Source organism: Uloborus diversus, chromosome 6 (assembly GCF_026930045.1).
Source record: "Uloborus diversus isolate 005 chromosome 6, Udiv.v.3.1, whole genome shotgun sequence".
NCBI classification, from domain to species: Eukaryota; Metazoa; Arthropoda; class Arachnida; order Araneae; family Uloboridae; genus Uloborus; species Uloborus diversus.
In genome coordinates this window covers 29,757,782-29,819,315 of record NC_072736.1, presented here as the reverse complement: position 1 = coordinate 29,819,315, position 61,534 = coordinate 29,757,782, and the positions used below count along the sequence as shown (strand labels likewise).

The window sequence follows — 61,534 nt, the reverse complement described above, 5'->3', positions numbered from 1 at the left end:
TTTTTATCAAACTTTTAATGTTGTTAAATTTGCTAGAAATGTATGTTTCCTTTAATGTTTTTTGGGAAATCAAACATAAAAAGTGTAACGTCATTTATGTCACGAACCATTTCGTTTTATGCACTTTATATTTCCACACAGATTATGGTAACATCTTGAAAAATGTTACCTCGCACTTGTCTTTTCTGCAAACTTAATTTTAAAATGAGAAAAACAATAAAATTCTATAAAAAATTCGCAACTCTAGAGCTCGAATATGCTACCTTGCGGTGATGAACAATACTAAAAAAAAAAAGGTAAAACATTACATTCCACGTGTTTTCTTTGGGATAAATTACAGGCTTTAGACAGTTTGCGATGTAATGTAATTTCAGAAGAATAGAAAAAACAGCTTCCCACAAACACGATGAAAAATTACTGTCATTCACTAAGCGTCAAAGCAAGTTATAAGTTACGGCATTTGTTTGTTTTGCCTTTTTCATCCGCCATTAGACAGTAGCTGAAGCGCCCCCTATAGTTTATTGGAGTTGCGAATTGGATGATTTCCTTTGTTTACAATGCACTACTTTGTTTACATCGAGTCTTAGGTGCCAAATTTGGCTGTTTTCGAAAAAATACGCCAACGCGACACGGTTACCGTAATTCTACCAGATTAGGGTTACCAGCGAGGAATTCCGGTTTTCGCCAACAGCGTCGGTTTTGGCGACTTTATCACTTGCGCTATACTCGATTGCAAGCTTTCTTGGCTATGGAGAAATGAGCTGCGGCCAAGTGAAGGAAATAGTTCCTTGCGCTTTGCCAGATAATCGGGGGGAAATTACGCACTTTGCTTTAGAAATCGGATTAGTTAGTTAAACCGACGCAAAAGGGACATTTTTTTGTCATAATTTCTGTGAATCGTTAAATATTTTCAATTTTAAGAGCGGTGCAGCGCGGATCCATACATTCATTTGCAACTGAACGAACCAGCCAATCAGAGCTCACAAACAGTTGGCGATCTCCGGATATTCTGCGTTTGGCGCGATTTTGCTCAAGTGCTCCACTCTCGTTGAAGTATGCCAAAGCGGATTAATTCGCCAAGCAGGCAACTACGAGTGCGGTGTCTTATCGGAGATCCTCCTTACAAACCTACAGGCGGTCTTTTCACTCAGTGTTTTTCCTCCGCGCTTAATGACGTCACTGACAAGTTAACTTGCAAGCTAGTATAGCAAAATGTTTTTTTTTTTTCGGATTCTACGAAACCATAACAAAATTTTATTATTTAAAGACCAACATATAAAGTCATTCATGTACTTCATAAATCCTCTATTTTTCATTGCAGAATTTAAAAATAGATAAAATTTTCCTTGGAAAAGTTCAAAAACTGTGAATTTTTCATTATGATGTCCAAAATCTGTTACCTACTGGACAACTGTATGTCCAAAATCTGTTACCAACTGACCGATCATTGAATTTGCTATTTATAAATTTTTAAAAATACCTGCTGTCTTTTTATGTTTGTATATGGGTGTTTGTATATGGTTCTAGGTGTACATACTATGCAACAAAAGTAAAATTGATGTCAAATTTCAAAATTTTAGAAATGGCTCAGAAGTAAGGTTTTTGTTCTCACTTTTTGAGAACACCCAGATACATCTTTAACATCAGGCTTTTTGGAAAAAAGTTGCATTCTCAGATTCAGCACTATGTGGGGATATTTAGTTTTTGTTGACAGATAATTTGAAAACATAAATTTAGTTGCAAGTAGAAAAAATGCGAACAAGAAATTTCGTGACAATCGAGCACATTCATCTTTAAAATTGCACTAGAATTTCACTAGACGGTATTGTTTTAAATGGACAACAACAGCATTTTTTGTTTTTTATTTTAATACACTCAGAATGACTTAAAAACGTCAGAGAACATTTTTTGTCTCATCTCAATATTTTAAAAGTATTTACAACTAAAATTTGATTAGTTTCGTTTTCCGCTGAAACGGGGAGTCACTTGACTATTCGAGAAGTGACGTGCGATGTGCCTCGCTTCGCAGTTTCTTAACGTCTTTCTTCGATGTCCGTGTGCTCTATGTATGGTGCTTTAGGCGTTTCTGTGTTTAGTTTGGGTATTTATTTAGGTATTTTTAGTATTTATTTAACTGTTTCAACTGGACTGTGCTCCCAAGAGTTTCAAGACAGCCAACCAGGGGTTATTACGTTGTCTAGATGGCTCACAGCTGCCTACCGAACTCTTTGCTTGCGCTTGAGTACCTCGAAACCCAAAGATGCCTTGCGATGTTTCGCTCTGTTCGCAATAGGAATTGATTTGTCCGCATGATTCGCCTAAAGAAATGACCAGGTACGCAAAAGGGATTTAAAAAAGTAAATAACATGGTCATCCTAAGAATTGAATACAATGATACCACAGCAATGGAAACTGACGAAAACTAAGGTATCAAAACATTGTGATGAATATTAATTGAATATAAATAGATAGCAATTACATAAAAGAAGAAACAAATATCAAGAAATTCGAGTGTTTAAAGTTTAAAGTTCCCAAATCAAAATTCAGGTTAACGGAATACGACATTATGCTCAGTTTGGTTCTCAACCAATATCAGCTAATCTCGAATCACAAAATGTCTTTCATCACAAGAAACTGAACTAAACATAGTGTCCGAAACAATTTTAGAATCTGAAGTTCATGTCAGCTGAATGTAGTGAATAGAAATATTATTAAAATAGCACGGAATTTGCAGATGGCCACAAATGAAAAGTTGCTTTTATTGTAGCAAACTGTAAAAGAAGTAAAAGTGCTAAAATGCAGAAATTCAACTCGAATAAAGCTTTTATTACGTAAAACAGTGTAGATAAAAATTCTCTGTTGAAAGTACGAGCAGAAATTTTCTGTACATCCACACCATCTTTAGTTCTTTGCTGAGTTGTGCCTTGTGCTCTGTTTAACCTTAATTTTGAACGCAGCTGCACTAAGTTTTCGAATAGCATATTTCAAATTAAAGAAATTATACGCAATAAGTAGTTAATTTATGACACACCACACATCTAAAAATGCATCACATGTGATAAACCGTATAATTACTTAAGATAAATTGGGGGAAAACAAATTTTTTATTATTTGACAGAATTTATTGAAAATGTTAAAAAAAACAGAAACTTGCCAAAACTTCTACGCATTTGTGGCAAAGAAAAGAACTGTACCACCCACCTCATTTTTTTATGGGAGTTTAGTTCTACCAATCGCACCTTTTCCGCGCAACTCATCATCGAAAATAGAAACATACTATTTTTACTAATGTTGTTTAAAAATATTAAAAAACAGCATTTGATCAAAATTTCAACCCTATTGTTTTGCGGCAGATCAAGAAATTGGGCAAAAGTTTTTTTTATGTGTACTTTGCTCCACCAATGATACTTTTTCCGCACTACCCATCATCGAAATAAAAAGAAAAGTTGTTTTTCGACCCACCCTAATATACAGTGGCTCCCAAAAATGTTCGAACACGTTTAAGTTCTTCGGTAAAACCAAAATAACGCGGAACTGAATTCGAGTATGAAGTCTAATATTTTTTCCACACAACCCTGGTTTAATTTGTTTTTCTTTTCTCTATGCTCGTAATTATTTTACTTCAGCTTGCACCTAAGCATTTTCTTTTTCTAACAGTTTAGTGACAGTTTGTTCCAAATTTGATTGTTTAACTTCATCCTGAGTCAAAATGGTAATTTTCTTGCTCCAGCCTGCGCCAAAAGGACAATTTTCCTGCTCCAAAATGGTGATTTCCTTGCTCCAAATAGCCCCATAGATTTTATGCTCCAAACCAGCATTTTAGTTGTTCCGGAAGGCTATCCATCGTGGCCCCACCCCTGCTATTGTGTTGAAAGTTGATTTTTTTCTTTATCAGGAAAACGCTTCAGCACATTATAAATGAAAAGTTTATTTTCTTCACGATAACAATTTTAGTTCCTCGTAGTGATAGTTAACGATTGCACTCGAATCCCCCCCCCCTTTTCTTCATATTTTTCAATATCTGATGAAAATGTTTCGCTGAAACGAGCGCTAACTCGCTTGGGGGCTATTATCTACACTTTGGATTCCAATCTATAACAGTGAAATGATTAGATTAAGATGTTATCCTAGAGCAGTCCATCTTTTTTTTTTTTTAATCTTTTAAATCTTGAGTCCCGCACTTCATATTAAGATGAATCTCGGGCCTGAACACTTAAAATATTCATACACAATTTTTTCTTAACTAGATGGCTCCGCCCCCTGCTCGTTGACTCTCACCAATCCCCTAAGATTGCCTCGTAAGATTTAAATTTGATGGAAATATTTCATTAAGCATATGCGAACATCTGAAACATTCATAATTAATTTTCAATACCTGGTTTCTTCACCATTTGAGTATGACGAAGAGCTATCGCCCTTCTCTTGCGGCGTATTGAAAATGATAGACAGGGGTGCCCACCCTCTAAAGAGCAAGGCCGCAACACCCCCCCCCCCCACACTTTAAAAAGGACCCCCCGGAAAGCAAAGGCCCCCAAATGAGAAAAATACTCCTCAAAACCCCTCCCCTAAAATTTTTAATGGCGCAGTCTGCGCCATGACCCCCTCCCCCCCGGGTGGGCAACCCTGTGATAGAAGTGCGATTTCGCTACTGGTTGTTGCTGAAATTTTCACATAACCTAAATTACAATGTACTTCGAACTTTATTGATGAGAAACATAATTAATAGTTCGTAACCCCACAAATACCTTAGAAAGTGTGGGGGGGAAAAAATCTTAGGTGAAAACTAAAAGAGTGTGAGGTACGCAGTGAAAAACCAATGAAAATAGACCATGCAACTTCTCTGCATGTAAAAAAGGAATTCACGAAATTTGTGCAGAAAAATTCTCTATTGTTATAAGTAAACTAAAGATTTTTTTTTTTAAGTTAAAATTTCCTTTTATGCAATCTTTAAACGTTTCTAGAATCTGTAGGCGTTTTTATTGTTTTTCAAAATGAAAATAAGATACATAAGAATAAATTTGCACTTTATTCCGCAAGAAGAAATGTTTTTACATTTTTGCAAAGAAAAAAGTACTAAAAGCTAGAAAGTTCTAAATTCCAAGGGGAGGGGGCCCCCTCCATATGGGCGTCCTTGCAATGAATGTACTGTTGCGTCAGAAAAAGACATTTTGAATTTTATTAACTTTTTAAACAACGTTTCTACCTGAAAAAGGATTTCCCAGCATTCAATATTTTTATCCCCTAAAATTACTTCGTTTCCTCTCTCTCCACTCCCCAATTCTTACCTGAACTATTGTATAGAAACACCTTGAATGTCATGATTTGTCTCCATGTCAGGTCATTTGGGGAAAATATTCATCTTAAATTAAATGAAAATTAGGTCATTACAAAACAAAAATGGGTTGAACAGGCATTTAATTTCAAACAAGAGAAACTTGTTATTCAATTTTACGAAGTTGTTTGAAATTCCCATTGTATTCAGCCCTGGTGCTATAAGTATCAGAAAAAGTACTACTGGATTAGTAATCTAATTATTTAAGATAATGATTCCAGACATGATATGCAGTCTTGAACAAAGGTGAGTCAGACTAGACATGATACAGCTATTTAAACTAAATAGCAGATGTTGATGGGTAAATTTTTGCGAATGCAGAATTAGATTCATTATTTTAAGCTTTTCACATACTAATCTGTAAATTCATAGCCAATTTTAATAAGCTTAAAATTGAATTTCATGCAGATCATTTTATTAAGAAAACCAAAGATGAAGTACAGTGAAACCTGTGTATAACGATAACCTGTCTATAACAATATTTTTTTTTTTTTTTTTTGCCCCCAGCAAAATGTCAGCATGAATAATCAAACCGTCTATAACGATAACCTGTCTTACGATATTTTTTTTAGGTCCCAACAATATCATTGTAGACAGGTTTTACTGTGGCGTAATGTAATATGCAATATCTTAGATTTGAACAATCTAAGTTTGGCATGGGTCATAAATTGACGTTAATCAGGCCCTAAACGCCGCAGAAAAAGTCCCCCCCCCCCCCCCATAGGCCTCGCGGAACCCATAGGACTCATGGGCCATAGAGGTTGTACAAGAGTGATAGGAATTGACGCAGCGGAAAAATTTCAGGTGAAATACTTTAGGAACAACTTTTAAACCATCATTCAGCGGTTCCCAGGATTTTGTTCTGGGGGGCGGCTGAGGTCGTTTAAAATTCTATGTCTCCTTGAAATCACCGAAGTTCATTCAAGCAGGGGTGCCCATCCCCCACCCCCAAGCTCAATGGACAATGGCACAAATCCTCCCCCCCAGAGGCGTAACTTGGCCATGTAAAGTAGGGGGGCAAATTTTTTTTCAAGGGAAATTTATTAGATTTATATTTTGCCATCCAACTAAAATTCTAAAAAAAATTTACTTTTCAAAAAACAAATGAATTTAAGAAATTATAATAACTTTTAACGCAATGTACGTTATTTAGTTTAAACAGAATAGAGCTACAGAGAGTAATGCGCACATACATCCGGAGAAGTATCACTCTTTCCCAAAATATGCTGATACACTTTTGTTGTTGTATTTATAGTTTACATGATCACTGGCGCCAAACAGTTTTGCTTACGTTTTGTAATCCTAAAGTACGGATATCGTTTTCTAAGTTGCGTTGGTTTTAATTCTCGAATAATTCCATGGACTAATTAGAAAGTGCAAGGAATTCTGTACTTTGGAAATGATTTTTCTTTCTTTCTTAAGTTGTTTTCCAGGATCCCAGGTATGAAGAATCTTGCTATTAGTGACCTATGCCCTGAACCAAAGTAATATTCTACGTCAGTGACGCAACCAGAAAAAAAAAAAATAGGGGGGAGGAGGAGGCACATCGAAAAAGAAAAGAAAAATTTAGAACTATTAGGAAAGGGGGGTCCGGGGGTTCTCCCCCGGAAAATTTTTGAAACTTTTGGCTTCAAAAACGCAATTTTAGACTTTCTTCGTTGATGTTAGGGTGACAAAAGGTACAGGGGTCTCAGCGGAATTTCTCGAACTTGAAGCTTTAAAAACGCGATTATAGGCCATATTTTATCGACGTTAGGGTAACGAATGGAGCTCCAAGGACTGTCCCCGATCGATTTTTTTTTAATAGGTTGAAAACAATTCCTCCTCCCCCTGCTTTCCACATTGAAGTTTAAAAACGCAATTTTAGACAAACGTTGAAGATTTTACGGGAAGGAGGTTCTGAAGCTCTTCCTGGTACAATTTTTAAAATTATAGTGTTAAAAACTAAAGCAATGTTTTTTAATCAGGGGCTACTCCACTTAAAATTTTTTTTAAGTATAGTTTAAAAAACCAAACTGCTTATGGTATTGGAGGATGGCGGCATAGGGACCTTTGCCCGAATATTTTCTGAAATTCAAGTCTTAAAACGCGGTTGTAAGCCCATATTTTGTAATATTAGGGCCAGTAATTTTTCGAAATTAAAACTCCAAAAACGTAATTTTAAGCGATTTTCGATGTTGTTCGGTAATTGGAGGCTTTCCCCTGGAAAATTCGCGAAATTGAAACCTGAAAATGAAATGTCAAATGCTCCATAATGCTTCCGGTGTGTGTGTGTGGAGGGGGGGGGGGGGGGCTCTTCGGAAGGGAGCAGCATTTTGATAACTTTCTTATTTTTAGGCGAACTAGGTAAAAAAAAGAGGAAAAAATAGGACGGAGTGGTGGGGGCGGGGTTGATTGCTGATCAATAAGCTGTTACTTTTGAATATTTTTTATTCAAAGATTTATTTTTAAAAGAAATTAAGATTTTCCCGTAACATTACTATTAATTTCTAAAAATTACTTTGTTTTCGAAAGACGTCTTCTCATCAATAATAAAGAATAGTTTTAAAAAACATTCAAATCAAACATTCTATGGGGCTCGGGCTTTAAGCTTCCTTTCTGGTTGTACCACTGTTTTATTTTGACCCGTCCATTATATGGTTGGTTGTTCATTCATGTGAGCTCCAATTAAAGGATTAAAAGAAAATTTCGCTTTAAGAAAAACTTTGCAGCAACATTTCCGCTCTTTCCCGAAAACACTCATTTTTCTGGTCATGTAATCAATGCTACATATCATATATGCTGCATCAATGCCTATATGTATTGTGAGGGGGGGGGGGGGAGATGTTCATCATCACTTCGGGATTAGGCGATCAGGTACACTGGCCTCTTCTGGGCTTCAGTTGCGCCGCCTTGATGCAGTTTAAAAACAGATTAATTATTGATTGAAATTACTAATGGGTGGTTGAAGACAAGGATACATCTTTTGCATATAATTCATGACAATTGCATTGATAATATGCGAATTACATTTTATTATCATTTGAAAATAATATATAGATCATTTGACAAACAATTTAAAAAAATCCTTTGCTTAAGAACTAGGGGGGCAAAATAATACTTTGCCCATAGCTCAAAAAAAAGTAGGGGGGCACTTGCCCCCCTATGCCCCCCCCTAGTTTACGCCAATGCTCCCCCCCCCCAAAAAAAAAAGTTCTCGCTTTCGATCGTTGGATTGTTTCGCCTCGTCTTCCCAAAATTTACAACGTGGGCCTTGAATAAACAAGTTGTGGCGACCCCTGAGTTGTGCTACATCTTATTTATTTATTTTTTTTTCTAACGCATGAATAATTACAGTGAGAGTAGATTCAACTTTCTGGTTTGGGATGAAGTCACTACAAAATGTTTACAATATGATCCTTGAAACGGAAATACAGTGGCTCCCAAAAGTGTTCGTACACCTACGACTTTCAATGAAATAGGGCCCTATCTATTGGTTAGAATTAATATTTCGGAATAGGTATTTAATTATAAGATCTATGATCAATTTTCAATAAAACTACATGACATTTTTTTAAAAAATATTAAAACTTAATTTTTTAAAAATCAAAAACCAAAAAGTGCCGGAAATTTTATCTCACAAAAGTCTTCGTACACTTTACTCAATGTCTATTATATTATTGAATAATATAGCATTTTATTAAGTTATTATTTAGTAGAATATCATGCAGTATCAACAACACCTTTTAAACGTCTGAGAATAGATTTCATTCTTTTTTCCTTCTTTTTTTGCGCAATTTCTGAGTAAGTGTTCAATCACACTTCGAATCTTATTGTTACTAGCTCTATTTTCGTTTCAAAGCCGTATTTTCGCAATCTAGCCTCCAGATATCTCTAAATATCAAATCTGGAGATTGAAGGGGTATTTTCTAAACTTTAGGACCATTTTTGAGGCACTAGACGCAAACGTTGAAAAACATGTGCTTCTTATCGTTGTCTTGATAAAACACAAAGTTGCTTCCGATAACCAAATTTTTGGCTAATAGTTTAAAATTGGTTTTTAAAATATTTAAATGAACAGCATGATTAATTATTTCATCAAAAAATTCCAAACTACCAAGTCCTGATGCTGATATGCACCTTTACACAAGAACGCCTTCACCGTCCTGATTAACTGGTTCAACTAAGTTCTTAAGATTAAGTTCCTAATTTTTTCTTCTATTTACAATTGTACAAAATTTAACCAAAAATGTTGAGTTTATTTTTATCTGTAAGTAAGACGTAATTTCAAAACGTTTTGGGCTTACTTATCATTGATTTTGCGACGAAAAGCGTAAGCTTTCTGTGTTTCGCACGGCTAAGAAAATTTCAGCGGTAAGAGGTCCCCTTTAATCCAGCTAATCGGAGAACTTGACGAACAATTTTAGGTTAAAATTAAATGTAAAAATTTTCATTTAACTCTGCAGAAACTTTTACAGCACTCAAATGTGTCTTTTTCATAATTTTTTTAACTGTAAATCTCCGATCACGCTTTGTCAACTTTGCCGGTTGACCTTTTCTTACCTTGTTTTCTGTCCGATTCTTTTCTTCACAGCATTTTATCAAGCATTTTAATGTAGAATGGAATAAATTAACTAATTTAGAGACATTTCAAACCAATTTACCGCAAACTGTATAATTTCACTTTTTATTCAGAATGGGATAGGATTGGTGTGAAAAAAAAATGGATTTCATATTCGAATTCAGTTTTGCGTTATTTTGGTTTTACTACAAAATTTCAAGGTGTACGAACACTTTTGGGAGGCACTGTATAATAGCCACTTAGCTCAGTGTCGGATCCAGAGCATCCTGTTGGGAGGGGGGATTGAGTAATAAATTATAGGGGTGGGAGGGGTGACTAATAAAAACAAATTTTTTTTTTTTTAAAGTAAGAATTAAAGCATGTTTTTTTTTCGAATAATGTGTATTGTTCAAAGAGTTTGTATGAAAGTTACAAGTTACAAGTACAAAGAATAAAAACTTATTACAATTAACGTGTTTAGGATATTAATATTGAAAAACTCTCAAGGAAGAGCTCCTGACTTCTCCCCCTCCCTTCTTCAAGTATTATCAACGGTGATCTTAAATTGCATTTTAAGGACTTCAGTTTGGAAAACTACCCCAGGAAAAGTCGATGAACCCTATCTTTTCACCCGGCATGGTCTGCAGTTCCGTTTTTAAGATTTTGAATTTTGGGAAATGTCCAGAGGCAGGCCGTTGAAACTTTCCTTCTCCTAAAATAACAAAAGAAAATCTATAATGGGGTCGTTTCCAAAATTTTAAAAGTATTTTTTTCTGAAAGAGCATGCTTAAAAACATGGGATCTGACCAGTTTTTAAATAATTTATTTAAGTTACGTATTTTTAAAAAAATTCTTAAATCGGTGCGCTTTCATTGTTTACACTTCTTTCGTGTGACATCACAAATGATGAAATGCCATTCAATGTTGCCATTCATCGAACAAAATATTAAATTCGCATCTTTACTCAAGTGTATTGCCAACGATATGGTTGATAGCAAGCGTAGAGCGCGATTTTAATTCGCTGCTTGATTATCATAACGTGGAAGCGTAGTAGAAAGATGCGCCAAATTGCATCATTTGTGACGTCATAAAGACCACGCCTTGTTTGAAAAATGGACATTTAAAAAAATTAATTAAAAAAAAAACTGTTGGGGAAATCAAAGTATTTTCTGGGTCTATGTAATTTTTTTTTTTTTTGCTCATTCTATCCATTTAAATGACTAAAAGTAGTACTTTTGACTAAAGGAATTTACCCCATTGTGTGTTTAGAACTTAAATTTCGAATGAATCTCTGAGAGAGAGAGAGAGAGAGAGAGCCGAAACCCCTTTTTTTTCTCCTAACATTATCAAAGATCCTCCTATTGTCTTTTTTTGGACTTGGACTTAGATTCCGAAACATTTCGTGGGAAAGCCACAACACCCTTCACTTTCACGTAAGATCATCGACGATCGTTTAAAATTGCGTTTCTTCAGCTTCAATAATATCAAAAAATAGTTGTGAAGAGTTCCTTAGGGGAGAGACGATCGCCTCCATCCTTAGGGGAGAGAGGTTGCCCCTCCCTTGCATCCATTCTTGAATTTTATCCCTCTGTTTCGTTGTTTAATTTTCCGAAGCTTTTTATATGAAGACAAGAAGTTCTGTCTAGAACTAAACGAGCCTACTTTCCCATATACCCATACTACTTTCTAGTACCTGAACAATATTCTCAAAACCAGCTAAAATCGCAAATTGTTTCAAAAATATTTTTTAAATATTTTAAACTGATTTCTAGGAATAAAATATTCCTCACTTATCTTTAAAAAAAACAGCACCTTTTAAACAAAGCAGCTAATACACTTTTTTCCATTAAAAAAATTCTTTAACAGCTTTCGAAACGAAAAAATAATAATTAAAATTAATAAGCTTAATAAAATAAATACATCATATTAAAAAAAAATCGTTTCTTTTTTCCCCTGTTGCCAAAAATAATTTTTAAATGAATTAGTGCAATCACCAATATAAAAAAAAACAATAAAATGTCAACTTAAAAAAATAATTTTCATTGTCAAAAAAAAAAAAAAAAAAAAATCGTCTGCTCATATCTTTATGTAGAAGCATAAATGATTTCGAGTTTATCCGCCGAAAACTGAATACCTAAATTAAAACTTTAGCGTGAAAATAAAAACAAGTCATATCAACAATAATTATTTCACAGTCAAAACCATAGCTGCGGAGTCGGAGTCGGAGTCAATCTCATTTTGGGGTAAAGGAGTCGGAGTCGAATATCTAAGAATCGGAGTCAGTCATTTGTCCTCCGAGTATAAATTTTTGCCAAAGCTACGAAGTCAGAGTCGAAGTCCGGGAGTCGGAGTCCGATTAATTATCGGGCACAGGAGTCGAGTCGGAGTCAGGTGCCCCTAAATTGTCGGAGTCTGGAGTTTGTTGTCAAGAGATGTTTCCAACAAAATTTGTTTGAAGTAAATCCGCCTTCAAGTACGGAATCTACATTGACTTTCAGCTTCCCCGTAGGCGCTAATGTTAAGGGATTTGAACTGTTCAAAATTGAACGGAAAATTGTTCAAATCAAAACGATATTTTGTATATACAAGTTTTTCATCAAAAGTTTTTTCCTACAAAGTTTGCTTGAAGCAAATTCGCCTCACAGTTCGGAATTGCCTTGAATTTCCCCGTAGGCGCTAATGTTAAGTCTTTTTGAATTGTTCAAAATTGAACAAAAAATAGTTCAAATCAAAAAGTGAAATATGGGAATGAGGTGTACTCGCCGAGATCTTTCGAACAAAAAAAAGATTGTTCAAATCGGACTATTCATTCAAAAGTTATTAGGGGGGGACAGACAGACAGACAGACAGACAGACAGACAGACCGACAGACAGACAGACAGACAGACCGACAGACATTTTTCCCCATCTCAATACCCTACTTTCCAATTTTTAATTTTTCAATCTTTATTTAATTATTATACTTATTTTTGATTTTTTTTTGTTTTTCGCGATATTTTTCAGATGCATTAACCCTTCTTTCATGCTTTTTTCTTCTTTTTCTGACTTTTACTGGGAAAGTAGGCTAATAACAGTACACTAGTAGGTTGAACACGCATCGACAAAACTAACAATACACTCGTAAAAAATTTAGAGAATGTAAATAAATTTTTTTGACAAGGATTTTGTTTTGACAACTATTTGGTCTTGACGGGTGCAGATGAGTGAAGTCACTGCATGTAGGTAGATAGTTACACACATGTCATTAGAAGATCCAAGAGGTTAACCAAAATTAATTAATCTTTATTTATATTAATAATAAAGCTGAAAGTCTGTCTGTATCTGGCTCTGTCAGGATCTCTCTGACGCACATAGCGCCTAGATCGTTCGTCCGATTTTCATGATATTTGGCACAGAATTAGATTTAGCATAGGGGTGTGCACCTCGAAGCGATTTTTCAAAAATTTGATTTTGTTCTTTTTCTATTCCCATTTTAAGAACTTTTCGCCGAGCAAATAATCACAACGTGGGCGAGTAAATTACCAAATTATCATAACGTGGAACTGTAACATGGGCAAGCATAGCAAATTGGCTAGAAATTCATCATCCATTATTTGTAAATACACAGGCGAACCAAATGACCTTTTAATTTTCTACTACGGGCAAAGCCGTGCGGGTATCACTAGTAGAGAATATAGTTGGTTCAACTAAAAGAAATGTAATTGAAACTGGAGTCATTGGCTTACAGATAGCACCTCAATGGTCATGAGATTTAATCATGTAAGAAGGAGTTACTATAATTAATTAATGCGCAGACGATAATATAATAAAGTAAATAATTATTTCAACTTAACCACAATATTATTGCCGTCAAAGGTACGTTGTTCTCAATCGCTTTTCCAAAGATATTGCATTTTATCTTAAAAGTTCTCTTTAAATGGTTAACTCAAGATTTCGAGCTTCCATTTGCGGAATTTCGATGATTAGAAAAAAATATTTTATTAAGACGCATTTTCATTACAGAATTCAGAGCACACGGAAAACAAAAGGAAATACAATAGATTTCCGTCGAAGCACATTGTTCGGAACTATTGTTTTCAAAAACGTAAAAAACAGCGATAAAAATCCAGACCTCCCCGGGCCTCTTTCATATCTTAACAGCGCGGCACATTGCAAAAGTTAGGAAACAAATTATACGTATCGGCTATAGATTAGGCGGTTCATTGTCTGGTGATAATTGCTTGCATTCTTTTACACGCGTACAGGTAAGAGCTTTTTTGTATCATTTAAAACATTGATGTCGTATGGAAAGATAGCATGTGCGTGGTAGAAGGAACAGTGAATACTTCTTTTTAAAGGATTTTTCTCCAGGAAAATATAATTTAATCGGGATAAACAACAAAGGAATTTTGTTCTAGTGTTTGATTTTTCAAGCAACTGTCTTTTTTTTTAACGTGATATTTTTGTTTAAAAGAAATAAGAACTTTGAGGTACAATGCCTCTATCTAAATTATTTAGTAAAAGAGGTAGCAAAGATAAGAATAGTCATCCCAATGAAAATGTTGCAACAGTTACCAAAGTCGAGCCAAGTATACTGCCATCTCAGATTGAAGACGTAATTGCTGATGGCTTACAGAAAAATACCGCAGTCGTTCAAGATGGATCAGTTTCGCAAAAGAATCTTAGAGTAGAAAATCTTGACAGTAGCATTAAAAAGGAAGAGTTATTGGACGTGGAGAAAACTTCCCCGAGTTCTAAAATGGAAAAAGAATCTTATGTTCCATGTGCTGATAGTAAAGAGTTAGAAGTAGTTCAAAAGGACACAATCGACGAAAATAAATGTTTCATCAGGGATCAATGTTCCTCTAATGATGACGGAACTGAAGATAACAGAAATAGTAAAATTTATATGAGGTCCAGTTCTCAGAACGATGTTCCAGAGGGGCCAGCGCAAGCCAGGAGGAAAAAGTGTCAAAGTGAAAGTGGGCTGCCAGTAGATTTGGTCAACCAGGAGAAATCTTTGTTGGAGGGAATAATCCGTGAAAGAGGTAAAAGCCTAGACGATGCTATAAGTCGATATGTCGATAAAATGATTCGAAATTCAATCGTGGAAGCCATTAAAAATGTTAATGTCGAAAGTTTGTATGAAGAAATAATAAAGGATTTTAGCGATCACAAATCGTTCTCAGGTTCAGATGAAATGCTTGTAGATTCCAAAGATATTATGTCTTCTGAAGATTGGAAAACTAGAGATAATTTATCGACAGGAAACAGAGAATGTAATGACTACAGCTCTGATGATGAATTCAGTGAAGATGTTTCTCATGACGGAAATGCGAAGGATATTTTAATAAAAGAACATAAACGTGAAAACTCAGGTGAAATAAAGGAGGATTCTGAGACGAAAGAAGGTAGTAATTTCCCTAATGATTGCCAAGTTCGTTGCGAAGTGACAGCAAACGAGGAATATTTACCCGATCTAAAAGAATCTGTACTTGATGGCTACCAAGCAGATTGTGATGAATGTGATAGCATAAATTCAATTCTTTCTATTTCGAGTGATGGCAAACTTGATGAAAGGATTAATGAACTAATAATACCTAACGCGAACATAGACAATGAAATGGAAACTGATAGTGATACAGGAAAGGACAACGAAACACAGATTTTGGGAAATTTGAAAACTGAAGATTCAGTTAACACCGAAGTAAATGATACTTCTTCAGAAAATACCGGAAAAGGACGACTGTCGAGGAATGGTAAGGAAGAACCGAAAGATCTTATTACTATGTCTCCTGGAAGTGATGATGCATCATTGAAACCATTCGATTTTCCCCATCCTGACGATCAGGGAAAGAATGTTCCATCAGCAAAACAAGTTCAAGAAGAAGAAAAGAAAATGAATTGGAAAGTTGGCTATTTACATGTAAAGTCACCTCATAAATCCAGAGGAAAAACCCACTTAAAGGTAACGAATTTTTATACTGTTTAAATTTTTACTGTTAAGATATATATTTTTTTCATTGAATCTTGGCATTGCTTAAAAGAAAATATATATGAATATATTGATAATATTTTAATGTTAGGGGAGGTCGCTAACAGTCACATGAGGTACATTAAACTAGATACTTACCCTCCCTTTCAGTAATATGTCTAAATTGTGGAGTTGTAGGAGCATTGGTGTTTCCATCTATCTGGGAACGCTGTAGTCGATTTGTCTAAATAGACTGCTTACGAAGGGTGGCTAAATTGTCTGAGTACGAAGTGTTGCTACACAGGCTGAGTTCGGAATGTGGCTAAATAGACTGAGTACGAAGTTTGGCTCAATAAGCTGAGTACGAAGTTTGACTCAATAGGCTGAGTATGATGTGTATTAAAAGATCGCTGTGGTGCTTGAAGCTGAAACTCGATTCGAAACTGAACATGATCAGAAAAAGTACTAGATCAATCAATAACATCGGTGTCCCGGCTGAGATTCAGACCCGGGCAGGGGCGGATTCAGACAACCATTTTAGGGAGGTGGGAGGTCACTGAAGATTCCGCGGTTTTGATTGCAAAAATTTCTGAACTTTCTTTAGGGTCAATAAAAAGCATCAAATTGGAAAGCAATAAGGCACTTAGTAGGGTTTAAACGTTATTTCGTATCTTCATGAACAATGAGAGGAAGTAGTACTTGAAATATTTACTTCAAAAAATATAGCTAATAAATTGTAAGTTTTACTGCAAGCGCTTACATTTTACTTATGAAGTATTTGAACACAATGTGAGTGGATACTATTGTCGCCCGTTTAGAAGGGGGGGGGGGGTGTCATGACCCCATGACCCTACCCTTGTAACCACCCTTGGACCCAGGACCATGGAGCGGGAACTTTTTCACTCTACTACTTCTGCCATTAGGTGGCGATAATTATTGGTTAGCAAGCACTACAGTGAAACCTCCGAATAGCGGACAGTCAAGGGACTAGAAGTTTTGTCCGTTATTGGAAGGTGTCCGCTATTAGGAGGAACTACTTAATTTACCTTTTTCAAAATGGACTGTTGTTCCTTCTGTAGAACACAATCGAAACAATTGCGAAAGGTTTACTACATTTTACGTCAAGTGTAATTAATCTGTTTTTTCTTAATAAAGGTATACTGACAGCACACACTTGTCTTAAAAAGCATTTAATCAATTAAAGTAATCAGTTAAAACAGTTTGACATCTCCTTTTTTGCATTACAAGCCTGTTTCTCAATATAAATATTTAAATCATTTACCTTAGCAAGTCCTTCAGTGTCCCCTTTGCTCAGGAAAAAGTTTTTCAATTCTTTACTGTATTTCAGTGCTTCCGAAAATTCTCTACTTTTTATGGTTAATTTATTTATTTTATTTCGAATATCACTATTGCATGATTGACAGATGGCAATATGACCTTGAATATGGGCAAATCTTTTTCATATCTAAAAATTAAACAACCCAACGAAACCACGGCGCCTTACAGCCGACTACTACCGGCGCCGGTACGCTCAATTGCATCTCCCGACAGCCCCAGTTAGAAAAAGCACCCAGTTTCCTCTTTTTTATCTTAACTTTTGAATAGTTATTGTGTACAAAATTCATTGAAATCTTAAGAAAAACGTACGTTTATTGTTAGACTGACATCAATTTTCACTTATCTGCTTTATTACTCTCAAAACTAGCCGTAACAAAATGACTTTTTTTTTCTTTTCCATTTTTTGCTGCTCGCAAAAAGTATCATGTCTTTTAGTTCTTTTTTTTTTTTTTCTGCCCCCAACTTTTAAGCCCCAATCGCTGCCTCTGCCCATTACCACCCTTTTAATTCCAAGAAACAGTGATAAGGAAATGACGGGGGGGGGGGGATATCAGTTGTGGATGATGAAAAGCTTTGTAAGGAAAGCAGTTACTAAGATATTCTGTGAAAAGAAAAAAATAACGGAAGTTCTACGATCGCAAGGGAAATTTTTTGCGAAATAACTGTCCGTTATTCGGAGTGTCCGTTATTCAGAGTGAATAACATGGAATGACCTATATTGAGGGACTGGGACTTGCAAATATGTCCGTTAATTAGAGGTGTCCGTTATTCGGGAGTGTCCGTTAAGGGAGGTTTCACTGTACATGAAACCAACTGACTCAGTGGTAGCGCTACACTGTTAAAATTACAGGATGCATTCGGCACCTTTCAGGGGACAAACGCTTGTTCATCAGCGGTACCCAATACGACGCCGAAATCGCACCTCTAAATGGGTGAAAAACAGGTACCTTTAAAAAAATAGACAGCCAGAGTGAAAAAAAGGAACCTCCGGAGAGAGAAATGGCACGCTTACTATAGCTCCTCCTCATCCACCCTCCCCCGTATTGTGTGCGTTTTTGAATACAGTTGTGTATTTTTTTTCTTTTTTTAAGTTTTGTTTTGATTTATGATATTCTACGTTTTGGACACTTTTCACATTGAACTCGGTACTGGAAATGATTAAAACATGTAATTACAGCATTTGATCGTATTTCAGAGTTTTCAACATAGTTAGGAAGTGCTCATTGCTCTAACTCAGTGTTTTCTCAACCTCTTTTGACCCACGGGCGCGGTAAAAGCAAATGAAAAACTTTGCGGACCAGTGAAATCTTTATCGTTTTCAGAAATTCATAAAATAAATAATATTAATAATAACTCTGGGGTCGTTAAAAACATGTGAAAAATTCAGAGTTCTGATGAGTTTTTTTTTTATTTTTACAAAAAGTAATGTTAAGAATTAATAAAACAATAAATATCCACCCCTTTACTTGGTATCAAAGATCTGTCACAAATCGTTATAATTTAAAGACGAGTAATTATTTAAATAATGTGAGAAATTATACATTTACTAATAAATGAAGCATAGCTGTACTTATGGATTATTTACATGAAGAGCCAAAAATATTCAGGGATATTACAGTTACGGAAAAACAAAATCGTTTCATAAACGTTAATCAAGAGTAACAAAATAAAATGCACAGAAGTTTTTCGACAGTTAAAAAACCAAAAGAAATTTCTAACGCTTCGAGTCATTCACCGCTAACAGGAAATGATTCTTAACACTTGAATGAAAAAGCAGAAAAAGAAAAAAGAGCTAGACTGAGAGATTTTTTTTTCGCTAGCTTTTTGTTATAATCTACGAATCAGAAGAACCATTTTTATTAAGATTCTCACTTGTTGATTATTGATAATCTTATAGCAGGTGTTTTTTTTTTTTTTTTTGGTGATTAATAAAAGCTGCTTATCGAGTACTCAAGAAAATAATGAGAAATATTTTTAGTAGCGTTTTGAATGATGAAAATTTCACGATAGTAACGGTAAACTGAAACTGAAACACAGTAACAGTAACTGAAAAGCAATAAATGCACTTTTAAACACTTAACTAATGTTTGAAAGCCCTAAAAACTACAAAGTGATCAAAAGCTGTACTTACTTGTAATTTCGAATAATTAATCCTAGATAAATTGTGTCTTAATACAATAGTGTACTTCATTCAATGTGAAAGACACACAAACGCAATCATCATTTGTCCGCCATATTGAGGTGGTTGAATGTATGTCTAAGGCAAAAGCGCATGTGCAGTGAGTCTTTTTGCGATTGCATGCTGTTTCGGCTCCTCTGCTCTATTTTCTGGCCTGCATTGCACCTTCAGGCACTATGCTTTCACCCTAGAGGGAATATTTTCACTCGTCTGGAACCCCTGGTTATAACAGTGTACGCGCTCCCGCGCAGCAGGCCCGGGTTTTATCTCCGGGTTTAGGCACAGTCGATTCAGTCGTTCCTTCCTTCAATGGGTCGATAAAATAAGTACCAAGCATGCTTGGGAACTACACACTGGGGGTTCCGGGTTCTGCTGACCACCTAACAAGAACATATGCTTTGCACCCCACAGCTCTTGATCAGGAAGACTAAGATGGGCACAATAGGTCTTGGCCCCCATGGGCTGTCATGCCACTGGGTTTGGTTTTTAAGCAACTACATACAACTTGTAAGGAACAAAATGCCTTCGACTCCTCGTCTAAATTTTACTTAGCATTGCTTAGCAACATAACACCAACGTATGTAACACATTTTTCTGTTTTCGCTTTGGCAGAAAGCAAACAAGTCAACAAGCGTCGGTGTAGGCTCAGGTGGAGTAAATGAAAACATAATTTGAATGCTTAAAATTTAGACCCTTCCCTTACTTTTGCATGAATAGAGAGGTAAAATTTTGTGCATAGTGTCCAAGGCTACACTTTATGAGAGTAACTGAGGGAAAATTTGACTTTATCACTCTGTATAGCGAATGAAATCGTGTTTACATTTGCTCCAACGAGTTTCTATTTTTTCCCTAGTAAATGAAAACAGTGATTTCTTTCCACATGTGGTTGATGAAGGTATATAATCACAATGTGCGCGATCTATTTAAAAGTTTAGTAATTTCTACACCAACACTCAGCTTGCGGAACGTAGATCATAAGTGACCCACTAAATTCTTCAAATACAATCTAGAACTATTTTAAAAGAAAAATCAAACAAAAAATTTAAATTATACTCTAAACTTATATAAAATGCACACTAAAGTGTAATTTAATCTTCAAGAAAAGAAGAAGAGAGAGAATGACAAGCTTAGTTGCTTCTATTTACCCCAAAGTACTGCATGTATGTTGCAAATGGAATCTCTTGAATTGCACATCAAAAATAAGTTGGGCAAGTGAAATTTAATAAATAATTGTTTTTAGTAGCTTTCCACAGGGCAAATAAAAGTAGTAGTTGAAATCAACTACTTCACATTGGTAGATCTGTTGGAGAGAAAAATATAAGATCAATGAACTTTAAAAAACGCCTCTTTCAAGGTCATCTTCAAACAATGGTGACGCTTCGCTTACACAATTAATTCTTTGGAAACAAGCGGAACTCTCAGAATCTCTTCCTTATGTTTCCCAGTTGTCACACACGAACAGTTTAGTTTTAAAAATCACCACAAGCTTACTGAGTTCGTTTCCATGTACCCCATGTTTCCGTTTACCCCAGTCAACCCTACCCCATTCTACGCTTTTACCCTGTCGTGAATAGTTTTATGCACAATTTCTGACTAATAGGGTTGGTTCCGAAATTTTAAAAGTATTTTTTTCTGAAAGAGCATGCTTAAAAACATAAGATTTGACGAGTTTTTTAAATAATCTGACAGAATGTAATATTTTTTAACAGTTACTTTAATCGGCGCAGATTCAATGTAATTTTTTACGCTTCTGCGCATGACATCACAAGTGATGAAGTACCATTCACTGATTCCATTAGCGCAGAGCGCAATATTTAATTCGCTTCTTTACTGAAATGTAGTGGCAACGATATGGTTGACAGCAAGCGCAGAGCGCAATATTTAATTCGCTTCTTAATTATCACAATCTGGAAACGCCGTAGACAGTAAGCGTACGCATTCAGCGCGTCAGTGGAGTACGCGCCAAAGTTCATCACTGGTAACTTCATAAAGATCACGCCTTGTTTGAAAAATCGGACATTTTAAAAATTAAAAGTTTTGAAAATAAAAGTTTTTTTTCGCTCCTTGTTATTTATTTTATTTATTTATTTAATTTTTGCTCATTTCATCAATTTCAGTGACTAAAAATAGTACTTTTGACTCATGGAAACAACCCCATTATGATTCTTAAACATAAAAATAACGCACAAAGTGGATATTCAGCAATAAAATTGCTGACACGTATTTCGGGCTTGCAAGGACCCTCTTTTCCCAGGGCTATGGAGTCGGAGAAAAAATCCCCAACTCCGGCTCCGATGCCAGAAATTTTAGAGCCTTCGAATCCTACTATGACTCTTTTACCCCAAAAACTGTTTGACTCCACAAGAACTGGCAGAGTTATGGACTTTGATGGGAAATAATTAACTTCGACTCTTGGAATTTCAAACCTTCGATTTCCGACTACGATTCCTATACCCCAAAATCAGCCCAACTCTGACTCTCCGACTCCGACTCCGCAGCTCTGCTTTTTTAAAGCAAAACATGAACTTAGTTGAAAAAGGCTTCCGTCAAAAGCCAAAAAAATACGCTGTCTTAATGTTTGAAACTTTTCGCACCAAAGTAAAGTAAACATTTCAACTGTAAATTGATGTTTGTTATAAAACGCGTTTTTTTTTTGTTGTTGCAGCGTTTGTTTGTCCCATTTAAGTGAAACTCTTTACAAGTCTTTGTACAATCGATTTATCTGATAAGTTCACAGAGATACGACTATCGCTCTTACAGTGTATTTTCATTTTACTGCTCTATCTGAATAAACTTTAATCTCTTCCTTATCAGAAAAATAAAATGACTTTTGAAATAAAAGACTTCTGTTGCTTTTACTATTGTAGGAGTCTAAAAAATTTATGATGACATAAATGTCACTAATGTGTAGTATTACGCGTGGTTCCCTTCCAGAATTTTTTTTACAGATCCATTAAAGGGTTTAATTTTCGTATAGTTTTTGCTAGAGTTGCTCATGTATTACGTTCTTTTGAGAACCCACAAAAATCTCCTGCATTCAAACAGACATTTCCCAAAAATGGTTTTCCCACGTGTTGTAGGAAAAAGGGAGATGAATGTGAACATTGTTTTTCAATTCTTTATTTTTTTAAAAATATTATCGATTAGAGCAAAAGTGTCCCTATGATTGAATAGTCTTTTCTTTGTGTCATATGAATTATAATTTAAGTGCAAATATTTCCTTCTTTATTTGTCCTTAAGCCATCAGTTAAGATAAAACACCAGTAGAGGTTCGTCAGTAGTGGTCAATTCAAGATTTAAAACGCACTAGCAGTGGTCACAGTGCAGTATATTTTTAAACCGTAGGTCTGCAATTTTAATTGCCCCTCTTGAAACTCAATGAGCGTTTTATAGCCCAACGCTTTCTAAATCTTCCCATTTTCTAAAAATACCAAAATTTCAATTTGTTCAATTTTTGTCAATTTTTCCTCGAACCTCGAATTTGATCCAGTACTGTCCACTACAAAATCTGAAAATTTCAGAAGTGACTAGCTGACATTCTCCCATCCGAAGAATTTACATTACCTACTTACTTTAAATACAAGTAACTGATGAATAAAATTGATTCAATATGATAGTTACGTTAAGTACCATTTAAAAATCATATTATTATCGTTCATTCCTTTCTTCAAAGTACAAAAAAGTAAACTTGAAGTGTCCACTACTGAAGCACTGGCCACTACTGGTGTTTTACCTTATGTGTTAAAAGGTGCAGAAATAAACGTGTTTGAGGAGAGAAATACCTATCGACTGCGATTCCTGTGCCACACGGTGAAGAGAGGCAGAAAAGAAAGTTTAAAAGAATTTGCTAATTAAAATCGCGTTAATTTTTTTCTAATGGGATATTATCTTAAAAAATGCTTTTCAACTAAACTAAACTACTAACTTTTAAACTAAAATAACTAATTACTTTAATAATTAGTAAATTACTCAGCTACTACTAGAAACTAGAACATCGCCCGTCAAGGTATGACGGGTGAATATTGCTACTGCATTCAAACGAAGCCATTGCCTGTTTGATGATACTTTGATAGTTGAAATTTTAACCCTAACTCCAGTGGATTAACCCTAAACTCCAGTAGAAAGCATTCATTGTTGACCATTTTTTCGTTTCTTCTTTCCCCTGAAATGACACAGTTTTACTAGTAAAACAGTTAAGTTACCGGATCCAGTTCAGCCTTGTCCTTGTCACAATAAAACATTTCCCTGCATTTCAAAAACATTACCAAAAAATATTATCAAATTATCATGCTGTGGCGCAAGTTCCGTCGTTGATGATGTCAGGAGCGTTACTCGATCACTGAATTTGCTATTAATGTATGAGGATTATCATGCTATGGCGCGAGTTTTATTGTTGATGACGTCAGGAGCGTTGCTCCATCAGTGAATTCCCTATTATATATATATGAGAAGGATTTCATAGCTAATCACGTGGAATTTTACACCATGAGGGCAAAAAATTCGTCTAGAAGCCTATATGGGCAATTCCACAAAAACGTAGCCATTTTTTACCGCACGTGACGATTACTACAACAAGAATTAATAATTTTAAAAGGTAATGAGCGAAATCTTTTGCTTAAAAAATCACACATGCGTCGTGATTTCTAATTTTTGTTATTTTTAATGAAACATATTAGCTGTTACGTACGGGACACACGATCCGTTTTTCCGTGGAACGGTCCTCACACATACCTTTTTTACACGCATATACAGAGCCTGAGTAATTAAAAGTGAGGCCCTAGGCCCAGAATAATTTGGTGGCCCCCTGAAGACTCTTTAGCGGAATTCAGTGGTTGATTTATAGGCTTGGAGCCCGTCTGATTATATTTTTCGGGGCTTCTTTGTCTGTCACTGAACTCTATAAATCATTTATCATGCGCATGCATTTATTATTTACTTGTGGTACCCGCACGGCTTTGCCCGTAGTAGAAAACTAAAAGGTCGTTTGTTTCGCCTGTATATTTACAAATAACGGATGATGAATTTCTCGCCAATTTGCTATATTCATTTGATTGCTCATGTTACAGTTCCACGTTATAATAATTCGTAATTTACTCGCCCACGTTGTGATAATGCGCTCGGCGAAAAGTTCTTAAAATTGGAACAGAAAGAGAACAAAATCCAATTTTCAAAAAATCGCTTCGAGGTGCACATCCCCATGCTACGGTCTATGCGCGTCACAGAGATCCTGAGAGAGAGAGAGAAATCCAGACAGACTTTCAGCTTTATTATTAGTAAAGATGAATTCCCTTTGGGTCCCCTTATAGTTGTGACACAGTAAATTCGGTACTGGCAGAATGAATAAAAATGTTCCTTTAAGGAATTATTTTTCGCAATTTTTAAGTCATTATTTTTTAAATACAGGTATTTTTCATATTGGTGTTATGCTATGCTGATTTTTTTTAGTAACTTGGGACCCCTTGGGAAGACGGGACCCCAGTCGAAGCGATTTTTCGACCTCAAAGCGATTTTTCGAAAATTCGATGTAACTCTTTCTTTATTCCAATTTTACGAACAAAATTACCATAAGATGGACGAGTAAATTACGAAATTATCATAACGTGTAACCGTAACATGGGCACAAGCCAATTCACGAGATACGAAATTATCATAACGTGGAATCATAACATGGGTACAAGCAAATTGGCGAGAAAATTCACCATACATTTTTTAAATATACAGGCGAACCAAAAGACCTTTCAATTCTTCTATTACGGGCAAAGCCTTGCGGGTACCTTAGTATGTTTATAAAGTATATTCATCATTTACATATCAAATTAAAGCTATTTTTTTTCTGGACGTGATAAACTAGGGTTCCCTATGTAAAAGTGGCCGCAAATAGAGGTTACCAGCTGTTAAAGATTGCTTAGAATGAAAAAGTTAGCTCTTTGCAATATTTGTTCGACGCGGATGGCAATAGCCATCTGTACTCACGAACGTATCCAGATGGGGATAAAGGGGGCAGCTGCCCCCCTTCCAAAAAAAAAAATTAGAATTAAAAAAATAATAACAATAATAATAATAAAAACTTTAAATTGACGGATGTTTCAATTTCTAAATTAATCAATGAGTTCAGCTGTAGTAACTTTGTCACTGGGTTTGAAAGTGTATATTGTCCGTTTTCACGAGAAGGCACTTCGCCACGCCTCCTCGAATGCAGAGTTCCATTTTACGCGGGGGTGATTGGTAAACATATCCACGCGCTTCTAAATGAGACAACCAGACAAGTTTATCTTGGGCATGCAGTTTAATGCGCAAAAATGTCTTAGTGTCGTTAACATCACTTGTCTGTTGGCATTTTAGTTGTTCTTGCATTTTTTTCAACAAAATGCTATGATCCGAATATACCTTCTGTCAAAAACAGCGAAATAGAATCATCGGATATCACATGACGAAGCATCAGTCAAGTGCCTTCTTGTGAAAAACGGACAATATATCTTCTTTGGGAGCTCATTGAAAGGGAAAGCTTTTGGTACTTAGTTGGGTTAATACCCCAATCATTTTAGAATTACTTTGCTTCTAAAATCTTGGAGGAAGAAGGGTTGGGGCAAAAGACCAGTCACCTAACTGCCCAAATGATGGGCCTGCCGAGATGCGCCCCGTCACGTAAAAGAAATCATTGAGAAGAAAGATTTACTGCTATTTTTTTTCTTGAGTGTGAACAAATAAAATTCTTGCTTTTGCTTTGAGGGTTTCCTGTAATCAGGAGATTTAATTATTTCCCTCTTTTGGTTACTTTTCCGTGATTCATTAATTTTTTTGCACTGAAGCAGAAGGTAATCAAAGATTTCAGTAGTATTAAAAGCAGAGACTTATACTATTCACTTTAATCTAATCGGTAGTTTTAGATTTGCCGTTAACGTTGCTTTAGAATTATTGATGCTGATATGAATCTTGAGGAACTGACGTCGTTATTCTGATGGAGACTTTTTGAGAACTTATTCAAAGGGGAAATTTTTTGCAGCTATTTTTCCAATTCTGATGGTGATTAAAAGAAAGAATAAACTTTTAAAATTTCCCCTCATTCTGAAAGGGGTTTTTCAAACTATAATACCTATCCAAATAGTGGCATAACTTTTATTTTCGAGGTAGATCGTGCAATGCCAGGCAACGCAGCTAGTAGCACTATAAAAATATTAGTGGGCAGTGAAAAATAGATATGGATAAAAGTAACTCTGAATTACGTTATATGAAAACTGTTACCCTTATTTTAACAGGCATTTTTAGAAAGAGATGCCCTTGTGGTAAAAGGGAATTTTAAGGAATGTTTTTCTCTTTCTAATGGAGAGTTTTGGAGGAGTAATGGGAATTTTTAGATGTTGTTGTCCTTACTCAGACAGAAATCTTTAGGGCGCATTGTCCTTAGTCAGTAACGGGTTTTTAGGGACAAATGTCGAGTTTGTGCTGGGGATTTTTGGGAACTGTTGTCCAGTTTCTACTGAGGATTCAAAGGGACTGTTGATGCTATTGTGATGGGACTGTTGCCTTTATTTTAATGATCCTTTTATCTATATTCCTCCTTATTTATTCGTCCATCCTAATTTTTAGGGGGGTGTAAACTTTATTTACATAGTTTTTCTCATTTCAAATGGGAATTTTTAGCGACTAAAATTCAAACTTCAACTTTTTTTTTTTGAGCAATCACGATTGCTTATTGCTTTCATTTGAACGTCCTTGATGTCTGGTTCCTTTTTCAACTCCACCGCCCTCTGCAGGCGCGACTCCTCCCGGTAGCCGCTGCTCCTGGTCGGTGGCGTTCATGTCCTACACACATGCACGCTCATACAAACTCACACATCCACACCTGCGCCTTTACACACATGCCAACGTGCATACACACAGGTCTATGTACACACCCAAGCCTACACATACACAACTATGCACACTTAACCGCCTAAGAGGAGGGACAGGAACCGTTTCGAGAGAGAAGCGAGTGGGGTAGTACCCAATGAGTAGGGTCCTGCCGCAACTCGTGATTGCGAGAAATATAATTTGAATTCAAAATTTCAGAATTCAAATTAATTTTGAAAATTCGAAAGATTTTTTTATTTTATTTTATTTTATTTTTTTTTTTTTTGGAACTGTTGCTATTGTTCCGACTTATAGCAACTTTCCATTATTTATTCTCTTTTATTTAACACAGTTGAACATTTGTCGTTAGGTATAACTTTTATTTTCGAGGTAGACCGTGAAACCCCAGGTAACGCAGCTAGTAACACTATAAAAATATTTGAGGCTACTGAAAAATAGATATGGATAAAAGTAACTCTGAAGGACTAGAGTTCTTTGACTTACGAACCAGTTGCATTTTCTTTACTTTTTTGAGCCTCAAGAGAGCGAAGCCACATGCTGTAGCCTTGACTCCGCCTTCTTCACGTGATATTCGATGATTCTATGTTGCTGTTTTCGGCAAAATGTATATTTGGATCATAGCATTTTGCTGTTAAAGTAGCAGTTTTAAAATGTGAGAATAACTAAAATGGCAACAGATAAGTGGAGCAAGTGATGTAAAGGACACTAAGACTTTTTTGGACATTAAAATGCACGCCCAAGTTAAGGCTGTCTGGTTGTCTCATTTAGAAGCGCGTGGATATGTTTACCAATCACCCTCGCGTAAAATGAAACACTGCGTTCGAGAAAGCGAGGTGAAGTGCCTTCTCGTGAAAAACGTACAATACATGAAATACAGAATATTGGTATAGATTGAAAAGGGATAGCTCTGTGCAAGGTAAATTGGATAAAACTGAAACAACATTTAAAAGCACAGAAAGAATAAAAAGTTTATAAAAGCGCAGACATGTTTCGGAGGCAATAGCCTCCTTCCTCAGTGCGAAATGTACAAATGGATGAATCAAGGTCAAACGAAAGTTTAAATTGCGTAACCGGAAAAACATTGACCAATCAGCTATCAGCGAGTGCTGAGGCAAAATATGACGTATTCTAACATGTAAGATTGAATAAGATTGGAGAAAAATGCGGAACAGCAAAAGACTCATTGCAAAGATTATTTAAGTTTTTTATGAATGTAAAAGGATTCCAGAAAATCTAATTCACCTACTGTTGTAGGTCTGCAAATGATCTTGGCTACCGAAAAGAGAAAATTGTGCCCTGTGTTCCAACAATGTTTAGCAATTGAAGATTTGTTCAGTTCCTGTTTTTTAACGTGGTTTTCATGTTCTTTCAAATGAAATTTAAGTGAACGCCTTGTCTTTCCCACGTAACCGATATTACATTGACAAGGAATGTGATATATGCCCCACTGATCAAGTGGTTGGATTGGGTCCTTCAGTTTGGAAAAAGAAAGTTTATTCATGGTTCTGTAAATTACGCCAAAGTCAAATTTACTGAGAATTCTAGAAATACGAAAAGAAATATGTGAATAAAACGGTAAAACCACAAAATTTGTAGAAGAAAAACTACGTATGTTGGAGGTTTTATTCCGGGTTGAAAATTTGCAAAAAGCCCTGTCGATGACCTGAAGAGGATAACCCATGTCCAGAGTCACGGCTTTCAAAAAATCTTCAGGTCATCGACAGTGCTTTTTGCAAACTTTCAACCCGGAATAAAACCTCCAACATACGTAGTTCTTCTTCTACAAATTTTGTGGTTTTACCGTTTTATCCACATATTTCTTTTCGTATTTCTAGAATTCTCAGTAAATTTGACTTTGGCGTAATTTACAGAACCATAAATAAACTTTCTTTTTCCAAACTGAAGGACCCAATCAAACCACTTGATCAGTGGGGCGTATATCACATTCCTTGTCAATGTAATATCGGTTACGTGGGACAGACAAGGCGTTCACTTAAATTTCGTTTGAAAGAACATGAAAACCACGTTAAAAAACAGGAACTGAACAAATCTTCAATTGCTAAACATTGTTGGAACACAGGGCACAATTTTCTCTTTTCGGTAGCCAAGATCATTTGCAGACCTACTACAGTAGGTGAATTAGATTTTCTGGAATCCTTTTACATTCATAAAAAACTTAAATAATCTTTGCAATGAGTCTTTTGCTGTTCCGCATTTTTCTCCAATCTTATTCAATCTTACATGTTAGAATACGTCATATTTTGCCTCAGCACTCGCTGATAGCTGATTGGTCAATGTTTTTCCGGTTACGCAATTTAAACTTTCCCTTGACCTTGATTCATCCATTTGTACATTTCGCACTGAGGAAGGAGGCTATTGCCTCCGAAACATGTCTGCGTTTTTATAAACTTTTTATCCTTTCTGTGCTTTTAAACGTTGTTTCATTTTTATCCAATATTGGTATAGAGAAGTTTTACAACAAATGTGAGCTGGTGCTGGCTTATGGAAGTTTCTATTATCCTGATGCTTTTACTGTTTCACTTTTCATGAATCGGTTCGTCTTGAATTCAATAAAAGAAAAAGAAAAAGAAAGTTTCTAATCATCCACAGATTATTCTTCAAAAAGGTTTAGGGTAATAGAGATGTGAGCTTGCTGGCGCTAGCGTGTAGAGGTTTTATTATCATAATACTTTTACTTGTAATGATACAGTTCGTCCTGAATTCGAAAAAAAAGAAAAAAAAAAAGAATGTTTATAATCGTCCACATATTAATTCTAAAACTTCAAAGTGTAACCATAATGAAAAAAAAAAAAGGCCTATTACATGAAGAAATAACATTTCCGGGCTTATTGACCGTGTTCTAAAGGAAAAAGGAAATCCAGACGTTTCGTCAAGCTCTGCGGCTGACATCATCAGTGGATGAGTTCGGTGTGACTTCAGTCACATCGAACGATTCAGTCACTCATCCACTGATGATGTCAGCCGCAGAGCTTGATGAAACATCTGGATTTTCTTTTTCCTTTAGACCATTGCTAATAAGCCCGAAAATATTATTTTTTCATATTGACGCCGACCCTGAAAGCCTTAAGCAGTTTTTAAAGCCTATTGTATAGTACGACAAACATTTTTGCAACAGGTGTGGAAGAAACGTTGCGTCTCCATCCAGCCAGACGAGTTTGTAAATGATCCAAAGAATCCTTGTCTGATGATCAGCGTGTACAATGCGGAAAGCGGGACGTCGAGGAAGCACAACGCTGTCTTCTGGAAAACGGTGTCCTGCCAGAAAGCTGTGGTGTACCGAAGCAGCTCTCGGAGTCACAAATACGCCTTCACCATATCCGACGACAACAAGGCCGTCATCCACCTGGCAGCGGACAGCGAGACTCTGAGCCAAGAATGGATGGCAGCTATCAGAGCGATCCTGTGGCCTCCTAGTCCCGTGATACAGCTGGAGAAAAGTAAATTCTGTCAGAATTATTGTAAGGAGAGTCAGGGGTGCCCACAGGAGGAAGGGGGGGGGGGATTATGGCGCGAGTTGCGCCATCAAGATTTTTCGAGGGAATTGTTTTATTTATTTATTTATTTAAATTTATTTCCTGATTTATTTTTAATTTAAATTGTTTCTTTCATTTCATTTTACTCTACATATTTATGTTTTATTTCATTTATTTATTTAGTTTGTGTGTGTGTGTGTTTATGTCATTGGCATAGCAGAGAATTTTTCTAATAAAATAATAATAATAGTAATGATTAAAAATAAATAAATAAATAAATAAAAATATTAAGAAATACATAAATAAAATAAAAAAGGGGCGCTGAGGGAAAAAAATAAAAAAAAGGAAAAGAGGTTTGAGAAACATTTTGTTGAGGAATTTGCGTTATTGAACTTGGGGAGGGGGGGGGGCAACTCTGAAGGGAGTTGTTGTTATATGCTACTAGGTTAGGTTCAAATCCAAAGCGTTTTGACGAAGCGCGTAGGGATTAAGGCAGAGAGGCAGAGGCAGTGGCGTAGCAGACAGGTGGAGTGGTTTAGGTAGTGGGTAGAGGGAACTGCTCTTGAGAAAGTGAGGAGAGGGTAGTTATAAAAGGGTAGGAGATTGTCCTACCCTTTTAGGGTAGAGGACCGCCCTTGGTCTCCTATCCTTATAAAAGTAGGAGTCTGCCATTGGTCTCACCCAATAGATGACATCACCATCTCTCTCTACTTCTAGAGAATTTTGCCATGGCTCTGAAGGGAAGGGAATGTTTCCATGAACCCCCTTCCATGAAACCTCCATGAAACATTCCATGACCCTGAATCCAGGGTCTTATCAAGCCGAAGTGATGCCCTGGTCTTGGTAGTAAAAGCTGGTGCCTCTCTCTCACAAGAAAATCCATGTAGGGTAGAGCGACCAGTGACTGAACACTACCAAGTGAATGAACAAACTCGTAATATTTTTGAAAATTAAGCTTCCAAAAGATTTTTTCTTAATATATTGACTACAATAGCTTTATTCATTGATATTCTAAGCTATCTGACACCTGATTGGTTACTTTGGTCGCGTATTTTTTTCCTGGAAAATCTATAGAATATTTACGATTGTGCATGTGTGTGTGTGCATCACTCTTTTTCTCTGCCAAAATTATAAGGCTGGTTTCGTGCATGCAACTATTTTGATAAAAATTAATTTTGAAATTTTATCTTTTAACTCTGCGAAAGATAAACTATGTACTCATGTTTAAACTATGGATTTAAGTCGTTTCAGTTAATGCAGAATGCGTAGTTTTTCAGGTAGTGGGGTGTTCAGTCATTGGGTACGAAAAATTACGAAAAACCAGTGAATGAACATTGACAAAATTTCGTTTGATTTAAAACGAGATTTTAAGATTCTTTGAGATATACTTATTTACAAACACACACACACACAATACACTTTTTAGCATATTAATGCTTTTTTTCGTTTTCTTTAATTATTTTATACCATATTATATTGAATTACATACATATTTATTTGTATATCTATCTATCTCTATCTCTAGCACTCTATCTGTATATCTATCTAGCTACTTATCTATTTCTGCCTATCTATTTCTATCTATCTACCTACCTATTCATACATCTCTATCTCTCTATCTATCTACCTGCAAGTCTATCTACATATGCCTGCATATCTATCTACCTACCTACCTGCCTATTTATCAATCTATCTATTAATCTATCTATCTACCCCTGTCTATCAACATATATACCTGTATATCTATCTACCTACCTAGTTGCTTATTTATCAATCTAACTATCTATTAACCTATCTATCTATCCCTATCTATCTATCTACTTACCTATTTCCATCTTTCTGCCTACCTATTTAGATATGTCTCTCTCTGTGTCTACCTAAACATCTATCTATCTACATATCTATCTATTGATCTATCTCCATCTCTATCTCTCCAGTTAACTATCTATCTACCTGTAAATATATCTACATATCTACCTGTATATCGATCTATATATCTACCTACCTATCAACCTATACATCAATCTAACTATATCTACCTATCTATCTATCTATCCTACGTATCTATCTACCTATCCACTTGCACTTCCATCTATCTATCTGTTTCTCTAACTACCTTTTTATCTGCTTATTCTACCTACCCACCTACCTGTCTATTTATACATATCACTCTATTTATATATCTATCTACCTCCTTATCTATTTAGAGAGATAGAAGTATAGGTAGATAAATAAATAGGTAGATATATTTGTATATATTTATACATATATATAGAAAGATAGATAGATAGATAGGTATATAGACTGATAGGGAGTTATATAGGTAGATAGATATGTAGATAGACAGACAGTAATATAGATATATAAATAAATGTACAGACAGCTAGATAGATAAATAGATTAGTAGATGCTTAGGTTTGATGTATAGAAAAATAGATGAGTACATAGACAGATAGGGAAGTAGATAAACAGATAGACAGATAGATTTGTTGCTAGACAAATTGGTAGATATACAGATATACTATTAAATATATAGCTATATAAATAAACCGATAGATATGTAGATAGATAGGTAGAGATATAGATAGATCGACAGGTAAATAGATAAATAGATAGGCATGTAGATGTGTAGATTTATAGATAGATAGATATGGGAAGGTAGGTACGGTAGATAAATAGATAGATAGGTAGATAGGCATATAGACATGTAGATAGATAGAGAGATAGATAGGTAAACAGATTGATAGATAGATATTAGAAAGTTGATAATAGATATAGATAGATAGCTCGGAACATAAATAGATAGAGCGGTAGAAAGAAGGATATATAGATACATATAGGTAGGTAGGTAGACAGGTAGATAAATAGATAAGTAGATAGACAGGTAGATAAGCATATAAATATATAGAGAGATAGATATGTAGACATATAGACAAGTATATAGATAGATAGATTGATAGATGTAGGAAAGTTGATAAATAGATAAATAGATATAGATAAATAGATAGAAACATAAATATAGACCGGTAGAAAGAAGGATATATAGATACATATAGGTAGGTAGAAAGATAAATTGACGTATAGATAGATTGATTGATAGATAGCTAAGGAGATAGACAGGTTGAGATATAGAGCTAAAATAGATATGTAGATAGATAGATAGATTAGTAAATAGATAGATAGATAGGTAGATGTATCTAAAAATAGATAAGTATACGGAGATATATGTAAGTAGATAAAAAGATAAGAAGATAGATGCGTAGATAGACAAATATGAAGATATATACATAGACCAATAGATATATAGCTGTATAGATAGACCAATAGATATATAGCTATATAGATAGGGATAAAGATAGATACTATATAGATAGATAGATGGAGACATAGATATAGATGGGTAGAGAGATAAATAGATCAATTTCAAAGAAACTAATTTTCTTTTCAAATCAAAATTTATCATGTTTATTCACTGGAATAATTTGTGTTCATTTACTGGTTCGAGGTATAAATTCACTGGGTCTTTGTGCCATTTTTTCTTTAAACACCTAAAAAAGTTGGAAGCGGTATTACTTAAGGTCCCGCAATTTTTACTTCCTTTTACAAAAAAGGAAGTACTGTATGCGCGAAAAATTTTTCACTCATAAATCGACCTTAATTTCCATTTTACTCACCCCCGAATGAATATTGAGTTTTTTTCTCGACTCGACCACTCATGGATAAGTGCCAAAGAACGTATAGACACGCGAAATATCCATAATGACGATTCCCGAGTTAATCACAATGAATTTTCTCGTGACGTCTGTATGTACGTACGTATGTATGTGTGTATATGCGGATGTGCGTATATATGTCGCATAACTCAAGAACGGTAAGTCCTAGAAAATTGAAATTTGGTACGTAGACTCCTAGTGGGATCTAGTTGTGCACCTCCCCTTTTGGTTGCATTCGGGTGTCTCTAAGAGGGTCTTTTACCCCTTTTTGGGGGGAAATCATTGTTACTTTCGATGTAAACTCAAATGGTGTTATATTTTGGCGGACACTTGACGATATATCGCCAGTCTTTTGGTCGCCAACTTGGCGACAAATTTGGTGTTCTTTTTTTTTTTTTAAATCTGTTTTAATTTGGCCACTGTTGGTGGTATTTAGAAAGTAAACTGTTGAATCACATTAAAATTGCCAGTAATGGGGAAATGACATTAAATTGGAGTAAAAGGAAGTCATGTGATGCTCACATCAGCTCGTTTTTGGATATTTACATAGATCAATGAAACTGTTTTAACTATCACGATCTGGATAGTATCTGCCATCGGATGCTATGGACGTCCAGGTAAGACGGGTCTATCTGAATGAGAGGGAAAAGTAAAAATTTAATTAGGATGTTTCGCTCATTTCAATGCGACTCCACTTAATTTAGAGGCTAACACACACCTGCAAAACTGGCATCCCTGAAAAACTACGACATGTGTTTACTTCCGCCGTAAACCAGATGCTCACACTTTTCCATCTCATCTCGGTGATTATACGACCCAAAAAAAAACACCGGATTTTGGTTCTAAAGTATTTATATATTAGTTTATTCACAAATTTTCTTTAGTCTCCTTTAAAGTGTTCACCCTTAGATGCAATACACTTGTTAATTCTTTTTTTCCACTGTTAGAAGTTCCCCTGGAACTCTTTAACTTTGACCATGTCCTGTGCCAGTTGCGAAGCAGTTTTTACAGCCTCTACATCATTAAAACGCTTCACTTTCAGAATTTTTTTCATCTTTGAGAACAGAAAAAGATCACAGGGGGCGAGGTCTGGTGAATATGGGGGGGGGGGGAGTCGAGGAACGACTAGCCACCCCTGAGAGACCAAATAGCGGTTAATAGCGAAGGCTGAGTGTGCGGGAGCGTTATCATGGTGAAGGAACTATTCTTCTGATCTCCCGTGCGAGCTCCAACTCACTCTTGTTTCTTCTAAAGTTTTGTCAATCGTAAAACGACGACTCTCGTTGATTTTTTGTCGGATTTTTTCAACGTTTTCATCATTTCGAGACGTTGAAGGGCGCTTAGAACGAACATGATCTTTAACACTCATACTACCACGTTTAAAGCGCCCGAACCACTCGAAACCTTATGCACGGCTCATAGGATCGTTCTTGAAAGCTTATTGAAGCATTTGGTAAGCAATTTCGTTGCAGACTTTTCAAGCAGGAAGCAAAATTTCAAGCTTACAGTTTGTTTTTTTAAATCTGCGATAATGAGTTCGCAGGAGTAAAGCAACAACACTTGAGAAAACCAACACTACGATCAGACATTATCAACTACACTGACACCACTTGCACAGCTGGTTTGTAAAGGTCTCTACTTGAGCCATCTAGCTGCAGAACACTCAACTACATTTAGGATTGGCATCGCACCATTAGTCCGGTTTCTTTTGGGTCCCCGTCGTATACTGTACCAATATATTGCGCACTAATCCTACTAAAATGTACGCTTAAATTGTTGCAACTTTAAATATGCTTAAAGAAAAAAATGGGGATAAAAGAAGTGTACACTATTTTGGTGTTCCTGAAGTTATGGTGAGCAGGTCCACGGATTCGTGCTTTAATCATGCCCCGTTAACTGTTAGGGACTGACTACAGGACGTTTGGACCCACGATATATACTATCGGCCCCGCTTAAACGAATACCGTCGGTTCCAAGAAATATTAGCGGGGTATTTCATTAAGCGGAGAAATTTTATTTATACCTTTCCTGGTTGACAACTGTTGTCTTAAAACGTAATAATAAATCAATATCTAAGTAATAGAAGAAACTATGTTTTTGATTAAAAAGCGTTTGAAGTAAGCTAAGTAATCAACAAAATAGTACAATAATTAAGTATATAAAAAAAGTACGTATGAAAATTATAAATATGTAACTTACAACTTGAGGTATTAAATCTTTGTTTCGACACCTTTTATCAGTGCATATTTTTTTGAGATAGTTCATAATAGTGGATCCCTTGCTCAAGGTATTTTGAGAACATTTTTCTAACTTCAACTACCGTGTTTTAAGTAATTACAACCCAAATTCAAAACAATAGAATACTTCTCACTTTTCTGAAAAAAGTTTATTTTAACCAAATATAAGTGCAAATTAGGTATTTAAATGATTGTGCCACCTTTCTTAGATCTTAAACTGTGCATTTCATTTCAAATATACAAAATTAAAAATAATTTTAGACAGAATAATCCAAAGTTCATATTGATGAAGTTTAACATTGAGTGAAAAAATTAGAATATTCAAATTAAAGGGGGAAAAACACTTTCAAACGAAACAATATTGTTACGTGTTCGATGCAATTTCATACTTTCTTTGAATGACGACACAGTTCTTGAGAAAAGCACAGATTTATTTGCAGTTATGTACAGGAAGTGTAGTTACAACTGCTAAAACAATCATCAGCAATTAGCAAATATCAAATAACACCGTAAACTCAACGATCACACATGTATTTGTATAAAAATACGCAAAGCACAGCGCGAAGGCTAATACACACAGAGCTAAATACATGCTCTCTAGCGCACACTTGATACGATTCACAAGCAAAAACTAACTGTAATTCAATTTTTTTTATTACTCGGCAAAGAAATATCCAGAAAATCCTACCTTGTTCTACCAATTTCTAATATTTTCTTTTTACTCCATTCGCAATTCTTATCGTTCAGAAATAGAGGGACCATATACTGCATTCGAATGTAAGGGGGTTGTACATTCATTACGAGAAACTATTTACAGGTTACGTTACTAAAACAATTTTAGATAAAAGATAATAGAATAAACGCCAAATTTAGCCAGATTACAACAAATTAATCATACAAATAATTACTATTTACAGAATTTGTAACAATATCAATACTAGAATGCGTCATTTTTTGCTGGATTCAATGCATTAATCCTTTCGCACACGGATTCTACCACCTGTTTACATTAATCCTTTCGCACACGGATTCTACCACCTGTTTACATTAATCGTTTCAAAAAATGTTTCCAAACCCTCTTCAATGAGGCAACGAGCTCAATTTTGCTGACGGGCATCAGGTGTTGAACCGCTTTCTTTAGATTTGACGGTGCCTCAAATTTTTGATCGTATTGAAATTGGTAGAGTTGCTTGACTAGTTTAATTCCGAAATTCCTCTTTCTAATGAAAATCTATGAGTCGATTTAGAGACATGACGAGGAGTAGATTCTTGCTGAAAGATAAAATGTGTCCCTAAATGTGTAACTGCTGTGCATCAGATAAAGTATCAAGCAATATTATTGATAAACAGCGGAAGTTACGCATTGTTTTATTTTAAGATACGTATAATTTCCCAATCCTAGCAGCCCTTATGCACACACAAAACAAAATGAATGTGTCAAATTGGAGAGAACGCTTTACACAAGATTTCTCAGACGCTTTTCTTTTTAAACGTCAAACCCGAACACATTTTTTTGTTCACAGATATTTCAAAAAGAGATTCATCACTGAATTTAATACTTTTCCAACTTTGTTGCCTTTGTATGAGCTTCTCTTTTTCACCAGGAGAGTCACGCACGTTTCTGCTTCATGTTTATCTTGGGTCTTACTTCGTAGATCCGCAATTAAAACTGCAATTTATGCAACCGTCCAGGTGTAGTTGGCGTGGACAAGATAGCTATACGTTCTTTCCAAAACCTATGAACGAAAGAAGCATTTTTCAACGACCATTTTGGATGATCTAACTTTAAGAAATAATACAATATATAACTTCGTTTTTTTCCTATTTATCATGGGCGGATTTATGGGGGGCAGAGGGGGGCGATGCCCCCCTAGTTTTGGGAGGACTTTATGTAGTAACAACACATTTCCCAAAAATTTTAAAAAAAAATTCTTTTTTGAATAGTTCGGAAGGGCATAGGTGGATTTATAGGGAGGGGGGGGGGCATATTGGGCAATGCACCCCAGTTTTGGGAGGACTTTATATGGTAACAACACATCTTCCAAAATCTTAAAACAAAAAAATCATGACTTTTTCTTTTTTGAATAGTTTAATGAAAATGAAGAGAAAAGCGAATGTCCTTTTCTGATGGGAGAAAAGAAAAGGAAACGAGCTGATGTGTGAATCACATGACTTCCTTTTACTCCAATTTCATGTCATTTTCCCATTATTGGTAATTTTAATGTGATTTAATAGTTTACTCTGTAAATATTTCCTACAGTGGCCAAATTGAAACCAGATTTAAAACTTAAAAAAAATCGCCAAATTTGTCACCAAGTTAGCGACAAAACTTGGCGATCAAAAGACTGGCGATATATCGCCAAGTGTTCGCCAAATTGTAACACACCACTTGAGTTTACATCAAAATTATCAATGATTTCCCCCAAAAGGGGGCAAAAGACCCCCTTAAGAACATCTGAATGCAACCAAAAGGGGAGGTGCACAACTAGATCCCACTAGGAGTCTACGTACAAAATTTCAACTTTCTAGGACATACCGTTCTTGAGTTATGCGACATACATACGCACATACACACATCCGCACATACGCACATACATACATACGTACGTACAGACGTCACGAAAAAATTCGTTGTAACTAACTCGGGAATCGTCAAAATGAATATTTCGGGTGTCTATACGTTCTTAGGCACTTATCCATGTGGTCGATTTGAAAAAAAAAAAAAAACTCAACATTCATTCGGGGGTGAGCAAAATGGAAATTAAGGTTGATTTTTGAGTGAAAATTCTTTCGGGAAAATAATACTTAAGTAAAAAAAAAAAGTAAGAAAAAAGAAATCGTTTGTTTTTCCCCTGTTGCCAAAAAATAATTTTGAAAATGAATTACTGTACTTTCAAAAATAAATAAAAATAATGTGATTCAATGATTAACTCTCTAAATATTTCCATCGGTGGCCAAGTTAATACCAAGTTATTTAAAAAAAAAAAATCGTCGCCAAGTTGGCGAAAAAACTTGGCGACCAAAAGCTTGGCGATACGTCACCAAGTGTTTACCAAATTATAACACCACTTAAGTTTGCATTGATATTAACAATGATTTCCCCCCAAAAAGGTGCAAAAGACCCCCTTAGGAACATCCGAAAGCAACCAAAAGGGGAGGTGCACAACTAGACCCCACTACGAGTCTATGTACCAAATTTCAACTTTCTAGGACATACCATTTTTGAGTTATGCGAGATACATACGCACATACGCACATACACACATACGCACATACATACAGACGTCACGAGAAAAGTCGTTGTAATTACCTCGGTGATGGTCAAAATGGATATTTCGCGTGTCTATACATTCTTAGGCACTTTTCCGCATGTGGTCGAATCGAAAAAAAAACTCAACATTCATTTGGGGGTGAGCAAAATGGAAATTAAGGGCGATTTTTGAGTGAAAATTTTTTCGCGAATACAATACTTCCTTTTTTGTAAAAGGAAGTAAAAAAACGAACATTAAATACAAATAGTGCAGCTGTCACTGGTGTGCTGAGCGATCTACTCGTTATGATTTGTGTCCACATTTAAAGTATATTTGTGCATAATATTTATGTTTTTATTAGATTAATTGGCCTTTTGAGAAATTGTTTCCCCCTTCTCTCTTTTAAGAGAGAGATGGGGGGAGGGGAGAGACAGAGAGTCATCAAAAGCTTTGGAAAAATTTGCTGAAATTTTATAAATGTCTATAAAAACCTAACAAAGATTGGTAAAATCGTAAAAATCCTTTCACCGTAAAAACTGACGAATTTTCGTTAAAATTACAAAAAATTAAGCAAAAATCTGCAAATAAGAGTGAATTACAAACAGGGTCGAATTTGCCTATAAGATACAAACAAGTTATTGCTTAGGGCCCCTGCTTTGAAGTGGGTCCCTAACTCCCAAAAAAAATTTCATGATTCGTTCCTTAAAAAATGAAAATTGCTTGAAAAAACTAATTTCAAGTGCTTGAAAACCTTGAATATTTGGAAACGTGTGGCTACAAACCTTAAATTTTAAAATTTCTAACAAATGGTAGAGGGGGAGGACTGCCAAAATATGTCAAATTCAGCTCTTTGCCACATCCTGTATTAAAAATGTAAAAATCATGGTTCTTACGTTTGTAACGTATTATTTGAAATAAATTTTGTGACTCACATGTTTCATATTTTGATATTTATTCAATCCTGAATGCAGTACTTTGGAAATTCTTTTATACTGATTGCTTTTATCTTACTTCTTCTGCATATTGTCTATCTGTTTAGCACGGAAAAAATACACACTACTTCTATTTCTTTCTGTTTTCTTCCCCACTTGCAACTTAAGAAAAATTGTTGTCATGAGAAATGTACGGTTTCTTTTTTCTTTTAAATTTAAAATAGCTATTTCTTACAACGTTAGAACAGGACTGTAAAAAATTACAATCAAGTACTAAAATATCAAAGACTGGAAAGTATAAATGAAGTGTGTTTTATTTATTTATTCTAGATTCCTTGAAAATAATTAGATAAGTCTTTGAAAATCCTAAGCAAAGTGGGCTCCAATTACTTCTACACCATATTTTCAATCTGTTTAGCCAGGAAAAAAATGATACACCACCTCTCTATTCCTTTTCGTTTTCTGCACTACTTATAATTAAAAATATTATCAATTTCTATGTCTATCCAATTAACCTTTATAAGGCTTCAAAATGCAGAATTGTGTATCCGTTTTACAAAATTTCCTCCGTGGAAGAAACCTTCGACCCCCTAAAATTGGAGATATTTCATTTCCCACTTAAAAGGGAGTCTTGCTTCACTTTTGATACCAGCTCCCTCTCTTAAGGTCAATTCAAAAAGGACAGCGTGAAACACACATTAATGAAAACGACACACAAAAAAGTAAAACATGGACTTATACATCACAGGAAACACATGGCACAGACAAAAACATAAGAGTGGGGGGGGGGGGAGGGGGGCAGTAAAAATTTTCTCAAAAAAAAAAAAAAATCCTGCCCCCCCCCCCCCCAGGAACTCAGTCAAATCCGCCTATGCTATTTATCACCTTGACGACTCATTTTGAGCAATAAAAGGCTTTTAAAAGAGCGTAAAATTATCCGAGCCCCAAGCTTCATACTTGTAACAAACTATCGGTTAACAGGTGTGCAAATATTTTCGCTACTTTTTAAAATTCACATTGAATAACTAGATTATTCCAATTTTTTGACCCATAAAAAAAATCTATTTTTTCAATGTGTTAATAATCTATAAGTTGTTAAAATAATATTTGAAAAGGTGTTTAAATTGATTTACACATTCATGAACAACAAGTTTTACTCTTTTTAATTTGCATGCTTTCATTTTCTCGGACTCAGGGGCGCGTTTCATTCAAACAGCTCGGATATTCTATTATTTTGAATTTGGGTTGTAATATTAATGAATTACTTTCCGTCTGCAATGTTTATATTTCGTTGTGTATTTCAATTTAATTATCGATTGTCTGTTGGCAACAATAAAAGAAACTAGATAGAATAGTGGAAATGCTTTTATGGAACATGAATGTTGTTTCTCCTGCCCGTTATTTGCCGAAAAATACTATTTTAAATTTTTAAGTCAATAATTGCTGTTTTTTAATTTGTTTTTAACGTACTCAAAATTTTTCTCAGCAAAAATATATGCTAATCACCATTAGCGGGGATCTGTAACATTACACCTATGGGGAAATATTCGGTTCCGGGAGATTGTATTCGTATAAGCGGGGTATTCGTTTATCCGTTACCCGATTAAGCGGGGCTGACAGTACTCCGTATGTGTTCGTGAGTATTTGCCAGCGTTTGGTTCCGAACCCAGGAATCCACTAGGATAGTAACCAACAGCTTGATAGTATGTATATTGCTCAGCCAAATATGTGCTAAATCAGTGGTTTCTATGTTTTCATAATACTTAAACTTTTTGCTTTTACCATTACATCATTGTCTTAACTTTTTAGTGCAAAAGTTAAGATAAAGTTTAAAAAATTTCATGCAAGCAGTTTTTCCATCTAAACGAAAAATGGCATATTAACATTTAACCCTGATATATTTTCCAGTGCTTAATGGAAGTGAATTCGAAATATCTCTGGTTGACAACGACTTTTCCTTCCACGCCGGACTGTTGGGTATGTATGGCTATTTGAGTATCACCCCGAAGAAACTGATTCTTTTGCATCCACAACAAGGTTATGTCATACAAGAATGGTATCTCAACACGGTGGATAAGTTCCAGTTGATGGCTCAAGCAAAAGTGGAAGATGTCAATAAAGTTCTCTCCATGACTACTTGCAGGTACGAAAGAACTACTTAAGAGTCATTTTTTTTAAAAGCTGGACACTTTTGATAGTTGATGTTTTTCAATTTTCGTAAAAATTTCAGGATGTGTTAGTGGTACTATGATAAGAAAAGGTGAAGTTTCTTTTTCTAAAAAACTGATTTGTTTGTCCTTGAGTAGTGGTCAAAGTTTAAGGTCGTGAAAAAAAGGGGCTAAATATATGATTGCTTTGCTTCAAAAGCAATGAGTGAACCCCGCCCACGCCTGTTGGGTTTTTATTTATTTATTTATTTTTATTACAGTGACAGCTCAACTGGCAAAGGAGAGATCCTTATATTTTGCAACGAAGCCGTCTCGCTACTACAAGCTCTAGCACAAACCATACACCAGGTTCTTTCTTATCACAGTAAGCAAGATGGAGGAAAATATAAGAAAGAACTGGATGAGATTGCTGATTGGTTAATCGGCCCGACATCCATTGACAGAGAAGGACCTGCAGAAGAGTATTACAAAGTGCCACCTAGACAAGTAATCATAAATTTTCTTTACCTTCTTTTTTTTTTGGGGGGGGGGGAATAATAGTTGAAAAGAAAGCATTATGCAATTCGTAGAGACGATGAAAGTTCCTCTCACAACAATAAAAGCTTTTGATGAATTAAAACCTGAACCCGCTGACTGCCCCCCCCCCCTTTTTTTTAACGAAGTTTTTCCAAAATATGCATATTTTTTTCAGGGCTGCGGAGTCGGATGAAAAATGACTGGCCCAGACTTCGATTCCTGCTCTCCGACTCCTTTAATCCAAAATCAATCCGTCTTCCACTCCACGACTCCAGCTCTTACGAGGTGGTCCTCACAGAGACAAAAAAAAAAAAAAAAAAACTAACGGGCTGTTCACTTATCGGCCATCCGTCACGTCCGTACCGATTTTTTCCACCCGAGACAGGTTTTCTTTGCTGGTTGCCATGACAGCAAGCCATCTTGGACGGGACGGTTTCGATCAGAAGAACCTTGATATCTGACGGCCGTCAAAAGTAGGACAGCATTTCATTGGCTTCCGCCAAGCAGCGCACTCCTCTCTGGTGGGTGAATTCAGCACGTGATTTATTTACGGCAACCATTGTGAATGCTACTCTGTTTTCGTCGGCAGTCCGTCACGTCAAATAACTGGATGGACGAGACAGCCGGCCGATAAGTGAACAGCCATTAAGTCTGGGAACTTCGACTCCCGATTCCGACTCCACAGCCAGATTTTTTGAATTAAAAAAAAAAAAAACAGCGTAAAACTATGTGTACTACTTACAATAAAAAAATCAAAAAGTTTTTGGTTTAATAAATCTCAAAACAGGGATCAAGGCAAAGTCCTACTCCGCATTCTTATTTGCACCAACTTCAAGTTTCTTAAAATAATTTTTTCTAGTTTCAGTTTTTTTTAAAGCAATGAGAACAACATATTGTCTGCGAGGTCTGACATGCATGTTTAGATTAGGAGGTGTGTGATCTGCAAAATCATCGGAATATGTATTGATTAGTTTCCAATATTAATTCTTCAAAGCGTGCATTACTGAGAGTCACTAGTGCAACCAGAGTTTACCTTCAGGGGAGGGGGAGGGGAGTCATACGATTCTTATATACAACTACTGAATTAGGATTGGCAATATAGTGAAACCTGTGTAAGTTGACCACTTGCGGTGCACTACTTTAGTGGTCAACTTAAGCAGGTGGTCAACTTATAGAGGTTCAATTATATGATAAGGTCTAATTCTGTGCCTGAAAATAGCGGTCAACTTAGACAGGTGGTCAACTTACAAGGGTGGTCAACTTTACAGGTTTTACTTATATACTAAAACATAGGGTTTGACTTTCTCGCCGTGCCACTGCTGAAATTAAAACGATGAAAAAATAGCGGGGCAAAGTTTTAAATACTATGCGTAGAAAATGCATTCATGTAGAAATCGGGGGATGAGCAAATTTTGCAATCAGAGGGAAATTGTATATCAAGTCTTCCCAGCTGAAGCACTTAGAAATAATATTCGAAAAAAAATTGCCTTCTTTGTTTTAGCTGATGATCTTGTGTAAGAAAGCAAGTATATTAGGTGTTTATCGAAAGCAAGTATATTTGGTTCCAAAATTATTACCATTCCTTTTTGATCAATCCAAAAAAATGAGTATACAACGGGAACATAATCGAAAAATTTCATACTTTTAATGTAAAAAATACGATCAAAAGACAGGAAAGCAAAACGGATTTCGATTTATTTCTTTTTTAAACCTTGTTGTTCATTTTGAAGCAGACACTTTCAGTGTCGCAATAAGGATAATAGTGGTCGAAATCGAATGTTTAATTTGCAACGATTATGGCTCACTTTTTAAGGAGTAGAATCGCCTAAACTCTGTAGGCGCAAATGGCTCGTGCCAATTTTGAACTTGAGAATACAAATACAAATACAAATACAAAAGTGACGACCAGCAACAGGCTCTGGGCCCAGCTAGACTGGTCCTAGTCAATTTACAATCCCCAGTGAAGATCAATGGCCCTCTTAAAACTGTCTACTCCTTTGCTCATTATACCACCTCTTCCGGTAAGCTGTTCCAAGGTTCCACTACCCTGCTAAAATAATAATTTTTCCTAATATCCATGTTAGCCAGAGATTTAAATAGCTTAAAACAATGACCCCTTGTCTTGTTTTCAGTGCTAAACTTTAGCCCCGTAACATCATTCGTTTTAATAAATTTAAACAGCTGAATCATGTCCCCTCGGTCTCTTCTTTCCTCAAGACTGTACATTTTTAGCCTTCTAAGCCTGGAATCATAGTCTAAGTGGGAAAGTCCATTTATTAGCCTTGTAGCTCGCCTTTGAACCCTTTCCAATACATTAATGTCTTTCTTAAGATAAGGAGACCAAAACTGAACAGCATACTCCAAATGGGGTCTTACCAAACTTCTATATAAGGGCAGAAGAACTTCTTTAGATTTGTTTGAAATAGATCTATTGATAAACACAAGCATCTTATTGGCTTTGTTGCTAGCAATGCTGCACTGTTGGCTAGACTTTAAATCCTGACTTATTAAGACCCCCTAGATCAGTAACTTTGTCTGCCTGACTAATGACTGAACCTTGCAAATAATAACTTGTACACTTATTTCCATGTCCTAAATGTAGCACTTGACATTTCCCAACATTAACAGCCATACCCCATTTATCAGCCCACTCCGTAATATGATCTAGATCCTCTTGCAACTGATTTGCTTGTTCTTCATTTTCTACAGTCCCCATAACTTTGACATCATCAGCAAAACAATTCATGTTCCCAGAAATATTTTTGTGAATATCGTTCATAAAGACATTGAACAAAACAGGCCCTAACACTGATCCTTGAGGAACCCCGCTTAAGACCTCACTCCAATTAGAATAATTTCCCCTTACAACTACTCTTTGTTTCCTTCCGGTCAGCCAGTTTTTTACCCAAATGAAAGTTTTCCCTCCTATTCCTATATCAGCTAATTTGCTAAGTAGAGCAACATGCGGTACCTTATCGAAAGCATTTTGAAAATCAATGTAAACAACATCTACAGGCTTCTTATTGTCCAATGCCATGGTAACTTTGTCATAGAAGTGTAGTAAGTTAGTTGCACAAGATTTACCTTTCCTGAAACCGTACTGAAAACTAGTCAATAGATTATTAGTCTCTAGAAAATTTACTATCTTAATTTTCATCAATGTTTCAAAAATTTTGCAAACCACTGAAGTTAGACTCACAGGTCTATAATTTCCCGCACTCCCTTTAGACCCTTTCTTGAAGAGCGGTGTAATGTTAGCCAGCTTCCAGTCCTCTGGCACTGTCCTTGAATTATAAGAAGCATTGAAAATGTTTGCGATTACATCTGCTAATTCCTCTGCACATTCAACTAAAATTTTCGGATAAATATTATCTGGCCCCGGAGCCTTAGTCTCTTTAATTTTTTTTAAATGAAGTAAAACGTCATCCCTGGAAAATACAAAGGCCTCAAGCTGTACTATAGCTTGTGTCTTGTTGGTGTCAACTGTTGAGATACAGTTATCGTTAAAAACACTCGAAAAAAAGTTATTAAGAACATTAGCAATATCACTATCGTCCTGAATTAAAATTCCGTGCTCATCAGCCAGTGGCCCAATATGACTATTTCGAACTTTCCCCGAATTAGCATATGCAAAAAACCTCTTGGGATTCCTGTTTATGTTATCTGCCAGTCTTTGCTCCAACTCTCTTTTCTGAATCCGTACCAAATACTTAAATTTACGCCTTGCCTTACAATATTGGAGCCTATCTGCACTATGACTTGTTTCTCTAAACCTATGAAAAGCAGCTTGCTTGTAATTTAGAGCGTCTTTAGTTTCCCTGGAGAACCACATTGGCCAAATTTTAGTGTTGACACCCTTTCTCCTAAAAGGAACATGATCCCTAACCGTATTCGCTAGATTTTCCTTAAACTCTGCCCACTGAAGATTCACATCGCTATTGTCCAATCCAGAAGAAAAAACTGCATTCAAACTCTGCCGAAGTGCCTCAAAGTCAGTATTTCTGAAATTGGGCACAAACCTAAAATTCTCTTTTTTGTGCATATCAAATTTAATCCCAAACCTAATACTGTTGTGGTCACTATCTCCAATGTGTTCCCCTACACATAACCCCTGAACGGAGCCTTCCATGTCGCAGAAAACTAGATCCAAAATCGCATCCTGACGAGTACCCTGAGTTACAATTTGATCCAAGAAACAGTCACCAATTACTTTCAAAAATTCCTCTTCTCTGCTATTACTATGGTAAAAATTATTCCAATCAATTCCGGGAAAATTAAAATCTCCCATTATGATGACTGACCCCTTGCTAGAAATGTCACTAATAATACTAAACATCTGTTCGTCTTGACCCTGGCTTAAGTTGGGTGGCCTATAAATGTTCCCTAAACGTAGTTTTTTGCCCTTATTACTAATCAACTCCAGCCAAATCATATCAATCTCATTAGGTTTAGCATTAATTACCAATTCATTGCAAATTAAAGTGTCTCTGACATAAAATAAAACCCCACCACCTCTTTTACCTACTCTATCTTGTCTAAACAAATTATACCCAGCAATAGATAATAAATCATCATCACTTTCGGTAGCCCATGTCTCGGTAACTCCAATGATATCCAACCTCTCGTCAATAATTATGCTTTTCAATTCTTCCATCTTGTTCCTAATACTACGGGCATTTGTATAAAAAACCTTAAGTAAGCCCATCTTACTTTTATTTTATGCTGCACGATTATTTGAATCCCAACTGTTAAAATCTGTTCTCTTATTAGCCACCCTAATTCCGTTTCTACTAAAATCCCAATAGTTAGTACCCTTTCGAATTCTGCTCCTTAAACCATGCCCCCCATTCCAACTTAGTTTTTTGATTCTGAAGCCTCTAAAACCAAACCACTAACCATTTTGACCCCTGTAGAGCTCAGATGCAGGCCATCCCTAGCAATCCAATCTCGTTTACATTTACTCCACACATCAATAAACCTGATACTACGCTTAACGCAAATTTCCTTGAGTACCAGGTTCATACACCTAGCCCGTTGGTTTAACCAACTCCTATGCACTCCATACCTGGGAAGCAAACCAACCACTTGGACATTAGCAGGAGCATGATTCGCAGAAAAATGTTTGAAAAACAAATATTCACTTTGTAAATTTCATATCTATCTTCTTAAAAAAACTAATACATTTTTTTAAAATTTTACCCCATACCAGGTCAAAAGCCTTTTGGACATCCCTAATTTCATCTTTGCAAAATCCTTGTCCCCAGTGGCATCGATGATTGATACAGCATCGGCAGGAGCAGAAATCACGAAGCAGAATTTACAGACATCGAAGGGAAATACATTAATGGCTTCTCATGATTCTGGAATATCGGCTGGAAACGCGATGGACGACTTTTTGAACTGTAGTGTGGCTTCTTTCAAATTAGGAGGTGGAAACCTTACAGGGAAATCTTCTGACAGCGAACTATCCGATACGTATTCTCCGCCACATACACCAGCAGTTCAAAGAAAGCATCTAAATGAATCTAAGAACAAAGAGCCTGTGGAGACATGAAAAAAAAAAAAAAAAATCTCGGAGGAAAATGATATTTTAAGCTAAGATACTGTTCTTAAAAATAAGTGAGCATCTAGTCATATTTCATGGTGAGTAAGACAGTATTTGTCGACATGGCAGCTTTGAACTTTTTCTTCATTGACGAGCAGCCCTGATGGGCCCTCACTGTTAAATTCAGGAAAGGTTTGTGGTGAATATTACTGTAAAATGGAGTTTTTACAGAACAGAAAAAAAAATACAGCAAATTGTACAGAAAAAACAAATGATTGCAGCGCCAATAAATCCACCACGTGACTTACAGTGCGAAGTACATAACACACCAAATTTCCCTTCAAGCGATGCGTTCCAACTCGTAAGGTGGGCAGCGAAGCCGCATGACATTTCGAAGGTCTCAAGATCGAGTCTGCTTTTCGCATTTTGCGTTTTTGAATTCTCGTTTATTCTACCGTAAAATTTTACGGTGAAATAGGATTTTACGGTAAAAGTTGCAATCAACATGGATAATAGTAACTTTTATCGCAAAAGTTCAGGATTTCTTTAAGCCGTGGTTTCCTAGGAGCGAACACTCCAATCGTCGGCGTCGCTCCTTGCCGAGACGAAACTTTGATTCTTCTGCGCATGCGCGCCCGAGCTAAATCAACATCGTGAATGGCCACGCCGGAATCCACTTGACTTTGATTTCAGCGTTACGGCGAAGAGCGACGTCGAAGATGGCGATTCGCTTCTCGGAAACCAGGGCTTTAAACAGTGCTAGTTATTCTCATTCCGTGACATCCGTTCTTGGCTAAGGTTTTCCAACTTGCCCCTTAAAAATTTCCGCGCAGATTTTCCACCTAAGTTTTGGTCTCCCCGCTCCCTAATTTCTGCAGGGTCAAGTGGGATACTTACCATAGCCCCGAAATCTTACTTGATTCTTACATTTTACTTGAAACTTGGATTTATAATGAGAATTTTTTTAAAAAAGGGCATAGTTGTTCTTAAATAGATTTTAGAAGGACGTAACCCTGCAAGTACTTTTCTCAAATTTCTGCTCTTTGATTGCAATGAAAAAAATGTTGTGAAGTGAGGGACGGTATTGCTCGTTTTCCACTAGAAGGCACTTCGCCCCGCCTTCTAAAACGCAGGGTTCCATTTTACGCGGAGGTGATCAGTAAACGTATCCTTCCGCTTGTAAATGAGACAACCAGACAACCTTAACTTTGGCGAGCATTTTAATGTGCATAATAAATCTTAGTATACAAATACAAATACAAAAGTGACGACCAGCAACAGGCTCTGGGCCCAGCTAGACTGGTCCTAGTCAATTAACAATCCCCAGTGAAGATCATCGGCCCTCTTAAAACTATCTACTCCCTTGCTCATTACCACCTCTTCCGGTAAGCTGTTCCAAGGTTCCACTACCCTGCTAAAATAATAATTTTTCCTAATATCCATGTTAGCCTGAGATTTAAATAGCTTGAAACAATGACCCCTTGTCCTGTTTTCATTGCTAAACTTTAGCCCCGTAACATCTTTCATTTTAATAAATTTAACCAACTGAATCATGTCCCCTCGGTCTCTTCTTTGCTCAAGACTGTACATTTTTAGCCTTCTAAGCCTGGAATCATAATCTAAGTGGGAAAGTCCACTTATTAGCCTTGTAGCCCGCCTTCCCCTTCCAATGCATTAATATCCTTTTACATACTTGCTCCACTTATCTGTCGCTACTTTTGTTACTCTTACATTTTAAAAACAGCTGCTTTTACGATAAAATGCTATGATCCGAATATGCCTTCTACCGAAAACTGCGAAATAGAATCATCGAATACCACGTGACGAAGGCGGTGCCTTCTCGTGGAAAATATTTCGATGTTGTAGGTTACCCAGATGTTTTCATTGTCCCCTCCCCTCTTCCCACCCCGTAGTCAAAATTGGGCCCTGGGTCTCTCTCGTTTTCGGATACCAAATAGTTCATCCACGATCTTTTTAGTTTATTTTGTGTTAAACGCCCAAATTCATACTGACCAAGCAAAGCGGAAGGAAGAGCATTGCGAAGTGTTGGCGACATTCATAGAAGATGTAGGAAAATTTAGTTTAAAACGTTCGACTATGTAACACCGATTCAAAAATAATTTGAATATAACATGAAGTCTGAGCAGATGATATATTTTTACATAGTTTGAATTTTGGCCTGAAAATAGTTAACATTAAAATTATTGTTGATAATTATTTTCAGCTGCATGAGATCGAAGCAAATCCAGCTTTTACTTCCAAATTAGAGACTTTTGACTTTTTAAATATCTTAATGATTTTTAATCAAATACAATGGGAAGTAGTACATGCATTAAAAATTTATTTTACTTTATTATAAGAATTTTATTTATAGTTGTATGTGTCTGTTTTTGTTTTTTCTACTCATGGATTTACCTACTCTATCTAAAAACATTAATTTATGAATCTTTTTCTAAAAATAGGATTATTTAAACTTGATTTTTTGTCGTGTAAAACATTTTTTAATGATATAAGTTGTTTAAATTGTTTTGCAAACTTTTCTTTTGCCGCTAAAATAATTTCTTCTAATTCAATAAATTTTCTTTTAGTATTCACATGCGTATATCGCATTCAATATTGTATAATTCAATGCAAAATGTTTGCAAACTTGTATCATTTTTTCATAAAAACATTTTATCAATGACCCCTGTTTCTGTTGCATTCATGAATTTCGACAAAAGATAACGAAAATGAAATGTAAGCTATTTTTACGATTAAGCTATATCACGACTCCTGCTTCATGAAGGAAACCTTTTTGACAGCACCCTGGGGCAGCTGCCCCGTGTTCATTGTCTCTTACATGTCCTGAAAAAGACTGACTGTTTTCAAAAATTTATAACAGGAGAACGGTTAATGATCAAGAAGAAATTATTGCAGAAAATTCATGAGGTGGGCGCTATCTTTTCTCCCCTCAGAGTTGTAAGTCAAAAAGAAGAATTGAAATTCACCGATTTTTCCTCCGATTGCGACATGGGATTACAGCGAGGATTGTTTCAAAATAATGCTTTGTTGTTTTGTTCATTATTTTCGAAAAATTATGATGTCATTTTCTATTTCCCATATATATATATATATATATATATATATATATATATATATATATATATATATATATATATATATATATATATATATATATATATATATATATATATATATATATATATATATATATATATATAAATTTACGTGCTTACTTACTGCAGCGCCATCTGTTGCAAAAAATTTCAACTAAAATTTGGAACTCGGGGGGGGGGATTTACGGCCCACCACATGAAATTTTCTGCAAGAATTATTTTTTTATCATTTACCGTTTTCCAGTGATACATTTTTAAAAACAGTCAGTCTTTTTCAGGACTTCCTGTAGTTGCGTCTGCAATCTAAATTACGATGTGAAACACGATTCCAGTCAATATTTTCCAAAAAAAGTTTCAACTGAGTTGAAAATGAGTAATCCAGAAAATAATTCCGAGAAAATTGCGACTTGCATTCAGTAGATCACTTATTATCTGAACTTCAATTATCCGAACTGTCCAGTTATCTGAAGTTTACAGCTTCTCAGTTTTACAACCAAGTCCGCAAACATAAAACATTCATCCAAAGTGTGAAAACAGTGATATTCAACCATGCGGCCTGCGAGTCATCCACGAAGCTGATCCATATGAGTCTCGGCTAGCGGCGCACACAGGAATTCTTCAAAGAGAGGGTCCAGGATCGTAGGTCCACCGTTCTCATATCATACTCCAACACGCATCAAAACATATTCTTTTGATTTTATCGATTGTTGAAAACAAAAATATTTTTAAAAAATATTAAATAACTTGGGAACGGCACCAGTCACAGACAAGGGTCCAGTAACAGACAGTCGTTAGTTTGAATTTTTATAATAAGAATTTCAGGCTTATTAAACTGATGTAGTTGCGACCCATGAATACGGTGCAACCATCTAGTGTTACCAGAGTGAACTTTATGAGCCAGTTGGTACTTAACAACGCAGTGATGAAGGTTATGAGCAGCTACCACGAAGTCTACTGGTGTTTATGCTTATTTGAATTTAATAAGGCTTTAGTTCTAAAAACTAAGAACTTTTACATATTTTGAAAAGAAAAGGGGAATTCTGTCCATTACTCATCATTTCCTCATCATATCTGTTACTGGGTATCATCAGAATGGCCAGTGTCTGTTACTGGCGGTCGGACGTTTTTTCGAAATTGAGCAAATAAAAATAGAATTAACTAATTCAGAGGATGCAGAAGCAGCCGAACGTTGGATGAGATGTAGTTGCATGAGAGAAAAATAGTTTTAAAAGTCTAAACGCAATAAAAGTCTCAGAAAATCGAGTTAACCCAAGAACGATGTCTTAAGCATGTCTGTTAATGGTGCCGTTACACTATTTAGCATTAGTTGATAAAATCATTTCTTTTAATAATAAATACTTAATTAAAATACCAGAAAGCACAAGAATGAATGTATTTACTTTTTTCATAATTAAAAATAAAAACAGCGAGGCAAAACCATAATTATTCAGTAAGTTACCACCTTATAGCCAGGGCTAAAGCAGAAATACATGAAATACACCTCCAGCCAGTGGCGTAGCTACAGTGTTTGCCGCCCGGGGCGGTTTCTCAATTTGCCGCCCTTTGTTGTAAATAGCTAACACTTTAAACTGTCAAGAGTGTTGAAACTAAAACAAGAAATTCAATTAAAGAAAAAAAAAGGCGTAATTATTTTCTACATACTTATAAAAGAAAAAAAAAAGAAGGGGGAAAGGGGGCACACTTGGAGAAAATAGCTAAATTTACGTAAAAAATTTCGAATATTGATGCAGTTTTTGGGAAAGTGAAGGGAAAGGGTGAGTTCGGGGTTTGCTTTCGATTTTTTTCAAAACTGAAGTCTCTTTAGTGTTTCTTTGTTGACGTTAGGGGATCGGTGGGCACCGCAAGGAAATGTTCCGAAATCAATGTTTTAAAATGCAACTTAGGCTACTTTGTGGAGAGGTTAAGAAAATTGGGAATGGTCGGATACTAAATTCGAAAACTTTCAGCTCTGAAATATGCAATTTTACGCTTTCTTTGGCAACGCAATTGCACGTGTATTCTAAGACAGTTGTAAGCGTTAGGAGAGAGAGAGAGGCGCTGAGGTTCCTTACTGAAATATTTCTTTAAATTGAAATCAATTTTAACGGCATCTTTTGTGATTTACTGGATTGGGGAAGGTTCGACTTCTTTCTTTGAAATTTGTTCAGCACCAAAGCCTCAAAAACGCAATTCTATGCTATCTTTCGTGACGTTAAATGGTCCCCTAATATATAATGGCATCAAAAATATTGTGAAGCCAGGCGGCTCTCTAATGGAAACTTTCCATAATTGTCGCCCGACTTTAGGCTTTGTTTGATATTGATAATGTTAGGAGCAAAAGGGGGCAGAGAGAGGCTTCCCTCCCAAAAACTTTCTTCGAGCTGAAGTTCATTTTAGGCTATCTTTGAAAAGGAAGAATTAGTGAGCTCTCCCACCCACGCACATTTTTATGTGCAAAATTTTAGGCTATCTTTGGGAACGTTGGGAAAAGTTCTGAGGAGTTCGGTTTTCCTTCCTCGGAAAATTTTCAAAATTGAAGTTTCCAAAACGCAGTTTTAATTTTTGGAGACGTTAGGTAAGGGGGGGGGGTGATTAAGGTATCTTTCTCGGAAAATTTCCGAAACCGAAGTCCTAAAAACGTATTTTAAGCTATTTTTGATCACGTTAGGAGATGAAGCATAATTAAGGTTCAAATGCTGTTTTCAAAAATTGATATTGAAGAATCAAAGTTTTAAAAACGTAATTTTATACTATATGTTGAGATCTTAGAAGAGAGAGAGGAGTTGAAAATTTTTATAACTAAAGTCCTAAACGTGCACTTTTTGGCTGTGTTTGCTACGTTAGAGGAAAAGACAAGATTCGGGGTTCTACCCAGAAATTTTTAAACATTGAGGTCCAAAACCGTATTTCAAAGCTATCTTTGTGATATCAGGAAAAGATATGAAAGATTAGAGAGCTCTTCCTCCTAAAAGCATTTTGAAACTATCTTTCAAGCAGTTAGACTACAGAGTGGAGTTGGGAGCGGTTCCCAACCGGAATTATTTGAAACTGAATACGCTAAAAAACAATTTTAGGATATGCTTGGCCAAGTTGAGGAACCAAACCAAATGTTAAAAAATGAAATTCGCTCACCTTCCATAAGGAATAGACCAATATGTGAACCAAAGTTGTCAGATTTTCTACTCTGAAAAGCGAAAAACAGAAATCCCTTTTACTTAGGCTTGCCAGACGCCCCGGTTTGACCGGGACAGTGCCGGATTTCATAGAAAACTCCGGTGTCCCTGCCGGTTTACTTCATGTCCCGGAAAATGATAAATTTAATACAATGTGACCAAAAAAGTCTAAAAATAAGAAACTGAAGGATTGTTTAGGATAGGTAATGTGTCATTTGTAACATTAACATAAAAATTAATAAATGTTAGCTTGTGAAGATTTTTGTAACAAGATTGAAAACGAAGAAAGTTCTAACCAAATGAAAATACACGAAAATATATTTAAATTTTTTTTCCCTCATTTATAGTTTCTACTTACTTCAGTAAGAAATTATATGTTTAAATTTTTATTTGCTTGTTTCATGGGTTTTGGTTCACCTCTGGTTTCGGTTCATAGTTAGTAACCATTTATTCATAGCATTGAGAAGAAACTACCCACTAAAATATTAATCTAAAAACGAACCAACACACCCTTCTGAATGCCTGCGACACTGAAGGGGGGGGGGGGGGCGTGTCTCACTTCTGATGTCCCGGATGAACATTGCAGAAATCTGGCAAGCCTACTTTTACTTCTTTCGAAATCGAGAACTCTTGTAATGAATGAGAAATCTAAGTAAACCCTGCAACATATAAAGCCACCCGTGTAATAAGCAATAAATTGTTTCGTGTACCATTTTTCATCCCTCCCCCCGCCTCCGCTTCTTACTCTTGTCACCATTTTCTTAAAGTTAAAAAAAAAAAGGTTATGTTACACTAGGAGGGGTTTTCAAGAATCTCTCTTAAAATTTAATGTTAACTCTTTCTTACAGTGAAAAGTGTCAAACTTTTTTGTTTCCTTCCTCCTGGAGTTAACTTTTAGTCTGAAAAATTATTGGTCCCATGACTGTCCACTGCCGCCCCCTCAGAAACAAAACAAGGAATTGTACTGATATGCTATCAAGGAAGACATTTGAAAGTTTTTTAAAGAAATCAGTAAGTATTGTATGTAAGTAATTTTAATCTGGTAGTGACACAAAAGACTTACAACTCGAAGATTTTCTTTTTGCCTGCAGTAACAGATTAAAACCATAATTTATATTTGAAAAATACATAAATACATTTTTTTTCTACATCAAAAGGGTTAATTTGCCGCCCCTCGAAATGTGCAGCCCGGGACGGACCGCCCCCTCCGCCCCTCCCTAGCTAGGCCACTGCCTCCAGCTCAATCAATTCCAGCCGAATACTGCAGTTTCGTGCTTATTAGCACTCATCAGCCCGGGTTAGGAAGTGGCTGAGCTGGAGGTGGAAAACCTCTTAAGGATCTTAAGGAAGCCAAGAGTGCCAAACAAACTGGTAGCTAATACAGAATTAACTCTGACCAGACGAGTGACCGAAGAAAGTTGGTTCGTTTCAACTCGAAGATTGAAGGCAAGGCATGGTATATTCAGTAAGTTACCGGCCCTATTGCCAGGATTAAGGAAGAAATACACCGCCAGCTCAGTCATTACAGCCGAGGACTGCAGTCTCGTGCGCATTAGCACTCATCAGCCCGGCATAGGAAGTGGCTGAGCTAGAGGTGGAAAACCTCTTAAGGAAGTCAAGAGTGCCAAACAAACTGGTAGCTAATATTGACTGAGCTGGCGGTGTATTTCATGTAAAATCATAATTATAGAACAATTCATGTTCACATACAGTTCGGTTTTGCAGGGGAAGAAAGAGAGAAAATAATTTTTTTTTTCTTTTGTTCAATCTGAAACAATTGTTACCTTCGCTTGGAGTTATTTTACGTACTACATACATAGGATTATTGTTAGTCAAAAAAACTCAAGGGCGATGAGAGCGGTATGGTCTGTTTGATTTCTTTCATTATTTCTTGAGATACAGCAGTCACAATTGACGACAAAAAACGTTCTATAGCTCAACCCCCGTTTGAGCTATTGACACCAAAATGAATAAGCACCTGTACCTGTTAGGGGCAACATATGGACCAAATTTTGTTTGATTCCGCCAGTTATTTCTTGGGGAACAGCAGGCACGCATAACTCAAGAAACATCCCATTGTTCCCCCCCCCCTGAAGGGAATCGCGCCAAAAACCAATGGGCACAAGTTCACATAGTAGTACATGTGTGTACTAAATTTCGTTCAATTTCATGCGGTAGCTTTTGCTGTAGAGCGACCACAAAAAACTGGTTACACACATACGTGACACACACACGGCCACACACACAGACATTTTCTAAAAATGGTCAAAATGGACTCAGCACACCTAAAAACGTTCGAATCCGTCAAAATTCGAAAATTTGCACGAATCCAATACTTTCTTCTATATATTGGATATAGAAGAAAGTAAAAAAGGATTTAGCAAAAGCAAATTCTTCGTTGTAGAAGCACCATATAGTTATGGAAGTTCGTACAAAACTAAAAGCATGGTTACTATAGTGTATTCATTTATAATCGTCATTACCATTCCACTTTTTTATACGAACTTCGTTGTAAGAAAAGCGCACAATATTTAAAAAAATATTTTTACAAGAGGATTTTATCTTTTCACTTATTAAAACTGAAATTATTGTTACCTTTGTTTGGAATTATTTTACGTACAAAATGCATAGAATCGTAATCCATCGGAAGAAAAGCAAGACCTGTGGGAGAGCAAGACCTGGACTTTTGTGTGCGCCACTGTCTAAGATCGTCTAAAATTGATATTTTGGAACTTCAATTTCGAAAATAATCCTGTAAAAAGTTCTGGTCCCTATCTCAGTGTAATAAGAGATGAACTACGATTGTGTTTTCAAGATTTCAATTCCAGGGAAAAGTTCCCTTTCTTCTATCACCACCGAATATTTTGTGAAATTGCATTTTTGAAACTTTAATATCGAAAATACATGCGAAGGAAGTTCCTGTCTCGCGGCTCAAGTTGGGGGCGATCGCCCCTCCCTTGTATCCGTCCTTGCATGCACATTAGTGTCAGAGATAAAAGCTATAAGGTCTTTAATGTTGTAAGATTCCGGGCTGTTGTGCGTGGTCTGAGTGTTGTCTATATAGGGCTATACGGGGTCTTTGTTACGACGTCCCCCAAATGTGTCAATCCGCCATTGACAATGAGCACCGTGGTTTTTGTTTCGGAGTGCAAAATAAAAAAAAGAAAAAGAGTCATTTCCACGGAAAATTTTGTTACCAGTTCGGTGCAACTTCAAACTTTCTTTAAATGACGACACAGTTCTTGAGAAAACACAAGAGATTTAAAAAGACAGTAATCCAACGTTATTAAGCACAAAACTTGCAAATGATTGCAGACACGTGTTTCGGTGTTACAAGGAACACCTTTTTCAATGCAAGGAAGTGTGAACTTTTGGATGAAAAGTCATCCGAGAGAAGCAACACGGTGGAACAGGAGATAGTATAAATATCAAAAAATAGAAATTAAACAAACCAAAAAAGATAAAATGACACCTGGAGACAAAATTTATTATATAACTAGCTGCGTGCCCGGCGTTGCACGGGCTACCTAAAAAATGTAAGAGCAGTCCAGTTGATGCTTTTGTAGTACACTGACACTAGTTTCTAACGCGTTAAGGAATAAATAAATGCGCGTAAAGCAAGGTTTGCAAAACACCAGTAAAACATCTTTTTGCCAAAACACCTCATCAACGTTAATAATCGTTATCAATGATACAAGTTATGAGTACATTTTCAGTCAGCACAAAAGGGGAAAATATATGCATTATCAACTATAATTTTTACTCACGTTAAACTGAATTACATCTGATAGACTATATCGGAAATATTTATGCACAATAACAATCCGCTTTTTACATAAAATAGTCTACTACCCGGCGTTGCCCGGGTGTTTATTAATGCAACATACCACTCAGATAAATATTTGGATGGATTCTATCCACATGGTCGTACAAGAATTACATCAATCCGTTTTCCAGGTACAAACCCTCAAAGAACTCAAATAACTTGTAAATCACTCATTTACTTTACGACGTGCACGGTCCTCCTCGAAAATGAAAGTTATGCCATGTGACGCGTATTTAACAATCAGGCTTGAACAAAAAAAAAAAAAAAAACAGCAAAATTTTGCTGCAGATTACGGCAAAATAATCGAAAAGTAAACAACTTAAACACCCTGATTACAGGAAAAGCCTTAAAACAAAAGCCTAATTTTATTTCTTTATATTCGAGAAAAAGAAATGGCAACAGATGTTTCTTTTCAATGATTTTCTTCACGCTGTAAATTTTAATAAAAGCGTTCATCCGGAAAGTTGAGTTGAAGCACTGAATAATAATTTGAATGGAGGAAAGCCTTCGAAAAATAGGGATTTGATTTTGAAATCTAAGAGTCATAATTAAAAGTTTTTAATTGATATCTCCGCTAATTATTATCGGAGGATTATGTTAAATAGCCAAACATGAAGACGGGAGGATTACGAATCCATCGATACCTGGTTCGATGGTCAGTTCACTGTCGTTCGGGAGAAGAAGCTTGGACATAGATAGATAGATAGATAGATAGATAGATACTCAGATTTTATATGTATAAGATTCCATCAGGGAAAAAAACCGTTAAGTAATAAATTTTAAAAGAAAACCCATAAACAATGCAAACAGTCCAAAAATGAAACAACTCATAATAAATTAGCAATAAATTTACCAGCGGGAAAAAAACTATGTATGGAAGCAATGTATCAAATGGAGAAATGCAGAAAAAAAAACAGAGTGAAGGATAAACGTATTGGAATTAGTTAATCACAAAACGAAATAAGAAAGCAAAAAATGAAAAAATAAAAGTACGAAATGTACGACGTTTACATAAAAATAATAGAAAATCTAAACCAATTTTAACAAAGGAGTCCACACAGAGGAAAAATAGGGAATTGCAGTAAGATCGTTAACTAAATTAGAAAACGGTTCCTCAGGATGTGGAAAGATTCCCAAAAATCAAGATCCAACGAATTGGGACATTTTTGGATAATGCCCAAATTATAAGTGGGTTATAAGTTTGGCGTGTCTGTGTATCTGTGTTTCTGTCTGTGGCACTCTACGGCTTAAACGGATGGACCAATTTTGAAAAAAAAAAATATGTTCGAAAGTAGAGTTGATCGAGAGTGTTCTTAACTAGGTTGCATTTTTGGATGACATTAATTAACAAAGATATTAATTAAAAACCTAAAAACCTCTAAAAGGTTTTCGCGATTTTTGCAGTGAAAACATGGTCAAAAATTTTAAAATTTAATACCAAAATAAAGAATTTTTTTCCGCGTCTGATAGAATGTGTTTGGAACTTTCATGTTTCTTTGAATTCGAAGTATAACGTTTTTGTGAGCCTTTATTCACGCGGTTAATAACCGAATTCATTGTTGGCCGATAAGGAAATTAAAAGCATAGACTAATAATAAGAGTAGACCGAGCTTTCTCATTCTTACTGATGAAGAAAATTGGTTCATAGATGTATCATGTGACTAGTGGAAGGGCTTGGCGAAGGCTTTGGCAGCATGGTTGCTAGATGGCAGCATTATCTATAGTTTGGGCACTCGACATGTATTTTAAGACAATGTATTTTCATTGAAAAAAACTTCCAGGTGCAGAGATTGAACTGTTTTTCTTTTAGTTATGCATTATTTTGACATTAGTAATAGTTTTTGATCAGTTTTTGGTAACTTTTATTTCATTTGAAGCTGTCAGCGTTGGCGTGAACGAAATGGCGTAAACGTTTTGCGCTAACGCAAAAATGTGCTAATCGGTATCTTAATTGAAACTGTAGGTAAAAATCTTACCGTTTGCTGATTCTTCTTGGTCGCTTGCATCTTTTATTGCTTAGAGAGTTATTGAAATTGACTAAAGAAAATGCACAATACTATCTAAACGAAAAACTCACTATATTAACAAAATATTTACAACTTAGAATAACAAATTTACAAATCGGATACCATAAAAGATCATTCTTCCGTGTTCCATCAATTCTATTTATTTTATTTCGCGCTGGCGTTGATCATCTGCTACGATTAACGCCCGCTGTTGCTAGGATATCCACCAGTCACATGGTTTGGTTTATGAGCAGCAAAAGGGTTGCCATAGCTCGGTCTACTCTTATTATTAGTCTATGATTAAAAGCAATAATTTAAAATATTTATCTGTTGCCAGTTTCTATTTAATCTTTACTAATAATAA

At 35.8% G+C, this 61,534-nt stretch overlaps 1 protein-coding gene across 1 annotated transcript; it reads left to right on the top strand.

The window, feature by feature from the left end:
- The first annotated feature begins 14,760 nt into the window (after window positions 1-14,760).
- LOC129224307 (uncharacterized) lies at window positions 14,761-49,242 on the top strand. Its single transcript, XM_054858741.1, has 5 exons — window positions 14,761-15,819; window positions 30,330-30,651; window positions 42,729-42,963; window positions 43,249-43,474; window positions 48,714-49,242. The coding sequence occupies exons 1-5, from the start codon at window positions 14,761-14,763 to the stop codon at window positions 49,056-49,058; spliced, it is 2,187 nt and encodes a 728-aa protein (XP_054714716.1). The 3' UTR covers window positions 49,059-49,242.
- The last annotated feature ends 12,292 nt before the right edge of the window (window positions 49,243-61,534 follow it).

Bases quoted from the DNA above. Each gene is read 5' to 3' on its own strand.
- LOC129224307 (XM_054858741.1), top strand. From the start codon at position 14,761: ATGAGGTCCAGTTCTCAGAACGATGTTCCAGAGGGGCCAGCGCAAGCC. The intron at 30,652-42,728 runs GTAAATTCTGTC...TATATTTTCCAG, and splicing joins CGTGATACAGCTGGAGAAAA to TGCTTAATGGAAGTGAATTC. The intron at 42,964-43,248 runs GTACGAAAGAAC...TTTTTATTACAG, and splicing joins CTCTCCATGACTACTTGCAG to TGACAGCTCAACTGGCAAAG.